Here is a 71598-nt window from a genome sequence, read left to right as displayed (position 1 = left end):
TCACCTATGATGCCAAACGAAGCCAGACTCCGAAATCTCACGTGAGTGAAAAACCATACTATAGCATAGTGCTATTGTGAATTCACAAAGGATGCAATTCAATTAAATAAATATAAGCTTTTAATATATGTGTTTTAATTATTTACATGCATGCAGATTATGTGTGTCTCAGAACGGCTTCATTCACAATAAATGCTGCTCCATATGAAATGTAATGGAGCGCATCTCACACTCCATCTCTGCATATGCTGTGAGTTTGGGTTGCTTACAACGCCAAAACAGGAGAATGCATCAATATGTTTCTATGCGAAACATATGTGAACTGTTCATCGTGAAAAGTTTAAACCCTCGCTTGGGTTTAGTTTGCATGTTTTGATGTCCACATATTCTTGTTCAAGAAATTATAGTGGCTCTAACATTTCTATCGTAAAGAAGTGGCAAAATGTTAAAGATTAAGTAAACATTAAATGTCATTTTGACAATATTAAACAAATATTTGAGCTGCTGTTGGCACCCTCTGCATTTGTTATAATACATTATTTACATAAGATGGTATATTATGTATTTTAAGTGTTCTATAAAACCATATGATTAATTGATTTTGCTACTTTATTTGAACCAAATATTATTGCCTCATTGTTAATATATATGTATTTCAAGTCATTTTAAAGGCTTATATCCGATTACTCGATTAATCATCAAAATAATTCACTGATTACTTGATTACCAAAATAATTGTTAGAGACTGCCCTAAAAATATGTATGGGTAATCATGTAAGTTGCTTCAGTCCAGTGAGTTTTCATCTTGAAATATTACGAACAATATATGTTTTTTTTTTTTTTGTTTTTTGTTTTTTTTTAATTATACTAAAAGCCCATATACTTGCTGAAACAGGATGAATTATCTGTCAGATGACAGAAAGCATGTAGTAGATTTTGTACAACAGCAAAATTTTGAACATATTGATAATTTTGAGACCTTAGAAATTTGAGCATTAAATATGCTGCAGTAGTCTTTATTAGAGCTGCACGATTCTAGGTAAATTGAGAATCACAATCATACTATTATTTTTATTTTATTTTTTTTAAATAGAGATCACAATTCCCCCATGATTCTGAACAGACAACTAAACATAATGTAATTTCTAGAGGTTCTTACAAAATGTTAACTTCTGCAGTCTATTTAAAAATGTTTAAATCTGTTTAAGAGAAATCTGTTTGAATGAATGATTCAATGTAAATACTTCACTTGTTTTATGACTGGATGAAGCAGTGTTTTTGAACGAATCTATTAAAGGTCCCGTTTTTCGTGTTTTTTTTTGAAGCTTTGATTGTGTTTATAGTGTGCAATATAACGTGTTCATGTTTCGTGTGTAAAAAAAAAAAAAAAAAAAAAAAAAGTATTTTTCACATAATTTACTTATCTGTATACCGCTGTTTCCACTGTCATAAAAACGGGCTGATGACTTCTTGTTCTATGAAGTCCCTCCTTGAGAAATACGTAACGAGTTCTGATTGTGCCAGCGGTTCCTGTGTTGTGATTCGACAGCAGCTTAGCGTTCCTTGCCCGGAAAGGTCACGCCTCTTACCATAACGTGTGCTGCACATAGTTTTACATGTGGATTATTGTGGTGTTGTGCTGAATGAACACAAAAGACAATAATTCCTGAGAGACTGAACTCTTTAACCTCAACAAGCAGCGACAGAAAATGTACAACGTTAGCACTCACTCAGAAGAGTACCTCATACGGAAAACAGCCATATACATAAACACAGTCCCCTCTTGTGGCCATTATGTGCACTGCAGTCCAACATTAACTATTGCAGTAAGGATACCACAATTATAATTTTCGGGAACCGAGTTAAACATAAATTGTAACCATTGATCTCTAAGTACAGCGTCCCTGGGAAGGCCAAACAAAGGTGATTGGACTGCGGGATGAAAATAACAGCGTTTCGATGACATGGCGACAAACACACTCTACAAACGCAACTCTTGCTCTTCTCCGTGGGAGCGCAACAAGACCACGCCCCCTTTTTTGTGTATTCCTGTGGGCGGAGGTTAGTCAAACTGTTTTAGTGACGTCATTAAAGAAGGAAGTAGAGGGATGTAGTTCAAACTGGCCGTTCGATGTAGGCGACTTCTTCTGTTAAATAAATTATCTCGCTTGGCATTGAACTTTGAGCTTTAAAATTTTGACAGATTTTATTTATACTCTAACAACAACATTACACACTAAAGTTTGAAACATGGGATCACGAAGAACGGGACCTTTAAATGAATGATTCAATGAAAAATACAATTTAAGTCACTTGTTGCCACCTAGTGGCATAACAATGTAATAGATACAACCTTTATTTGGGCATCGTTATTTTCAAAAGTTGATTTACTCTTATTGTGATCGCTATCGTAGACATCAGTGTTTATATCTGAACTATAATTTTTATCCCAGTACTTATGTGATAATCTGAATTATTGTAACCCAGAATGGTACTGTGTGGTTGAAAAGACTTTGTGAATCTTTCATACCAAATACATGATAACTGTAATCACATGCTGTATCTGTATGGCCACTGTGGCTTGCAGGTATTCTGCCCCTCTGTATGTGGACATCACAAAGACCATCATAAAGGATGGGGAAGAGCAACAACAGACGCAGCATCAGAAAACGTTTATCGGCAAGATTCCCATCATGCTCCGTTCTACATACTGTCTGCTGAGCGGCCTGACAGATCGTGATCTTTGTGAGTTGAACGAGTGCCCGCTGGACCCTGGAGGCTACTTCATCATCAATGGTTCAGAGAAGGTCAGTTTTGTTTCAAAAACACAGAATTACACACACAATCACAGAATTATATTGTAAGTGAAATAATTTTTCTTGTGCAAATAATTGGTCAGTTGAAGTATAACATAAATTGTTGTATTTTAAATCTTTTGAATTATGTTTTAATGGTCTGATATAGATTCAAAATAATGTCTCTCATTGGTCCAGGTCCTGATTGCTCAAGAGAAGATGGCCACTAACACAGTGTATGTGTTTGCCAAGAAAGACTCCAAGTATGCTTACACTGGAGAGTGCAGGTCATGTCTGGAGAACTCCTCCAGACCCACCAGCACTATCTGGGTTAGCATGATGGCCCGTGGAGGACAGGTCAGTATCTGCTGACTGTGAGCAAGTATTTCATTGAAGATTGAGCCAAGTTGTGTGGTTTTTTTTTTGCATTCATTAACTATTTGAATCTTATGCAAACATTTTCTTGTATTTTTTTTTCTTCTGTCCAGGGAGTAAAGAAAAGTGCCATCGGCCAGAGGATTGTATCCACTCTGCCGTACATCCGGCAGGAAGTTCCCATCATAATTGTGTTCCGTGCTTTGGGATTTGTGTCTGATAGAGACATTCTGGAACACATCATCTATGACTTTGATGATCCTGAGATGATGGAGATGGTATGTCACATTAAATGTACAAATTAAGCAATCTTTTTATTATTATTATTATTATTATTATTATTATTATTATTATTATTATTATTATTATTATTATAATATATATATATATATATATATATATAAATATATATTTTTTTTTTTTTTTTTTTTTTTTTTTTTTTTTCCCTTTTAATTTAGAAGCACAATGTAATTTTAATGGCGCACTCTGCTTTTTTTTCCCTCCAGGTGAAGCCATCTTTGGACGAGGCATTTGTGATTCAGGAACAGAATGTGGCTCTGAACTTCATTGGCTCTAGAGGGGCTAAACCTGGTGTCACCAAAGAGAGAAGAATCAAATATGCTAAAGAGGTTTTGCAGAAGGAGGTGTTGCCACATGTTGGTGTATCAGATTTCTGCGAGACTAAGAAAGCATATTTTCTAGGGTAAAATAGCTTTATAATTTTATCCTGTTGGCTGTATCTAACATGTACACAAAAATACAGTAAAACTGTACAATTTAAAAAAAATTTTTTTAAATTTTTTTAATCAACTTAAATTGTAATATACTGTGAAATTTATTACAATTTAAAACTAATCTGACTGAAGTGCCTTAAAATGCAAGGTGTTATTCAGTGTGTTGATGTAATTTCCAATGAATCAGGAAGTCAGGGTGGGACATATTTAGTGGCTCATCCCATTTTATTTATTTTTTTAAATAAATAAAATAAAATAAAAAAAGAGTAGTAAGTGTATGTGTAATACAGGGCCTAAAATTAACACTCGCCGAGCACCAAATGCAACTAAAAATTGGTGTTGGCGAGTTTATGAAGCGGTGTCAGTCGCCAGTTGGCAGGAACATTTATATGAATTCTAACAATGCAAAATTGTAAGAATGTGAACAAACGATGGTCAACAAAAAGTTAGTTTTAGGTCTCACACATTTTTCTACTTTTCAAATATTTTGTGTAATATGTAAAAACTGATTGCTTTTCTCTTTTAGTTACATGGTTCACAGACTACTGTTGGCTGCTCTGGGCAGACGAGAGCTGGATGACAGAGATCACTATGGCAACAAGAGGCTTGATCTTGCTGGACCCTTGCTTGCGTTCCTTTTCAGAGGGTAAGAATAAAAAAAACCTTCATTAAGCATTTCAAGGTGCTTTAATAAAATAATACTTCTGCATGTTTCAAGATGACATCACATCCAAAGTTGAAATATACATGTCTGTTTTTCCCAGAATGTTTAAGAACCTGCTGAAGGAGATCAGGATCTATGCACAGAAGTTTATTGACAGGGGGAAAGACTTTAACCTTGAGCTGGCTATTAAGACCCGCATCATTTCTGATGGGCTCAAGTACTCCCTGGCCACAGGCAACTGGGGGGATGTGAAGAAAGCCCATCAGGCCAGAGCTGGAGTATCTCAGGTAATGTGCTTTTTGTTCAGTTTAAGTCTGTTTACTTTTTTTTTTTTTTTTTTTTTTTCAATTTATTTATTTATTTTTGCTCTACTCTGTACAAATACATACATTTATTAACTTTTATTGCTAACACACTATCCTCATTGACATTTTTATTTTATTTATAGGTGTTGAACAGGTTGACTTTCGCCTCCACTCTTTCCCACTTGCGCCGTGTAAACTCACCTATAGGACGAGATGGCAAGCTGGCCAAACCCAGGCAGCTTCATAACACACTGTGGGGTATGGTGTGCCCTGCTGAGACCCCAGAGGTAGGACCCTTTAATATTAGTATACATGTGACCTTCGGCTCAAGTTTTCAATGAGATGATTAAGATGGAGTGAAATTGTTTTGTTGCAGGGCCATGCTGTAGGTTTGGTGAAGAATCTAGCTCTCATGGCCTACATCTCTGTGGGATCTCAGCCTTCCCCCATCCTTGAGTTCTTAGAGGAGTGGAGCATGGAGAACCTGGAGGAAATCTCCCCTGCTGCAATTGCAGAGTGAGTGTCATCCTGTTCTATAGGGGGCAGCACCACACTGTTGAAATCAACACGCTTCACAAGCAAAACATTTTGTGATTGCACAATGCTGTTCATGTTTTTTTTTTTTTTTTATATCTTTATTGAATTTCTACAATATAATTTGTGTTTGTTTCTTTAGTGCAACTAAGATTTTTGTGAATGGTTGCTGGGTGGGTATTCACAAAGACCCTGAGCAGCTGATGAACACTCTACGGAAGCTGAGGAGACAGATGGACATCATTGTGTCTGAGGTGTGACATTACATTGCCCTTTTGTTTTTGCACCACTCCAGTTTAACATTTATTTGGCGTACATCACCTAATTGTGATCTTGTTATCATCATGGTCCAGGTGTCAATGATTAGAGATATTCGTGAGAGGGAGATCAGGATCTACACCGACGCTGGGAGGATCTGCCGTCCACTGCTTATTGTGGAAAAACAGAAACTTCTGCTGAAGAGACGACACATTGACCAGCTCAAAGAGAGAGAGTACAACAACTACAGGTACGTACATTTGTGAAGAATATAATCTCAGGCTGTTTTCAGATTCCTCCTGTTCCTCTATAACGGAGTATCTGTCTCTTATGTAGTTGGCAGGACCTGGTAGCCAGTGGTGTGGTTGAATATATTGACACACTAGAGGAGGAAACTGTAATGTTGGCCATGACCCCTGATGACCTTCAGGAGAAGGGTGTGGCTTATTGCTCCACCTACACACATTGTGAGATCCACCCATCCATGATTTTGGGTGTCTGTGCCTCCATTATTCCCTTCCCTGATCACAACCAGGTAATGTCCCATATAATACCTATTTACACCATGCAATATTGTGGATATATTAACATTTTATTGGATTTTAACATCTGTAAACCCAAATATGATATTTCAGTTTGAGATTCTCTAGTATAACTATTTGTAATTGAAGAACTTTCATAATGTAGCATATAAATGATCTCCTGTTTACAGTCTCCCAGAAACACGTACCAGTCTGCTATGGGTAAACAAGCTATGGGAGTTTATATCACCAACTTCCATGTGCGAATGGATACCCTGGCACATGTGCTCTACTACCCCCAGAAACCCTTAGTCACGACTCGTTCCATGGAGTATCTGCGTTTCAGAGAGCTGCCAGCAGGTAATCCATTTCTTATATTGAACTGCATCTATTTCTACACTACCATTCAAAGGTTTGGAGTTGGTAATCTTGTTAACATTAGTTAATGCAATGTGTATATATAATACATTTCTAAGGTTACAAAATATTCTTATTTCAAGTAAATGCTCTTCTTTTCATCAAAGAACAACTTTTTGAGAAGAAAAAAAAAAAAAAAAAATTTCCACACAAATATTCAGAAGCAGCACAACTGTTTCAACATTGATAAGAAATTGAGCACCAAATTGGCATATTACAACAATTTCTGAAAGAGTCATGTGACACTGAAGACTGGACAAACGGCTGCTGCCATCAAATAAATAATTATGTTTTATCTAAATATAAATGCAGCCTTGGTGAGCATGAGACTTCTTAAAAAAAAAAAAAAAACTTTTGAACTGTAGTGTATCAATGATTCAGACATCATTTTAACTTCAAAAAATGTAATGTATACATTTTTCTTAAAAGGTATCAATTCCATTGTGGCTATTGCATCATATACTGGATACAACCAGGAAGATTCTGTCATCATGAACCGTTCGGCTGTGGATCGTGGATTCTTCAGGTATCTGATACTAGATTTTAGTTGGCAAAATCAATGCGAATCTATGCTTAAAATTGTCTTTCACAAAGATCAAGTTTTGATTAAACTGTCTGTTATCTCAGGTCTGTGTTCTACCGCTCGTACAAGGAACAGGAATCTAAGAAAGGCTTTGACCAAGAAGAGATTTTTGAGAAACCCACCAGAGAGACCTGTCAAGGTGGAATTTTACTCTTCTTTTGATCCTAGCAAGTGACAATGCATCATGTAGCATCATATTATTTTTCTGTCCTCTACTGCATGAACAAAATCACAGCCAGTCAGACGATACATTATTATATATTTTTCTGCATTGGTGATTCAATAAGTTTTGAGTTTGAAAATCTTGTGTAATGCTGTTGATATTTGCAGAAAACCTTCAGATTAAAATGGAGATGTGATTTATTGCTGGATGTTTTATCACATCCTGCTTGGCTAGAACATGGTATTACAGAACCTTTTTGCAAACTGTGTTACTAACATTTCTGTTTTTTTCTAAAGGTATGCGACATGCCATCTATGACAAGTTGGATGACGATGGTTTGATTGCTCCTGGTGTGCGTGTGTCTGGTGAGGACGTCATCATTGGCAAAACAGTAACACTTCCCGAGAATGATGATGAGCTGGATAGCACGAATCGTCGCTACACTAAGAGAGACTGCAGCACGTTCCTGCGTACCAGCGAAACCGGAATCGTTGACCAAGTAATGGTCACGCTAAACCAGGAGGGCTACAAGTTCTGCAAAATCAGAGTATGTGCTGATTTCAATCTGAATGAGGGTGTTTTTTTTTTTTTTTTTTTTGGCCAATCTTTAAGGAATATTTCATTCAAATATGAAAAATGTAAATTTTCTTTGTGCAGGTCCGTTCAGTTCGTATACCACAAATCGGAGACAAGTTTGCTAGTCGTCACGGTCAGAAGGGTACCTGCGGTATCCAGTACAGACAAGAGGTAAGTGTACACTACAGTTCAAAAGTTTGGGGTCGGTACGATTTTATGAAATGTTTTTGAAAGTCTTTTATGCTCACAGAGATGAGAAATGCCGTAAAAATATTATTACAATTTAAATTAAATGTTTTCTTTTTTAATAATATTTTATATTTTACTTTATACAAATTAAGAATCTATCGCTATTTATCTATTGCTCTTTTGGAATTGTATTGAATCCAATTCGGGTCAATTTGACCCAGAAATCAAACAGTGCACGAGGGTTAAAAGTAGACATTTCAAGATTTCTATAGATATATTTCTCATCTGTGAGGCAAGTAACCTATATCCTGAGCTTCGGTTTTTTTGTTTTGTTTTGTTTTTTTTTTTTTTTTTAAGGGGCTCCAGTTCAGGGAGACTAAGGTAGTTGTTTCCGCTGTTGTCAGGAAAAAAATACAAGTGATCACGCCGGCAAAACTGTAACACTTCCCGAGAATGATGATGAGCTGTATAGCACCAACCGCCATATTGGCCATGTTGTGCAGTAAATCACGCTATACTTTAGCTTCCACACTCTGCACAAACACTTGGATATTAGCCTAATAGCGCACATTTATCTAGGTTAACGTTAGAGCGAGCATCCATGTAAAGTTGCTACTACTTGCGTGTTTCAAATGACAATCCATATTTGTGGTCGATGGATGATAGACGAATGTTTAGATTTCTTGCCCCACATACTGTATCGACCACAAGGACGGATATCTCATCTTACTGACTCAAAACTTGCTTGATGGGAAATGTAATGTTGTAGTGCTCATTCACACAGCTGAATGTGTATGCTAGCTTTGTTTAGTCTAGCCTGCAGCTGAAGGTCTGTACACAGGATGTGGCTCTTAAAAAGCTCCTGATAGCAGAGAGACTCTCACAGCTGAAGGCATTGTAAACAGTCACTGTGAAACCCAAACGCAGATACAGTGCATGTCTGACCTGAGCTGTGAATTTTCCTCTAGGATATGCCGTTCACATGTGAAGGAATCACCCCAGATATCATCATCAACCCTCACGCCATCCCTTCCAGAATGACAGTCGGCCATTTGATCGAGTGTCTGCAAGGGAAGGTACTTCGGTTTTCTGCTCCAAATCCACCGTGTTGTGCTCATCTTTCCAACTCGTTGTCTACATTAGTGACATGTTTATTCTGGGAACATGTGTTTGGACAAGTGCACTACAAAGATTCTAACACTGAATCATGTTTGCATGTTTGGTTCTTTGTAAATTTTACAGAATTTAACAATTCTTCAGATTCCACTTAATGATTCTGGTGTCTTAATGTTTTTTTTTGGTAAGGATTAAACCTTCAACAGTTAATAAATAAAATAATACACACAAAACAAAGGGTTTTTATACATATTCATGCACATGGAATTTTGATAACCCTTTACAATAAATTCCCATTACTTAATGTTTAGTTAATGCAATAAAGCGCTGCTTCAAGTCGAACACACCTAAGGTCTTTTTTGACTCAAGTTTTATACTGGTTTGTACCAAAAACTCATAAATTTGAGACTTGGTTTGACCGTCTTAGTGACTGTTAACTCATAAGAGCCAATCGTTTGGGAATCAAACTATACTAGTCATACTTTTTATTTCATGCAATACAACAATCAGTAGAAAGATGTGGAAATGAAACCATTCTGTTCCATTACAATGAATAAGAACCAATAATTCACAACCCTGGTCATTTGTGTTAAATATGGAGCAGTTCTGAACACTTTATTTCCTTTTCTGTTCAGGTTTCTGCTAACAAAGGGGAGATTGGTGATGCCACGCCATTCAACGATGCTGTGAATGTACAAAAGGTCTCCAACCTGTTGTCAGAATACGGTTACCATCTGAGAGGCAATGAGGTGATGAGCTCCTACCTGTCAATGTGATGGCACTGTTAAAGGTGCTAAAGAGGGTGTTTTGTTTTATAAATTTTTGCAATATTACTTGAAACTGTCTTTACTAACTGATAAGACTATTTATTAGGTGCACTGAAAGGAATAATATTAATATACATCATCTGTGCATGAGGTAGGGCCTTAAAAACAAACGGCCAATCGTTTATGCGATCATTGCGTAAACGATTGGCCATCTGGCTTGTCAATCACTGTTATGACGTTCCTTGTGCGAGACCTGCACGGCTGCGTGCTCCAGTAACTTTACACACTCTACAGGCGCTGCATGCAATGTTTTTATCAGGAGACAGGAGTAACAGCTGCAGATTATGAGTTACCTGCGGTGAGTCCGACATAATGAATCCACTAACACGACACAGCGAATGCCGGTAGTAAACAAACACTCGTGTTCCAATACTCATGCACGAGTTTTGGGAGGCGTTCCCTCGAAATCATACGCATGCGCTCATTTCAAAAACTCACTAACAGTCTTTGGTTTCTCAGTCGACAAAAAGATCCTCTTTAGCACCTTTTTAAAGGGATAGTCCACTCAAAAATGAACATTCTGTCATTTACTTCACCCTCATGTAGTTCCAAATCTGTATGACTTTCTTCCGTGAAACATAAATGAAGATAAGTTGTGATATTGTTTTGGTTCCTATTGACTTCTATTGTGTGGACAAAACACTGGAAATAAATAGGAAAAACTGTTTTGTTGTCAACATTCTTCAAAATATCTTCAAAATATCTCTTTCATGTTTCACAGAATAAAAAAAAATTATACATGTTTGCAATGAGATGAGAGTGAATAAATAAAGGAATAGTCAAACTAAAAAAGGTGTTGAAACACTGTTCTAATGGTAGTATTTATTGTTGCAGGTTTTGTATAATGGCTTCACTGGCCGTAAACTCACCTCACAGATCTTCATTGGACCCACATACTACCAGCGTCTAAAACACATGGTGGACGATAAAATTCACTCCAGAGCCCGTGGTCCGGTCCAGATCCTCAACAGACAGCCCATGGAGGGTAGATCACGGTGAGATGGCAGCACTATTATACTTGCAATTTTTCATGCATAAATCACCTATCGGGTCTTATCATGATTTTCTTTCCCGCAGTGATGGTGGGCTGCGTTTTGGAGAGATGGAACGTGACTGTCAGATTGCTCACGGTGCCGCTCAGTTCCTGAAAGAGAGGCTTTTTGAGGCCTCTGACCCATACCAGGTCCATGTCTGCAACCTGTGCGGCCTCATGGCCATCGCAAACACCCGCACGCACACCTATGAATGCAGGGGCTGCCGAAACAAGACACAGGTGAGCAAGCACTGATATCTGGTCTGACTGGGTCAGGTGGTCATAAGTCGCCATGAAAAGACATGTCACGCTACAAATTTTCTAAATATATGTTATTGATTTTATGACTGATTCATCCATGCATTAACTCTTAAAGGGATAGTTTACCCAAAAATGAAAATTGTCATCATTTTCTTACCCTTAGGTTGTTTCAAATTGGTATACATTTCTTTGTTCTGTTGAAAACAAAGGAAGATATTTTGAAGAAAGTTTGTAACTTGGCCGCTTTGGGTGAACTATCCCTTTAACTCTTTTGAGACTTCTCTCTTGAGAAGTCCAGCATAAATCACCATTCATTTAGTCTTCTTAAACACTGCCCCTTTCTCACAACCTAGTAAAAGCTTACATTCACATCTGCCTCAATCCAATCAACAACCCATGGATCGAACTAAAGCCCTGCCCTATAATTAGCTTCTTTTTTGATAATAATTTTCACTGTTCATCGCTATACAGAAGAAAAGCTCTGTCTCTACTTCTCTATTTCATTAAATCTTTAAAAGCTCAGGGATAGTTGTTGGTTCAAGTAGCCAGCCATAAGCTTTTACCTTAAAGGGTCTAATGTGCATATTATAGAACTCCTATCAATATGTTAAAATGAGCTATTTCATGACCCCTTCCCTCTGCTCTTTTTAGATCTCTTTGGTGAGGATGCCGTACGCTTGTAAGCTCTTATTCCAGGAGCTGATGTCTATGAGCATTGCCCCACGGATGATGACCAGCTAAACGGTCACTTAGATGAATAATGGAAAACAGGAACCAGGAGCAAATCATAGGGAAAATGATTTTGAATAGATTCCAACAGCACTTCCTGAAGTAGCTTCTGGGCTTGTGTACTTTTTATGTTTTGTGTTGCTATTGTTCTGAAACATATGTTTTGGCTGTTCAGCCCAGAATAAAATAAAGCTTTTTTAAAAAAAAAAAGAAAAAAGTGAATTGAACTTAATTGCTTAGTTTTTCAAAGACACAACAAACTCCATGCCTCTCAAAGTACATCTTTATTTATTGGTGTGATACAAATATCAACATACAAACAAATGCATTAGATGCTCAGACTTTTAGAGAACAACACTTAATTCTACTGCAATTTAGGAACCAACAGAATAGAAGGAAATTTTAATATAATATATTTGGATATAATGTAACATTTACTTTTGGCCCATGGTCCTCAATCAAGTTTGAGTTTAAGCCCTTTATTGCAAAAAGTTTGGGCAACTCTGATTAGTCTTAAACCTTTTTGTTTTAACTGAACCTGAGAAGGTCAGCATCTGAAAGTTTGTGCACAAAAACAGTTGACGTTCAAAGTAAGTTGTTCTTTCAGCACCATAGACGTCAACCAAAAACAAAATGTAAAATAAAGGAATGAATACAATATTTGTATCCTCAATAACACTTATCTTGAAAAATAACAAAGAGAAGCAAAGCATGCATATACGTGGAGACGAGATATTTGAGTGCCTCAAATGCAAGCAAGTGTGAATGATTTGATGTATGAAGTGTGCATGCCTGAATGTTTGCATGGAGATGTGTATTCACGTGTATGAGTGTGAGTATCTCTTGGAAAATCTGATGGTCGCTTTACAGTATCAAAGTTGTTCTGCCGGGCAGACAGATTGTGGAATGAGGTAAAGATTATGAATGGAGAAATGTCAGGGTCTTTTTTTTTTTTTTTGTGAGTGTGCCTGAACTTCTATAGATTAAAAGTGCCAACATGCGTTGTTTGTGGTTCAGGCAGTGTGCGTGAACAGTGATTACACTAGATGCTATGTGCTTGTCCTCAGTGCATAGATGTAGTGAAATTGATCATCTCAGTCAGAGTCCACGTCCTCTTACAGCTCGCTATCCTTCACTGCATACAAACAGACAAGAGACACAGATGAAGTCTTACTATTTTTTAGTTGGCTGCACAAAAAGGAGTATAGTGTTACATAGCCAAAAAAGTATTCTGCCATTAAATAGTTCACCAAAATGAAAATTCTACTAAAAAAAAAACAAAAGTAGTTCATATGACTTGTGTGACGAACAGTATTGGGGGTAACACATTACAAGTAACTAGAGTTACATAATCAGATTACTTTTTCAAGTAACTACTATAGTAACACATTTTTCAATTTACAACCAAATAGTTATTTTTTCAAATAAGTAACGCATATTACTATTTCACATTTATTGAGTGACAGCTTTCCTGTCCCCATGTTGAGAGAAATAAAGTGCAGTGGTGTTGTGTGCGTTGATGTAGTTCTATGAAGGTTATTGTAGTTCTAGACATTCATTTACTCATCTCATTTGCAAGCAAACATTCAGTATTCCTCAAAATGAATAAAAACAATGAAATGTAATTTCAGAATTTTACGCAAACCTGTAATAATTAACTATATTAAATTAGACAAATATACTTAATGTATTTAATCTAACTTTATTAACCAATGTCTTTGCTGCTGACCTTCAATGATTGCCTGATCAGAATGGAGAACACCTGACAAGAGCTCAGAGACCATTCCTCCATACAGAATCTCTCCAGATCCTTCAGATTCCCAGCTCTATATTATTGGTGCATCTCTTCAGTTCACTCCACTCATTTTTAATAGGGTTCAGTTCAGGTAACTGGGACAGCCATGGCAGAAGCTTCATGTTATGCTCAGTGACCCATTTTTGTGTTAATTTTGATCTTTGTTTTGGATCACTGTCCTGATGGAAGATCCCATTATAAGATTTCTAGCAGAAGTGGTCAAGTTTAGATTTTTTTATCTGTTGGTATTTGCTAGAACCCATGATACCATGTATCTGAACAAGATGTCCAGGACCTCCAGCAGAAAAATAATCCCACAACATTAAAGATCCAGCAGTATATTTAACCGTGGGCATGGGGTGCTTTTTATCCCGGTTGCACCAAACCCATCTGGTGAGTTTGCTGCCAAAAAGCTCATATTTTATTTTCATCTGACCATAGAAGCTGGTCCCTTTTGAAGTTCCAGTAGTGTCTGACAACTGAATATGCTGGAGTTTGCTTTTGGAAATAATGTCATTAATGTCGTGGTTCTACCCTAATATTATAAAGTGAAGAGACTAGTGATGGCTGATTTCAAAACACTGCTTCGAATCTTTTGTTTCAAATCAGTGGTTCGGATCACGTGTCAAATTGCCAAACTGCTGAAATCACGTGACTTTGACTCACTAATTTTAAATTTTAATCACTAATTCGAAACAAAAGATTTGAAGTAGTGTTTTGAAATCGGCAATCATTAGATAATTACTCACTCTCATGTCGTTCCACACCCATAAGACGTTCATTCATCTTCAAAACACAAATCAAGATATTTTTGATAAAATCCGATGGCTAAGTGAGGCCTCCATTGCCAGCAAGATAATTAACACTTTCATTTGCCCAGAAAGCTACTAAAGACAAATTTATAATTGTTCTTGTGAGTACAATGGTTCAACCTTATTCTTATGAAGCAACGAGAATACTTTTTGTGTGGCAAAAAAACAAAATAATGACTTTATTCAACAATGTACTGAAATGACGTGACTTTGGAAGTTTGATACACGCTCCGAACCAATGTCTAGTGATGGGTGATTTCAAAACACTGCTTCAAGCTTTACAAATCTTTTGTTTCAAATCAGTGGTTCAGAGTGTGTATCAAACATCCAAAGTCATGTCATTTCAGTATATTGTTGAATAAAGTCATTATTTTGTTTTTTTTTTGGCGCACAAAAAGTATTTTCGTCGCTTCATAACATTAAGGTTAAACCACTGTAGTCACATGAACTGTTTTAACATGAAATGTTAAAACATGAAATAAGTACCTCAACTTATTTCAGTTAATTTCCAAGGCAACATTTCTAATTTTCATTAAGGTTTAAATTTTTCATTTAATATTGTTATTTAATTTAAGCTTTATTTCAATTAACGAAAATCATTTTAACTCTTTCCCTACAATTAATGGAATTTTCCATCATTTATGAGACAACGCTTCCCAGCAATTGACGGAATTGTCCAACTTTCTGTGTTTTCACTGTTACGGTAGGGGGTGCTATTATGCAACTTCTGAAAGGATCAAAACATAGGCAAAGAGGAGCAGAAACAATCTATAAAAGCATTGCTTATGCATGTTGTAGTCTTTGAAAAAACAAACAAACAATTTTCTCAACTTTTTGTTTAAAATTATGCTTTTTTTATGAAACTTAGTTATTCAAGTGTTGATAAAAAAGAATGCATGAAGCTAGAATACAATTTTTTTTTTTTTTTTTTTTTATAAATATTCATACTACAAAGTATTCTGGGGGGCCATAACATTTTGTGAAAATTATCAAAAATGCTGGCGGTGGCTGGCAACTTTTTAAAAAATGCTGGTGGGGAAAGAGTTAATAGTTTTAAAAACAGGACAGTTTTAAGTACAGTTTAAAGATTTGAAATCTCATTTGCATCTGCATCCAGATTAAAAAATAGCAGATTTGACAATATTGGTTCTTGTGTGTGTCAATAAAATACATGCCTACAAAGACTTAGAATAGAGTAAAAAATGTCTTACTTCTGGAACCCGACTGTTGCACTCTATACAGCATATGAGTCATATCGACTCAGGTGTTTACAAATCTGCCCAAACTTTCAGTACCAACTTGGTAAGGAAGTCAATACTTTTGACAATTCTATTTTGTTGTATGGAAAACAGCAGCTTGGACTTTCCACTAAACATCTCTATTTGAGTTCTCAGAAAAAAAAAAAAAAAAAAAAGTTGGATACGGATTAAAAAAAAAAATACAGATTTGGAACAACATGAGGGGAGTAAATGAGGAAACATTCAATCAATCTAATCAAAGCTGGAATTTTAAAGCATGCCTTAAGTATAACAACATTTTGATTGACTGAAAACCAGATTATGTTCCTCAGCAAGTTGGTCTATGGGCTGTCAGCATGGAACCGTAGAAACATGTCACTGCAACCATCTTGCTGACAGGGAACTGGCAGGTAATGTGGGCCAAGAAAACACAACCCGGCATGATGGGACATGTTCTATAAAGTCCCGTAAAAATGCACACACAATTTTCTACAAATGCAAGGGTCTTTTATGTATCCTGAAGCATGAAGTAGGTGCAAAAGGACTGATTTATTGCAGATCAGTCAACTATGGTTCAACCGCACTCACTCACCCTTCTTGGGAGGAATGTCATTGATGGAATCCACCACATGGATGGTGCCCACAGCTGATGCTTCACCCTCGATGTTACTGGCGTGACACTCGTAGGAGCCGTCCTCATTCTTGGTAAGAGGATATATCTGCAACAGACGGCCGTCAGCCATAGTTTTCACCCAATCTGTTCTGAGTGTTTTGATAAGTGCAGAGAACTCCAAACAAATGTAATTTGAGATGAGCCTAGAGTGCTTTCAGAGCAGCGCTGCCAACAAAAAAAATGCTGTAACGGTTTTGCGTTGCACAATAAACAACACTTGTAATTTGTAGCAGAAAGCTTGTAGTTATATGTGGAGAGAAAAACTAAAGAGTTTATATTTAGTTAAAACACACTTACTAGCACCCAGCCAGTAACCTCATGCTTTTCAGGGCCTCCGCGGGTCTGGACGGCCAGGTTGTCTTTGTCTCCTGGGAGCGGCACAGCTTTGCTATCAGATACCTATGAGAATCACAACAGCCATTACTTTTACACTCTTTGGGTTAATTCAGAACAAATTTTACAATATAAATCGCTAAGCACATACTTTTTCAGCAAATTAGGCCTACAGCTTGTTCGTTCTGTGGTTATGCGTAATTAAGTTTCACCAGACTCTATTCCTACAGATAAGCACAGTTTTTCTCTAAACTATGACCACATGTGAAACCACACACAATAGATCTTAAACAAGAAAATTATGTATTGCACTTTTATATGCTGTCATGTTAAACAACAGCCATCTGAAATAGTGGATAGTTCACCCAAAAAATGAAAATTCTGTTATCATTTACTCAGTTGATGGGCCCTATTGCCTTCCATAGTATGGGAAAATAAAATACAATGGAAGTCAATGGGGTCCATCAACTGTTTCATTTCCGACATTCTACAAAATATCTTCTTTTGTGTTCAGCAGAATACAGAAATTCTTACAGGTTTGGAACAACTTGAGGGTGAGTAAATCATTTTTGGTTGAACTATCCCTTTAAACTCAAGACTATTTAGGTTTGGAAATGTTTTATGTGGTAAATGGTGATTAAACAGATAAAAACATATTCTGAGATAAACATTGTTATAGGCCTACTTGGGTTAGTTCACCCAAAAATGAAAATTCTGTCATTTATTACTTACCCTCATGCCGTTCCTCACCCGTAAGACCTTTGTTAATCTTCGGAACACAAATTAAGATATTTTAGTTGAAATCCGATGGCTCCGTGAGGCCTGCATAGGGAGCAATAACATTTCCTCTCTCAAGATCCATAAAGGTGCTAAAAACATATTTAAAGCGGTTCATATGAGTACAGTGGTTTAATATTAATATTATAAAGCAACAAGAATATTTTTGGATCACCAAAAAAAAAACAAAATAACAACTTATTTAGTGATGGCTGATTTCAAAACACTGCTTCAAGAAGATTCGGAGCATAATGAATCAGTGTATCGAATCTGCTGTTTGGAGCGCCAAAGTCACGTGATTTCAGCAGTTGGCAGTTTGACACGCGATCCGAATCATGATTCGATACACCGATTCATTTGTTTTCCGATGCTTCATGAAGCAGTGTTTTGAAATCGGCCATCACTAAATAAGTTGTTATTTTTTTTTTTTTTTGGCGCACCAAAAATATTCTTGTCGCTTTATAATATTAATATTGAACCACTGTACTCATATGAACCGATTTAAATATGTTTTTAGTACCTTTATGGATCTTGACAGAGGAAATGTCATTGCTCCCTATGCAGGCCTCGTGGAGCCATCGGATTTCAACTAAAATATCTTTGTGTTATATTTGTGTTCCGAAGATTAACGAAGGTCTTATGGGTGTGGAACGACATGAGGGTGAGTAATAAATGACAGAATTTTCATTTTTGGGTGAATTAACCCTTTAAGTCACAGTGAGGTCTAAAAGACAGTAAAATGCTTCGATTTTGAATTTTTCAAATTGAATAAACATTTTCCATTATTCAGATAATTTCAGATAAATTCAGATAATTTTTCAATTTCAGTGAAAAATTATCTGAATTCTTAATAATAATAATAATAATTTGTATTATTATTAATATTAGTTTGATTACTATTACTTATAAAACATAATAATAATAATAATAATAATTGTTGTTGTTTTATGTGATGACAAAATTAAATTGAATAAAAGAAATTAAAGAAATGCAAATTTATCTTACTTTTCAACTCTCTCTCAAGAAATGCTAAAAGTAGTTTTTGAGTGAGTGTGGGTCTACAGTGCTTCATTGCCGTAATAAAAATATCCCAGGGATAGGGTGAAATTCTGTAGCCAGGTCTTAGTTTCCACCATTTATGAAGCATGACTTACTTGATCACCATAATAAATACAGCCCTCATATTTGAAACCCCATAATAAATACAGCCCTCATATTTAAATGACTCTCAAACTAATTCCAAACATTTTTTTTTAATACTAATATTTCCCAGGGTTTCAGATTTCCTGTGGCTGAGAGGGGTCAATTATGACATTTTTGCTTTTTCCTGGGAAATCACCAAGTAATTTTTGGGATTTTTTGAGTTGTGGCTTTTCATATTAGTGACTCTAGAGCCCGTACAAAGCAGAATCCAGACCCACGGAATTCTTTGATTCTAATTTAAGGAGAAATCCTGTCTCCTTTTAGGTCTAGAAAAATGTCATAGCTGATGATATGTTTGATAAAGTGCTTCCTGCCCTATCCCTCCCTTGTTTGTGGTGCTATTGTTTCTGTGCTGTGTTATTCATAGAGGTGGACATCCTTTGACATAGCTGGAGCCGTACACTACGCACAAACACATCCTTCCTCTTTTCCATATGGGACTTAGGCCTGTGCTATAGGATCTGATACATAAAAAATAACAGTTTAGATGTTATATACAAAATCAATATAGATAGATTCACTGCCTTTTTAAATTTATTCTCTACCTTTCTCCAGGTGAGCACAGGTGTTGGTATCCCTGTAGCTTCACAGCTTAGGTAGACCTGTGAACCTGTCACATTCCAGACCTCTCCTGGAGCTGTCACTATAACTGGTCCTGCATTGGACATGAAAGACACAAAACGATTTAGAAGTTGCATTTTATAATCATAATGCCATGCTAAGGTTATCATCATGTCTGGAAGAGTGAGGAATTCTGGGTTGTGATGGACTGAGCACGTTTACATGCACACCAGTACGCCGATAACTCACAAAAATCAGCTTACTGAGATAACCTGTTGTGCGGGTTAACATGCAAACCAATAACCCGACAACGCAAGTAAACTGCATTTACGTGACTATTAATAAATCAGGTAATCTCTTACTGCAAAATGCTCGCTCTGTCTGAAGGACACATTCCTGTCACATATCACACATGCAGACTTCAATAATTGTCCATGTTGATGTCATGGTGACTTTAAAGTGGCAGTCCGCAACTTTTTTTGGTTAAAAATTATCCAAAATCAATTTTTGAACAAGTACATAACTAGCCAGTGTTCAAAACTATCTAATTTTCTTGTCTCGATTCACAACGGTAAGCTTGTAATAATGTTTTATAATAAGAGCGACATGGTGGATTTCCGCAGGAAATTTGAGCATGCCGCAGTTCGTCTGTGCATCATTACGTCACGTCCGTAAACAGAAAGGAAGGAGTCCTGTTCAGGCTAGTCAGTTTTATCACGTGAGGACGCTGCTTGTAGCGGATCATTTATAGCCTGTTCTCACAGCAGCTTAAATAATTAAACTTATCATTTTGATGGCGGATTGTAACCCAGAAAGATCCAAATGACAATTATCAGTGACAACTGGAGATTCACTCGTAGCCAAAAAGCAAAAGACTTTGGACTGTGGAGTGGCTACAGAAATTGAAATCTACAGGTAACGCTAATACACACTAAATACACAGTCACGCAGTGCTGATGTTGTTAACATTAACAATTTGAGAACAATATAACAGTAATAATAATTTGCATGGTTTGACGTGATCCGAGCTAAGCGATCGTTAGATTTAATCATTATTGGCAGCTTGTTTTATTGTAGGCCTAATGCTTTTCCCCTCAGTTGGTCAGAACAAAAGTGGCAGACATGTTACTTGTTCAGATGATATTTTCCAGTGAAAATTCTTATATTGGTCATACTTTCAAGACGTAGAGTCTGTGATTCTGAAGTTCAGTATCCACACCGGTGAGGTGACTGACAGGAAGCATTAGATTAATCCGCGCTGACAAGCTGTGCCTCGGCACAACGCAAGTACAGATAACTGTTCCGCATATGACTGCAATTGCAGCTTTTAAACAAGAGGAAAAATCGCGGACTGCAGCTTTAAATTAAAGCTGCTGTCCATACGTTTTTTTGTGTTCAAAATTATTATATAATGAGCGAGTACATAATGAATCCATTTTCCAAACCGTATTTTTGCCTTATCCTGAATCACTACTCTGGTACTCCTATAATAAGTGTTTATATTCTGACTATTTTAGACTGGTTTGGGTCGTACCATTGCGGAGTAGCACAGAGAGAAGTAGGTCCGGCTACAATGTTCTTCCACAAGACACATGCAGTTCTGTTTATTAACCGCTAGAGCGGCAAAAGTTACAGTAGCCCCTCACTGCAGAACACTCGAGATCCAGGGGGTGGAGTCGGGTAGGTTAATATATGTAAAGTGGGAGGAGTTGTATCTAGATCCAGGGGGTGGAGATGGGTAGGTTTAGATCTAGGGGGCGGAGACGGGTAGGTTTAGGGACATGTGAAGTGGGAGGAGTTGGATCTAGATTCAGAAGAAATATGACGCAAACAATGGGCAATATATCAATATTTCATGGATTTAAGGCTTTTATGGACAAAAAGTGCTGTTGTTTGTTTTTCAGTGGACGCTCATGGACATTTTACCCAAGTGCAACGAACTGGATTCATCTTGCGATTGCTATTTTATTACAAAGGTATGAAGTCCCGTTTTGATTTTGCGTGCTGTCATTTGCACACCCGACAAATTACAATATTACTGTTGCTGGAGCATCTATATCGTATAAAAAAACACCGTAGATTGACAGTAAACCTTTCAAATGATATATCTTTATTAATATTTTAGATAGTGTCAAGATACATAGCTTCTTTAGCCTGCAAACATGATCACGTCGCTCTAGGCGGGCGTGGTTTCAGCAACCAGGCACCTCAGTTCTAACCATGTCCCACCTCTTCGCCCATTTTCAGTTATCCAGGAGTGACGCACGATGACGCGCTGCCAAAATGGCAACGGCAGCTTTTTCACTTAAATTATTTCGTTAAATTTCGAGAAAAAAGTCAAGATAAAATGTTGAGAATAAAGTCATTAAATTATGAGAAAAAAGTAGTTAAATTACAAGAAGAAATTCGTTAAATTACGAATTTGTTCTCATAATTTAATGACTTTTTTCTTGTAATTTAATGAGTTTATTCTCAACATTTTATCTCGAATCTTTTCTCGAAATTTAATGACATTTTCTCATAATTTAATGAATTTGTTCTCGTAATTGAATGACTTTTTTCTCGTAATTTAATGACTTTATTCTCATAATTTAACAAGTTTATTCTCAACATTTTATTTCGACTTTTTTCTCGAAATTTAACAACTTTAATCTCAAGATGGCTTTATTTTTTTATTATTGCTTGGCCCTAATCCTCTTCCGTACTTTATAACTCTCAATTTTGAGTCAATATCTCACAACTGAAAATATTGCATTTACATTTTTTTATTTTGTGGCGGAAACAAGCTTCTCGTTCATTTACTGTATGACTTCAGAGGACACTTTTAATAGCATTAAAATATAAAATAAAAAATATAAAAATATAAAATATGTAACGCCAGTCAGTATCTCTTGTCCACATTTATTAATGCTCTAATCCCTAAGTATCTGACTCATAATACTATCAACACTAAAATATGTACACAAATGCTTCAAGCTATGAAATATTCTGATATGTAGGCCTACATGGACTGAGATTACTTTAGGTGAGATAATGTCTTGCCAGGGGCGCTCACAGGATTCTCATCCATGGTATGCAAAAACCAACAACAACAAAATAGCAATTTGTTTACATTTAGCCACCTTAATTAAAACTCATCCCACAGTAAACTGGACAAACAAGTTATAAAGTATAGAGGTTAATGGTTGTCACTTTCGTTGAACAAGCTTACCTCACAAGCTCTTTGAATCAATGACAGTTTGTTGAAACCTTCAAAAACTAAGATCTAACCTTACTTTCCATGTAATTTTACAGTAAAATGTGTGACACTTCACATTTGATGGGTTTTCATTTTAATAATTATGTTTCTTCTTAGTTTTTATCAGTTATGTACAGGGTTTTATGTTACACCTTATGTTGTTAAATGAATGTTTATTGCATTATTTTATCAATGTGTGTTAGCATGATGGTGTTTTGTATTTACGTGCATGACACTGTGCACCTATTTACCTCTGCTTGTGGAAAAGCTGCTTGTGATGAACCTCGATTCATCATGGTTTTCTCTTTACCTCTTGTGTTATTATGGTTCTTGACACTATGTTAAAGGTAAAAAACAGATTTTAATAGCAGTGTGGTCTTGATAATTCAGCACGTGAGCAGAAAATGGTTGTTGGATTTATCGGTTTAAATTTTTTAAATTGTTTTTTATTGTTTACATTTTTATTGTATTTTACAGAATTATTCTGTATTATTCTTTTTCTCCATAAAAATGACAGGACAACTTATGGGTTGATTAGCAGAAGCCAACGGTCTCAGAGAAAGCTCTGCTATATCCTCTGGCTCTATTAATCCCATGCCAGAATGCTGTTATAATGAATTACATGCAGGTTCACTGATTCAAGCTTTAAAACAATAGTCTGCCTTGTGTTTTGCTAAGCGAGACATTGCTATTTGATCAGGGCTGATCTCCCTTTCAGTAATGAAAATCCACCCGAGAGGCTGGAATTTCAGACATGTCTGTTCAGGGATAGTGTGTTTCCACCCTATATGAAAACAATGGCCTCTGGCCTGTTCCGTTGTTGCCTTAACACACACCGTCAAAGTATATGTGTGTACGATTTATTTGTCCCAGGGAGAAAGTACAGGATGGGTCAGTGTATTAGTGATCCTTGGAGAAATGAAACCCAAATACAAAACACATGACAGCTGAATCATGTGAGTGACTGGATCACGTAGGGCATTAACAAAGCAGAAATTATTCTAAAATAGCAAAGTTGTTGATGCAGCTGTGCATAAAGGCCAGCATTTCATTTCTCTGCACATATTATCAGGCCTAACAGTCAAATTCTATTGGATGAAATGAAAAACTGTCCTTTAAATGGCTGCGGGTGGTTCAAAACAATAAATGTTCTCTCTACAGAAACAGTCCATCTGAATTCAAACAGTGAGCCGTTATAAATACATTAACCACAGGCACATGATTTTTTAGCTTCTGGTTTGGGGCCCATTAAACATAATTAAGTTGTCAAATAAAGATGAAATAACCAATATCTCTGTTTACAAAACTTGGCAAGTTTACAGTGGCCCCAAAACACTTAAATCACACTCAAAAATGTCTGTTTTCCATTACATTACATAAATACATGATGCATTACATCCATTGCATACACACGCTTTGTGTTAGATTTAAACACCCATATCAAAGCTGTAGAATCGATTTCAGAATTGGAATTGTGGAACTGACTTTTGTCCTCCGTTATCAGGGTAAGTTGCCACATGTGCTTTAAATATTATGAATTACTTATACAGTTTATTAATAAAAATATTTTTGTTTTTTTGCCGTTTCCACATGATTTGTTTCCTTTTTGAGCTAAAAAGCCTAGACAGGCTCCACTGTGACAACTTACCCCATAGTTTGACAGCATTGGGGCATGTTGAATATTTATTCTTTTTCCCAAGACAATATGAAAATGTTCAACAGTTATTTTGAAAATTAAAATATAACCCTACTCTTATTCACTGGCGGTATCCCATATAGTCTATGATTATATATAAATACAACTTTCATGACATTTCTATTCAGTTGTAGCCCATATACACTACTGATAAGCATTATTTAATTGAAACATCTGAATTATTAATTAAAGTTATTAAAGTGTTGACTGATACATGCAAAGAGGGTCTTATTATGTTTAAGACATCTCACCTTGAGCACATTTGCCCTTGTTCTGAATTTTAATCTCCTGTTTTTTCTCCTTCACTGCTTTCACACTTGCTGCTTTCAGTTCACAGCCGCTGTTATAGTTCACGCCATCAGTGCCGCACACGGGATAGTTGCTCTTGCACACGCAGACCCCTGATTTACTCTTCTTGTCTTTGTTGCTCTTGACGCACTCGAGTCCGGACGCGCAGCGCTTGGCTGAGGGTCCGCGTCCCCCGCACGGCTCTCCAACTCCAGACGCGCAGAGCTCGCAGCAGCCGCACGCGTCCAGCAGCGTCCCGGATGAGCAGCCCTCGGCCGGCAGCGGCGCACACCGACTCGGGTCGCAGGTGCCGCAGCTGCGGGGCAGCCGGTCCGCTGACGCCACAGCGAACAATGTTAATAGCAGAAAGCAGAGCATGGTGAGGTGTGAAGGGTTTCAGGATGGTTCAGAGTCTGCTGCTTCTCTCTGCTTGGGATGGAGGTACTAGACCCCGCCCAGCAGGAAAATAAACTTGCAATAACGCAAGTAAACATATCCTTTTTTGGCAATGATTTGGTGGTTCCATTGTTGTTGGTATTATTTGTGGATACAATGGAATGGATTGTGTTTGCTGATGGATTTAGCTGAGAAGTCTTTAGTGTTTAGTGCAAGGGTATTGCTAAGGTGTTTACTAAGATTCCCAAGTCAAAAGAGCCCACTTTCAAGTGTCTATATGACAAGGATTCTCAAACATTTCCCTTTCCCTAACAGATATATATTGTGATGAATAAAGACACATCTATATCATATAAGACTACAGTTATTCTTGATTGACCAGTCTTGGTCTTGAGACCAGTCTTAAGAGCATTTTTTGAAGGTCTTGGTCTTGACCACATTTGTACTTGGACTTGTCTCAGATTAAGAGGACTCAGGATTTTGTTTCAAGACCAGTCAATACCACAACTGCTGGGATATTACTAAATTGCCGGTGTATTGTCTGGTTTATTTATTAACATCATTAAAGTGATCGTATTTAAAACATACTGGTCATACTAATTGGTCCCGTTCACTGCTATTATAAAGCTTGGATGCATCAGGATATTTATTAATATATATAACTCTGATTGTGTTCATCAGAAAGAAGAAAGTCACATAAACCTAGGATGCCTGTGTTTTGACTCTGGACTGTTTCCTTGTTTGATGAACATTTGCTGCCTATCTTGACCTTTGCCTGTGTTTGGATTACTCTTTTGCCTTGCCTTCCTGTATCTGTTTGCTGGTGTTTGACTGTACGACTACGCTCATTCTGTTTATTAAAGCCTGCATGTGGATCTCCAACTCTGTTGTCCCGCTTCCATCCGTTACACTAACACACAATTCATGAAACAATTCAACATTTTCTCACAACTATAAACATAAAACTCAAAACTCCACTCCAGCTTGTACAAACCTCAAACTTCTAGGTCAAATTCAAATATTTTAACCAAAAGCGTATCCTCTTTTGTCAAAATCAAACTTTGGCTTCATGACAAAACAAATACACAAACTACTCCACTGTCTGAGAACACTAGTGAGATCAATTCAAAACATGGTTACAAAAACCTCCTTTTGGCAACCAGGAATGATTTTACAGCTCAATGTCTATTACAGAATAAATACAGGATTGCAGTGGAATTCAACAATAACCCTAAGACATATTTTTTTCTTAGTTTAATTTTCATGGACTTTTAATTGTTTTCATTAGTTTCCTGATTTCCGTTGTCTAGCTACAAATCAGTTTGACAATTTAAAGGTGTACAACATGTGCTAAAGTATTTACTGTACATAGAATAGTGAAAGTACTCTCATCTAAAGTACTGCTACTGTCTACTGTAATTATACTGTATGTTTAAATAGTATAAAAAACGTGTAGATGAGCCTGTAGACCAACTTCCCTCAAGATCAACTATAATGCTTTGCATTTCATCAGGAATGTATATTAAGAGATAGTATATTAAAAGCACATTTTAGTTCATATTTCATGCTGTCTCAAAATAGCACAGTTGAGTACACTTAGATGTTCTTAAGATGATCTTAAGAAGTACTAAAGAAGAACTTTTAGTATATTAAGTACAAAATTAGTGCACGAAAATAGAGCACTTTAAGTACAGTGGCAAGAAAAAGTATGTGAACCACTTGCAGAATCTGTGAAAATGTGAATAATTTTAATAAAATAAGAGAGATCATACAAAATGCATGTTATTTTTTATTTAGTACTGTCCTGAGTAAGATATTTTACATAAAAGATGTTTACATTTAGTTCACAAGACAAAACAATAGCTGAATTTATTAAAATAACCCCACTCAAAAGTTTGTGAACCATTGAATCTTAATACTGTGTGTGGTTACCTGATGATCCACGACTGTTTTTATGTTTTGTGATGGTTGTTCATGAGTCTCTTGTTTGTCCTGAACAGTTAAACTGAGCTCTGTTCTTCAGAAAAATCCCCCAGGTCTTGCAGAAATTTCAGTTTTCAAGGATTTTTGCATATTTGAACCCTTTCCAGCAGTGACTGTATGATTTTGAGATCTGTCTTTTCACACTGAGGACAATTGAGGGACTCAAACACAACTATTAATAAAGGTTCAAACATTCACTGATGCTCCAGAAGAAAACAAAATGCGTTAAGAGTCGGGGGTGAAAACTTTTGAACAGGACGAAGATGTCACAATTTTTCTTATTTTGTTTAAATATCATTGTTTTTCATTTAGTACTGCCCTTCGGAAGCAACAGAAGATACTTGCATGTTTCCCAGAAACAAAAATTAAGTACAATTTACCTTGATATTTGAATGCAAAAGTTCTTAATGCATCCAGCTCTTAATGCATTGTGTTTCCTCGTGTTGCATCAGTGAATGTTTGAACCTTTTTTAATAGTTGTGTTTGAGTCCCTCAATTGTCCTCAGTGTGAAAAGATGTATCTCAAAATCATACAGTCACTGCTGGAAAGGGTTCAAATATGCAAAAGATGCTGGAAATCTGGAGAATCTGCAGGACCTGGAGGATTTTTCTGAAGAACAGAACTCAGTTTAACTGTTCAGAACAAACAAGAGACTCATGAACAACCATCACAAAACATAAAAACAGTTGTGCATCATCTAGGTAACCACACACAGTATTAAGAATCAGTGGTTCACATACTTATGAATGGGGTTATTTTAATGAATTCAACTACTTTTTTGTCTTGTGAACTAAATGCAAAATATATTATGTAAAATATCTTACTCAGGACAGTATTAATTAAAAAATAACATGCATTTTGTATGATCTCTCTTATTTTATTAAAATTATTCACATTTTCACAGATTCTGCAAGTGGTTCATATACTTTTTCTTGCCACTGTATATTATAGAAATGTACTTTTTTTTGGGACATCTGATCTCTTCTGAAAGCTGGTTCCAGCTGCGGCCGGCGTAACAGTTAAAAGCAGACTCTCCTTGCTTTAAATGAACCCTTGGTATTTCTAAGTGACTTGATCCGGATAATCTGAGTGATCTGTTAGGTTTATATTCTGAGCATATCTGCAATGTATTGAGGTCCTAGGCCATTGAGTGATTTATAAACAAGTAACAGTACTTTTCTAATCAATTCAGATATTTGAAACACAAGTAATCACCAAATGACACTTGCTTGCATTGATAGACATCTTTACATAGATCAGCTCCACCTCCACCTCTCTTAACAGCTCTGCAGACACTCATAAAAGTAAAGTTAGGAGGGGCTGTTTCATTGAGGATTGTTGCACTGCAGCTGTCTTCTAGCCACGTTTCATTTAGAAGCATAAATTCTAGGTTATTTGTGATTAAGTTGTTGACTAGAAGTGATTTATTTTTAAGTGAGCGGGTGTTTAAAAGTGCTAACTTAACAGTCTTACTTTCTGTCTCTACAGTAATCTTAGTTTGACGTGTAATAGGCAGCAGATTTGATGGGTTTGCCAAATGGCTTGAGAAGGCTTTCTATCGCGTAATAAAACAGAAATAGAGAAAGCAACAGGCACACTGGGTTCCCGCTTGTTCTGTAAACATTTAACAAAGTCACTGTTATCATAGCGGGGACCTGACACATATCACGGAGAGCTGTTATCGGTTGTTTTTGGTTCACCTAGAACAGATTAAGGAGGGTGTGAGCCCTGGCCTTGAGGCAGAGGCTGAAGAGCTCTCATAGGAGGAGGCGGAGGGCGAGCTGGGCCCACAGGCTTTGGTGGTTGAGGGTGAGTAAAGCTTGGGGTAATTTTCATTTTAAAGTGAACTAATCCTTTAAATTGATTTAAAGTAATATTAAAGACTGTTTGAACTTTCTATTCATCAAATAATCCTGAAAAAAATACATCACAGTTTCCACAAAAATATTAGCCACAACAAAGATTTTTTAAAGTCCCTGTAAAGTCATTTTAAAGTATGTGTTTTGAGCTTATCACACCACAGAAAAATGTGTTATTAACCACCCAGCCAAATTTGAATGATTAAAAAATCTGCAAGTAAATGAAATAAGTTATCAAAATCTCGAAAAAATAGGCAGCGCTCTTTGCTCTCAAACGCTAGGGGCGTGTCCGCTGTCAGCGCTGAAACCACACCCACTCGCGAGAGCTGTCGTCTCAACTTACTTGTCTAATGAGTCAAACATACTGATGCATATAAACAAAAGAATTACGTTTGAGGGTTGCACATTTTAGTAGAGTTACTGTGGACTACCTACTAATTATAACATACGCAAACTCGGTAACTTACACTCATTGGTGGGCACGTAGCCTACTGCCGGACTGTTGTCGAGTCGACAAATGACGGTGCCGCGAGACGGGAGGAAATAAGAAGACCGAGCTGTATTGTATATTATAACAACCATCTTATATGCATTTGCGTGACGAAGGCATTACTAGCTAAATGTACAAAGGGCTGTATGAGCGTAATGACACTCCAGACCATAGGCTCGAGACACAGCGTTTGAACCGCTGTAGAGGCGGCGCCACGCTCGGTGCGTCATCGACAGATATATAGTGTTAGGGGAGGGGCTATGCTCGGGGGACGATGTGCGTCATTAGACCCCCGTTTTAGCCCCGCCCAAAAAATCCTGAGCAGAGACTTGGTGAAAAACTGTTTAACGCTCTAACTTCACAATTAAGCATTACTCAATTCACAAACTTTGTAATGTGTTTTAGCAATACATTTGTAACATTTATAAAGTGTTTAGAAAGAATTCTCAGAATTGACTTTACAGGGACTTTAACATTGATAATAATAAGAATAGTTTCTTGTTCACCAAATCAGCATATTAGAATGGTTTCTGAAGGATCATGTGACACTGAAGACTGGAGTAATGATGCTGAAAATTCAGCTATGACATCACAGGAATAAATTACATTTTAAAATATATTCTGATAGAAAGCAGTTAAAAATGTAACAATATTATTGTTTTTGCTGTATTTTTTAGTACGCCTTAGTGAGCATAAAATACTTCTTTTAAAATTATAAAAAAATGAAAAGCTGCAAAATACGTTGTGCAGATTAAAAATAAATAAATAAAATAAATAATCTCATGATGATCAATCTTTAGAAATAAGCATGAAAGATGAATGTCATTTTTGACCTTTTTTAAACACCACCTGCACTTTTTCCTATGATATGGCTCATGTCACTTCTTCAATCAAATTGATTTGTTTCTGTCATGCCAGAATCGTAAACCCAAGTGTGAGCAACAACTCTAATAACAAAATGGAGAAATATTTCTTTTTTTTCACAAATAATTTTTATTTTTAACATCATCTTAAATTTGTACTACTCATTGGAGTCTCTTTCCAATGCTTTTGTTCATTAACATTCCTGACTTCATACTGAGGTTCCTGGCAGAAAGGCTGCCTCTGTTTTGCCATATTCCTCTGGTTACAGTGTCATGTTGGATGAATCAACCTGTTTGCACACATCCACATGTTTGATTCCACATTTTCAGAAGCTGATGCTCTAATCTGCAATGTCTGGATCCATCTATTTGATGTATTTTGCTACAAAGGCAGCTGCAATGTCCTTGTATGGAGTTTCAGAGTCCGAACGTGTTGGAGGGATTCGACAGACGCCCCGGAAGCGAGGGGATCTCAGGAGCAGGTTATGTGCCAGTCCAACACAACTGGAGCTGAGCCAGTACAGAGACATGGACTATGAATTAGAAAAAACAGAAACAACAAAACAAATCATCAGGAATCCTTAAACCTTTTTTATAATTTGATTTAAATTTTTGAATTAATTGTGCTGTTTTTCATGAAGCAAGACCAACATCATGAGAAACTTCTCATGTATTGCTCTTATATAAGAAAGGACTGGAGACATAACACAAATACATCTATGACAGATAGATAAGCCCGAGACATCGATTTTTACATCTGCAGGAGATATCACAGGTAAGTTGTACAACATCTCTTTCCTTTGTAACCAGTATCAGGTGGGCTTCAAAAAAACAACCCTTCGTACGCCCATTTTGCCCAATATCAATAGCATCAGAGCACAGAGCTTATCTGTCAAGGTACAGAAGACATCATGTACGACTGTTGTCTTCTTCTTTGGAAAAACATCACTTAAAAACGTGAGTGATATACAGTATATTCATGTCATACATGTTGAAACATGTAAAGCTACTGTATACAGATACAGCAGATAATGGTTGATTGCGCCGGGATACTTACTGACGGGACTGTGGCGGCTATAGGGATCATCACCAGAGATATTCCTCTGATGAAGTGTGTCACATACTTCTGGAACTTTGAAGGCTCTAGTTGTCTCAAGGCGAATATCTGGAAAAACAGATCAAAAGAAAAAGATAAGAAACAAGCAAAATATTCACGAACCTCATAAACCCTGCCAAGAACAAGTCATATTTCACCCCAATTTTTAAACATAAATAAATAAATAAATAAATAAAAATAAGAAAATACAATCCAATGAGACAAATAAATTGGTAACACTTTACAATAAGGTTTCATTTGTTAAAATTGCTTATTGGTTATATTAGTTAAAGGATTAGTTCACCCAAAAATGAAAATTCTGTCATCATTTACTCCGTCATTTCAAACCTGTAAGACTTTTGTTCATCATTGGAACACAAATGAAGATCTTTTTAATGAAATCTGAAAGCTTTCTGTCCCTCAATTGATAGACTACACAACTACCATTTCGATGCCTCAAAAAGAGATCGTAAACCTAATCCATAAGAATTGAGCAGTTTAGTCCAAATTTTCTGAAGAGACTCGATCGTTTTTTTTGATGAACAGATTTAATTTGGGCTTTTATTAATATATAAACTGATCAGCGAACATAAACAGAAGCTCAACTGAACCCGAAAGACTAAACCGCTCAATTCACATGGATTACTTTTCCGATCTCTTTATGAACTTTTTGAAGTGTCAAAGGCGTAGGCTGTCTATGGAGGGACAGAAAACTCTCAGATTTCATCAAAAAGATCTTCATTTGCGTTCCAAAGATGAACAAAAATCTAACGGGTTTGGAATGACATGAGAGTGAGTAAATTATTAAAAAAAAAATTTTTTTTTTTTTTTTTTGGTGAACTAACCCTTTAAATTTATATGCTGACAGAAAAATTTGTAATGAATTATTTTTTTATAAATAAATATATATATATATATATATATATATATATATATATATATATATATATATATATATATATATATATATATATATATATATATATATATATATATATATATATATATATATATATATATATATATATATATATATATATATATAAATATATATATATATATATATATATCTATATATATATATAATGTAAATATTTCATTTTTGACTCTATAAATAGTTCATATAGCCAAGTTTCAAGTGCAAAGAGAAATCAAACGGAAAGTTAAATGTATTGTTAATTACATTAATATGAGGTAGCAAGTCCAAAAGTGCCTCACCTCTGTGATGATCAAGTTGATGAGGCCAAGAGAAACAGGCATGATCCAGGTAGAGTCTGGGAGAGTGAGGTCTGGGAACCACAGAGCGCCCCCTGTTGCTAAACCTGCTTCTGAAGCTGATGAATGTGCAGAAATATGTACGTTAGTTCAATAAAAGCCTCTCTTCAGTTGATTATGTTAGATGCATTGCTAAATACAAGCAGCTAAAGAGCAAATCTGGAAAACGTAATAGACCAATGGATGTGACTCACCCAGGAGAACATGTCCCATTCCCAGGCTGAGATTACGCAGGGCCAGAGACAGACACACCCACATGGGCAGCTGGACCCAGATCAATAAACTGGCCTTGAATGGGTGGCAGTTATCTCGAACATAAAGCTCAGACACGATTCGCTTCAGATTCTTCTTGAAATGAAACCTGTGGATGCAGTTGTTGTAATAAGGCAAACGGTTGATTGAATCCTTCAAAGTTTTAATGAGAAATAAATAAAGTGGAAGTGAATCTTGTTTTGCATTAAAAATATATGAACTGCTTAAAAATGCTGAATACACCTTTCATTATAATATTATTATAATAATATTTTTAAAAATTTACTGGTTTTCTTTCACCATTGGCAGGTAATTTTTTAAAATTTGATTCAAATCTCACAAAAACAAAATTCCAAATGAGTAAAAAACAAACAAAAAAATACATTTAATAACATGTATTCTCTGAAAACAAGTCTTAATATCTTATGCAGTTTTGCTTCAAGTAAATTAAAACAAAATAATTTTGCAGTGAAATGAGACTCCTGACTTTCTGAGGCATTTAGTATGGGTTTTTCATATGATACAAAGACTTTAACCCAAGACAGAGGCTGCGTCCCAAATCGCATAGGTCACTATTATATAGCAGGCGAAAAATAGTATATGACAAGTATGTCCAAATTCACAGTACTCATAAAAGAGTAGGCAAAAAGTACCCGGATGACCTACTACTTCTGGTGAGATTCTGAAGTGAGCATACGATTGACGACTATCCCATGAGGCCACAGGCCAGGGTTTGTGAATGCCAGTAAAGCGACGCAACTGATGCAGGTAGGTCACATATATAAATATAGGTCACATATATAAAACATACTTTTTAGCACTCACTCTAGAGAGTATGTGATTTTTGGACACAGCCATACTAGATGGCATGAAGAAATGATCTCCTACCTGCATGTTTTCTCTGACCAGCCCTTCTCTTTGGCTTTCACAGAGATCTCAAAGCGTAACTGGCGGGCTAACACAGCAATCTCCTTCTGCAGAGCTTCAACCTAGCTGAGGCAAAAGGGCACAGGGTTTATTTTTTTCCAGCCTGAACTCCTTTTTAAGTATTTTCAACAAAGTCCCTGGCCTATGAAAGCAGTAATTCACTGGACACTACCACTGGTACTAAAAAAATAAATACAGCTTAGAAGGACCAGTCAGTGTTCAGTGAATCAGTTTAATAAAATTATAACATTTTCAGATACAGACACCAACACACATATTTTCAATGACTACAGATCAAACTTGAATTAAAAAGGACAAATGATTTGGCCTCATCTCTGTTTGTTTAGATATCAAGATATCAGTTTAAAGAGATGATCTGACATTCTACAGCTAATGTTCTCACACTCTGGGACATCAGTAGGGAAGGAAGAAGGAGGGGGAGCACATTCTTTTTGTTTCAGTCCTCCTTTTTGGCAAGAGAAACATCACACAGCTGAGATTTTCAATAAGGCACATGACCTCTAGTGTTTACTCTGTGATATCTGCTGATCTCCAATATGTGCCTCCCATACTGCACTAAGTACAGAAAAACAAAGAAATTCACACGAGAACTGGCTCAATGATTCACTTTTAACCTAGTCATTTTGCATCCTTATTGAAAGGGACATAATGTGAAAAATATTTTTTGTAAGTTTTTAAAATCTGTGTTTGATGTACCATCCATTCACAAGGCAAAGCTCCATTTCTAGCCCACTCAGACCATTTATGAAAATTAAAAATATTCAGAAATCACCACAACGAGAACTGTATCATGGAATAGATGTCCATTGCTTGACACTTTAAGTGACAGTGACATGACATTAAATTCACCTGATCCAGCTAATCAAATCAGGCTTATTTGAAAACTACAGGTATGTGTGTTGGAGCAGGGTTGGAACTAAACAGGGCTGGAACCTGATTTGCACACACATTAGGAGCAGTGAGTAGTGAACACACACACACACACACACACACACACACACACACACACACACACACACACACACACACACACACACACACACACACACACACACACACACACACACACACACACACACACACACACACACACACACACACACACACACACACACACACACACACAAGTGGGCAGCCATTTGCTGTGGCACCCAGGAAATGATTGGGGGTTAGGTGCCTTACTCAAGGGCACATTTCCTGTCTGTATTAAGATTCGAACCCACAACTTTTGGGTTACCGGTCTGACTCTCTAACCATTAGGCCACGACTGCCCATTTTTATTGTCTATCGCATCTTGTTAGCACAAAGTGTCAGAAATGAGGTGGAAAATGGCCATAAGTAGACTTTAAAAAAGGAATTATGAAAAGGCATATAATGAAATTCTAGAGAAAGAATATATCATCATTAAGAAAAGACAAAATGGGCTTGTGAACAGAGCTGGGTAGTAACAGATTACATGTAATCTGGATTACGTAATCAGATTCCAAAAATCAAGTACTTGTAATTAGAGTAAACTACTTTTTAAAATACTTGTAATCAGGCTACAGTTACTTTTTTATGTATTACATGATTACATATTATTTACACAATGGCAGTAAGTTGTTCACAAATCATTGATTCTCCTAATTTTTTAACATTTATGTTTTTTTCATAATAAACCTGCCGCTTATGTACGTTTGTGATTCTTCGAGTTTTTCCGGCGGTGAGGGGGAAATATAGATGAATATATATGAAATAATATAATAATAATAATATATATGAAATATAGATTAAATATTTGAAGTAACAGTGATATTGCTGTGAATATTTCATGTTTTACAATATTTGTTTTTGTAATGCTGCTGTTTTCTAAATTTACTTAATTTTAAGTAAATTTGTTTTAAAATCATAAGATTTTGTTTTATTCAGTGTTACTAACAGGTACATTAGTGTTAGTATTTTGAAGTATTAACTGTCCATACACTGCACTTTTCAAGAATCTGTTGAGGTTCTTGTTATATTGTTTGGAATATATTTTGTATATTCCAAAATGTATCTGTCAAAATAGTACAAGATTATCCTACAATATATGTGACATCAAATAAGGGTTAGCACAAAGTAATCTAAATGTAATCCAAAAGTAGTCAGATTACGTTACCAAAAATGTAAAATCTAAGAGATTATATTACAAATTTTGCCATGTAATTTGTAATCAGTAACTGATTACAATTCATAAGTAATCTACCCAGCTCTGCCTGTGAATTAGAAGAAATAGGTGAAAAGTATTTGATGACAATATACTCATCACAACATACACTACCATTCAAAAGTTTGGGGTGAGTAAGGATTTTTTTGAAAGAAATGAACACTTTTATTCAGCAAGGATGCATTAAATTAATCAAACGTGACAGTAAAAAGCATTTATAATGTTATAAAACATTTCTATTTCAAATAAATGTTGTTCTTTAAAACTTTTTATTCAAAGAATCCTGATTTTTTTATTATCATTGTTTCCATAAAAACACTAAGCAGCACAACTGTTTTCAACATTGATAATAATAATAATAAATGTTCCTTGAGCACCAAATCAGCAAATTAGAATGATTTCTAAAAGATCATGTGACACTGAAGACTGGAGTAATGACGCTGAAAATTCAGCTTTGCATTACAAAAGTAAACTTAAAAATAAATATATTCAAAAGAGAAAACAGTTACTTTAAATTGTAAAAATATTCCAGTTTTTATTGTATTTTGATCAAATGAATGCAGCCTTGGTGATCATAGCAGGCTTCTTTCAAAAACATTAAAAAATCTTACCACCCCAAACATCTGAATGGCTGTGTATAGCTAAAACAAAAAACAAAACACCATTGCTAACAAGATTTTACGCAACCAAAGATCCAGACATAGAAAACGGCTGCAACAGCCTCTTGCTGTAATGACCTGGCTGCACCTTTGCAATGATGATCGACTGATAGATTCCCAGGGGGAGAGTGATGGCGGTACGCAGAGCCAGTGTAGTGCACACGATGCTGGCCCACCACGGCAGTCCCGTCATCTGATGAGCGGACACAAGGAGCTGCTCTGTGAGGTATACGGGTGTGGAGTCTGCAATGCTCTCATACCAGCTTGAGCGGTCTGTGGTTATAGTTCTTCTGGGTTGAAGCCCCAGGGCCAGTGTGATGGAGGGATGTCCAGCTAAGAGGGGTGACCTGCTGCAGAGAGGCTTGATGGTTTGAGTTTTGCTGTCCAGGCAGGAGAAACCCTGAGAGATGCTTCTGATGTCAGGCCTCAGAGTTGCTATGTTGCTTTGGCGACATATCCGTAGAGTCACAAATGTCGCTGACCTGGTAAGCTTCAGCCACATCATTATGGATGAACCTCTGAAAAAAATAACCTCAAAGGATCAAGGAGGAATCTCAGAAATGTCTGCACACAAAAGCTAAACCCTTCTGTTTCTAGTTTTGCAGACATTATGAACAGATCAAACTATTCTAGTTGGCATCACCTTAATTGCATATCCTGTGTTTGGACTTCTCTGTAGAAAACATCTTGCTTTTGTTTGTGCACATGTTTACTAATTGTTTAAAGGTATAATGTTAACAACATGCAAGTATTGATTGCTCGTTGCCTGCCTATGATTAAAGATTAGTTTGTGTCATTTTTATTGAACACATTTCAAACTATGATATGTATATCATAGCCAGTTATGTTTCATATACTTTAGCTCACTCTTGGTCTTGACACACAAACATGCCATATATTAGATAATTCACCTTTTTGTGTTAAAAAATTCTAAGATTTTAATTAAACAGACTAGTCATTTTACAATAAAACTCAACCCATGGAAACAAAACTGTGTGAAAAACACCAATTAAAAATATTAAAATGCTTATATATATAAAATCATCAGTCATAACACCTTTAACCTGGTCAGACTGTTACAGTAAATTTACCGGCTGCTGGTCAACTGGAAGAAACGTAACAAAATCCTCACTTTCGTTTGCGGTTCCAAACTTTAGATAAGCAAGTTGTTTATCACATCATTTTCGCGTTGAATATTTAGTAAAAGATAATTTATTTTTCACCGTATGTACACATTCATCCTTTACATTCGGAATGTCAAAATGATCCAGGCATGACAAGTCGCTTGAATATGACGTCATGTATTTCGCAAAACATTTGCGTCACTGAGTCGCTCACTTTTTATTTAAAACAAATAGTTAGGAATGTATCACAAGTATTACAAAAGACAGAGTAGATTCAATGTATTCTGAAAGCATATTTATTTATTTTTCTATAAATCTGTACCCTATTGAAATCTCCAAAACCACCACAGCGCCATCTGTTGACAGTCACAGTTTAAACAGAGACAGTGGCGTCCATATAAACGGCACTAGGCCAAGTTCATTCATATTGTTTACTTCGAGAAGTATTTTATTACAAAAGTTTAGTTATATACAAATGATATCCATTTCATTCGGATCTCTGTAACTGCTCATATTTGGACATTGAGGTATGCTTTTGTATGTTTATCTTAATACCAGTGGTGTTATTGCTGTTTTTTAATTTTTCGTTTGGCAAGTTTCCTTAAAAACAAAACATCCAAGTGCTTTCATGAGCATTATATTCGGTATATATTTCAGCAGATATCAACTCTTGATGACTTTCAAGGTTACAATATATAGCAAAACAAAATATAAACACTGAACAGTTAAAGAAACCATTTGACAAAACATCAGTTCCAGACTGAGATGTTGTATTTGCAACTCTATGCACAAATGTGGGCACAGATTAGCATAAAAACCAAACTTTCCAACAACAGCATCGTTGACATTATTAATAACAGTGTCTAGTATAAAAGTATAAAACAGTTTTGAGACATTTTTGTGTGTAATTTAATTTACAAATCCTCAAATGTATAATATACAATGTATGTTACCATAGAAAAAGGCAAATCCATTTACAGGCCCATTTAAATTGCATTTGCCATGGACATTGATACAGTTTAATTCTGTACTTGGCCAGCAGGTCAGAGGTTAAAGGTCAGTCTAGTTGTGGGCCCCCCTAGCCCTGCGCTGCTGTGACATCCTGCGTTGGTTAATAAGCTTAGTACTGGCACGCAGTTTCCGTATGCGCAGCTGCCGGAGTCTAAGCTGCAGGTCTTTGGGAATCTTGCCGCCCTTGGCCAGGATCTCTCTCAGCCGCTGTTTTGGTGTCTTGGTAAGGTGGAAGTCGCAGATAGTGGGGTAATGTTCGTACTCGACCCTGCAACTTCGAGTGGCAGGGAAATATCCCTCTGCAGTCACCGTGATGTCATATTCACCCGGGTTCAACAGACGCCAGAAGTCTCCATCAAAAGCTGAAAAATGACAGGAGAATCTTTTTATTTTTACAGATTGAACAAATGAGAGTTTATAATGTTTTTATTATTTATTCAAGTAATGCATCATTTTAATTATAATATAATTAATAGTATTACCTGTTAATTTTTAGTATTACCTGATCTTATGTGATGGTCGATGTCATCCACTTTGATAATGGCATCAGCGATGCCGGCTTCAGTGTCTTTGTCCCTAACCACTCCTTTGATTCCTCTGTGCACCTGATGACAAATATTGACAAACAGATTGGTTGCACATTGTCCTGACATATTCAGGTGTCTAGACATGACATATAAGATTAATTGCTTAATGTTTAGTGGTTGCTGGGTTTTTGTATGCGATATGTTGTACCTGCTCCATGTAGACAAGGAGAGATTCTTTATTGTTCTCCCATTCTATAGGCAGCTCACTGACATGAGGGAACTTATCACAGGACAGCTCCACGGTCACCTCAAAACAGTTGGTGTGCAGGTAACTGAAGTCATTCATACCTACAGAAGAAGATGGGTCACATGAAGCGTTAAATGCATGTAATCAGGGTTCACACACACACACACACACACACACACACACACACACACACACACACACACACACACACACACACACACACACACACACACACACACACACACACACACACACACACACGTTTGTTTTTGTCAATTGTGGGGACTTTCCATAGGCCGCAATGCATTTTATACTGTACAAACCGTACTTTCTTTCCTCCTACCCTACCCCTAACCCTAAACCTAACCATCACAGGAAACTGTGCACACCTTTATTTTCTCACAAAAACATCATTTAGTATTTTTATTAATTAATTTACATTGTGGGGACTGGCGGCTGGTCCCCACGATGTAGGTGAACTCAGGTTTATACACACACACACACACACAACAGTCCGAAGGTTTGGGGTCGATAAAATTTTTGTCTCTAATGCTCACCAAGGCTGCATTTATTTGATCAAAAATACAGTAAAAACTAATATTATGAAATATTACAATTTAAAGTAAGTTTTCCATTTAAATATATTTTAAAATGTAATTTATTGCTGTGATGGAATAAATTTTCAGCATCATTACTCCAGTCTTCAGAAATCATTCTTCTGATTTGTTTCTTAAACATTTCTTATTATTGCAATGTTGATGAATAGACATTTCAAAAGATCAGCATTTTTTTTAAACAAATATTTTGTACCATTATAAATGTCTTTACTTTTGATCAATTTTACGCTTTTGATCAATTTTATGCATCCTTGCTGAATAAATGAACTTAAATGATTTTAGCAAATGGCTGCAATATAACAAAGAGTGAAAAATTTAAGGGGGTCTGAATACTTTCCGTACACACTGTGTGTGTGTGTAATATATATATATATATATGTGAAGTTTTATCAGCAAAGAGCATGATCTCAAAAGCCACAATAGCAGCAGTACTCACTGCCTGGCACAGTGTGCCAGTTCGCTCCATTAATAATGTTATTGTAACGAAGGAAGTCCTCATTGTGGCAGGGCCTTCGGTCTGGGTTGGACATCACATGATTGGTGCTTGCATAAACGGTGGCCAGCCAGCGGAAAAAGCTGTCATCAGGGGTTGGTGTGTGCTCTTTAGGGGCCCAGTCTTTGGTCATGTCAAAAGGGTAGGTGACCACCAGCTCTCCTCCATGCAGGTTAGCGCTGAGAACAAATGGTATGGTCTGCATCCAGCTGATGACGGCTCTCGTTTCTGGAGCCACCTTCAATATAAAGACCAAAATAATTGATAAAAGACCAAAATAATTTATCTAAAATATTATGGCAAAATTACATGAATTATCATTTTAAGTCATTTAAAGATGGGAAGGGTGTGAGATCCCATATATGATCTTTACAGGCCTACTTTACCATAGCGTCTTCTGAAGTGTAGTGCTCTGGAATGGGAAAGTAGTGATTGATTAGTTTCGACTTGTCTGTTTCTAGTTCGATGGCATCCCACATCACTGTGTTCAGATCTGCAAAGTTGTGATTCATGTCAATGCCTTCATAACTATAGCGACCCAGTGCCCACCCGGCCAGCTCTGAACCCTGTAAAACAAAACACAAGTGTTATGAAGTTGTTGATTTATTGAGCTTGTTTAAAATATTTAAGATTAATTATATTATAAAGGTTATTTAGTGTGCAATGAATAATGTTATGATGGTTATATGATGCATGTACAGTACGTTTCAAACATTTGGGGTCAGTAAGATTTTTATTATTTTTTTTTTTATTATTATTTGGAAAGAAATTAATAGAAATGAAGTATTTGGCAAGGATAATGTTACAAAAGATTTCTATTTCAAATAAAAGCTGTTTCTTTATATTCATTAAAGAATCCTGAAAAAATGTATCATAGTTTTCACAAAAAAATGAGGCAGCACAACTGTTTTTGACATTGATAATGATTCTTAAGCATCAAATCAGTATATTAAAATGATTTCAGAAAATTCAGAATATCCATTGCTTTCCCCACTCTACCTTTTTGTAAGCCATTTCATAGCCATCAGGGTTCATCGAGGGTAGAAGATGGATGCGTGTCTCTTTGACTAGGTGAACTATGCGCTGATTTCCACGTTTGTACTCCTGGCATATGTACTCCATCAGGTTGAGCAGTACTTCCCTCCCGAGCACTTCGTTTCCATGCATACCGGCCACATAGCGGAACTCAGGTTCACCTGCAGGGGGAGCCAAACTGTTTTTAGATTGTTATGCTCCTTCACAGAAGTTAGATTAGGTGTGTGCAGTTATTAGGAGTGTTATGGTACTTGTATAGACAGATGTGGGGCTCTGTTTTGAAATGTAACTCCATGCTTTGCCCAGATTCTCTACACCTCCTCTATACAGTGTGCTAACAGAGGTGTCTGAAATCTGGCACCCCCTCTCTAGCAGCTCAGAGAGGCAGAAATCTCTGCTTGTCTGTTAAATGTTTTGTTTTCAAGATCAGTTCTTTTCATAATTTGTCAGGCCAACATTTTTTGTTTTAAAATTTTAAGGGTTATTTATTAGTGCTCACTTATTTAGCTTGTGATTAAAGGTACACTATTGTTTTTGCTTTATTGGCAGTGGACAATTTTCAAATTTCTGGGGTTCTCAGAAGTGGAAGACAACAAATATAATTTTTGCATTCCAGTTTGCTTCAATAGAAAAATACAAAAAAGGGAGAAAGACATCAGCATTGTATTCAGCATCCCTCAGCCATTGTATTAGAAACACTCACACAGCAGGCATTAATGACCAGGTAATATAACACTGTATAATATAACAGTGTAGTGTTATAAATATACATAAAATAAAATAAACAAATTACAAGATTTGCGTTGTAAATAACTGTGGAAATGCATCATCACAGTCTGTGAAAAGGGTCTATAGCCACGGACTTTAGTGACACTTATTGGAGTGGATAATTTAAAAGTAAAAACTTAATTTCAGTTTTCGATTATATTGTAGAAACGCCCATTTTACAACAGTATTTGCCACCATTGATTAAAGTATTTCACAAATGACAGTGTTTGATAGCTGGTCTACAGAGAGAAGGTGAGTAGCATTCAGTAGTTTACCATTATGTAAAATAAAAGCAACTATTTTTAAGCCACTGATATTACTGGAGGCTTGATCCAATGTGACCATTTTCGACATTTGTCAAAAGTATCATGCATTTCTTTTTGGTGTAAAACTGGAAGTGGGGGAAAATGCTTTTTATGTAACATGTTTGAGAATGCTGATAAATTAGTAGCTTGCTAAAACATAAAAATGAATATGTAGTCAATTGTATCTGTCTCAGAGAAGCCATGCTTACATGATGATAAAGAAGAATTTAGGGATTCATGGCCTTTTTCATTTATAATACCTTGAAATTTAGGATACAATGAAAAAAACAGGCACATTTAATGTGCCATCTTTCTGAATTTTTAAGCAAAAACAGGAAATAGCTCATGTGCTCTTGAGCTGCATCTGTGCATATCTGACCAAGCTTGGCTGATTTACTTCTATAAATATTGATTCGGCTTGCAGCTTGCTGCCTCTTTGTCAGTCAAGAGGAGCACAAGTTGCGTCTGTTTTGACAGTGAAACTGAGCGTCATTAGGTTCAGGTCCTCTGGAAGGTTAAATTCCCCCTCCTCTTTCTCTGCACTATTTGGTTAACAGTCGACCCATTCAGTCTCTGCAATCTGGCTCTCGTTAGCCCCACTGAGAAAACATGATCCATCCCACCAAAGAGGAGGAATTTCCAGAGAAGTAACTAACTGAACTTTGACCCCCACATCCAGAACACAACATTGATATGCCATTGATTTAAAGGGATAGTTCACCCAAAAATGCAAATTCTGTCAGCATTTACGCCCCCTCAAGTTGTTCCAAACCTGTATAAATTTCTTTGTTCTACTGTACACTAGTAAAAATACTATGGCAGTCAAAGTGTACACTTTGTGTAGAGCAGAACAAAGAAATGTATATAGGTTTGGAACAACTTGAGGGGGAGTAAATGATGACCGGAGGCGTTTCTCAATGTCAAGGAAGGATCCTCAGAAGCCAGAATTTCGAGGATGCTACGTCATCGACATCCGTTGAAGGACTGTTCCAATGTCGAGGATCCTTGGAATTTCAAACAAGGACTGAGTCCTTTGTTAGAAAAATATCCCATATACAGGAAAGGATGCATATGTGTAGCCTTCGCGCTCTAAAATCACCCACAATCCTATGCGCGCAGCTTTGCGATCTTGTCGCAAAAATGTCGGACGTTAGCGGGCAATATGCTTTCAAATGTAAGGATATTTACGTTACCAAACATTTGTTATAACTGTAGTAAATATGTCAGATAAATAAAGTTTAACGTTTAAATGTCAGTACAAATTACTATCGTATTGATATTATAAATTATACAAATACAAATTACGTTATTGATGGCTAACTGAACCGGACCGTCATTTAACAATTGTTAGCTTGGTTGCCGTCACCGGCATTTCTTTTACCTTTTCACTGACGTAATGACGCAATGACATGCACTTGCTAGTCTGTTCCATTTACGTGTTCTCCGAATGCTAAAGAGGAGCCTCGCTTAGCCTCTGAAGGAAGTGACTTGGAAGGACCAGACCTGCCAAGGAAGTATCCTTGACATTGAGAAATGCCTAGAGTTTTCATTTTTGGGTGAACTATCCCTTTAAATGCAGACAAGATATGCACAAGTCTGGAAAACCTTGAAACAACAAGCGACTGATTCGTATTGAGTGTGCAACCAAACAAAAAAATGATATACCCATCAGACAGGCTAGGAAAAAATGAGAATGTCTCCTCTCCTGTGTAGAGCACAGTACTCATGATCTACAAGTAAAAAAAAATCATTCTCCATAAAAACATAATTTTTTTTTACCAATAACTTATACATTTTTTTAAGGCGGATGTGTCATGAACTCAGGTTTTTATTATTTGATGGTTTGTTGATTTGCTTCCTTTAGTCAATTTAATTTCAGCCTATTTTTTTGTCAAATCACGTTTTATATAAATAATGATGTAGTTCATTTCTGCTGTACAGCAGCTCTTAAAAGAAAATGGTGTCATTGTTCTGCTGAGGTCAGTTCAGTGTTGATTCAGTTCTGATTCAGAACTGAATCAACACTGAATTCAAAGATTGATTCAGATCTTAACACATCGCAACTGTGTTAAGATCATCAAATATGAAATGAGTTCAGTTCATCTATAAAGCAGCTCTAGAGAAAACTGTGAATGATGTAACTGAGTTAGTCTCTCACAAATGACACATATATGTGTGTGTATTTATAAAATATATATCAAATAATATCAAATGATAAATCTTCTTTAGACACAAAGATTTTTAACATCCTATAGCTTGAAGAGGGCTTGTGTCGTTTGCCCTTAAATTTACTCACAAAACAAGTTTACTGAGTTTTTCTTATCAGTATAGTATAGTACATTGAAAGCGAGCTGAAGAAAATGTTTATATTACAACAAATGTAAAATATTGGTTTTAATTCTAATCAGTTGTTTGACATTGTACCATTATTTTTGTATTTAGTTGTCATTCATTCACTGATCCATTATAGTTAATTTCATCAGATTTTAAGGACACAGTTTTGGACCTTTTTGTTCTTTTAATATTGTGATTCACGTTGGAGCTGGTCGATTTAGTTTGAGGCATACAACTTGAGAATCAAGGCTGTGTTTGGTCACTGTTGCATTTATTTTGTCTCTATATTTATATATCAAAACAGATTTGAAAAGATTAATGGTTCATTTGGGTGGAGATCAGACAATGAAACTGAATAGGAAAGGACTGTCAATACGAAAAAGCGGTTATGACAATAATGACATTTAGGTGTGTTATTTGACCTCAGACATGATCCATGTGGCTTGGAAGACTAGAGCACACAAATGCACTTTCATACTGTTCTCATTTCATAAGCACAGCCAACATAAAGCTAATCTGTTTCCAAAGAGGCCATAACTTGTGGTTTCTTGTAGGCTGGCATTTCTCCATTGTTCCCGTAGAGACTTTAGATTAATCAAATCAGATTTCCTCTTAAGCAGAATCGCCACATGCTTTGATCCACTTGTGAAATGCTCTATGATTTTATAACACCGGATGAGGTTATTTCTTCCCACTTTCATGCTGTAGACGCTTTTTGAGGTCTGCCGCCACGGCCTTCTGCAATTGCATCCCTGGCTCCAGTCTGCGCTATGAGTGCTGGCAGGAGACGAGTAAACCACTGCCAGAGCTGGCAACCTCACTCACCAAGGAACCAATCTCTAGCCCACAGGCCAATGCAAACACTAGAGTTGCCCAGTGTAAATAGACAGGGCAAATCAGACTGAATGAGAGTGAGTGAAAGAGATGCAGAGGGTTTTTGGGCTATGTTCCAATTGCTCTCGTTGCAGCATAAAAACTGATAACTGTGCCCAAAGAGCACCACAGAAAACTCTATTCCACATACCCTTTGTTGTTACATACATATTTAGTTCATGATTCCTGGCTGCATGTCAATATCCATAGATCACTGGATCTTTGGTAAGTTGTAAGGAACACTATATCAAGTCCAACCTTTGGTTGCGTTAAACTAATAATCATTTGTTTTACTCATGTTTTTGCAGTTTCATGCAATCCAGTTTCAATTTTCAGTCTAGCTGAGGGGGTGTGTTCCGGCGGGAAAGTAACGTCAATGCATACCCTCTATAGTTGGTGGTAGGTTAACTTGTGTTGGGACTCAAACTCACCTAGCTCGTGTTTGCCTGGGTTGTCTGAGATTTCCATCACATACAGTTTAAGGCCCATGTAACTTTTGCCAATGCTGTAAATGCGGGTGATATCAGGACACATCTCGTTCACAGACTTCATAAGCTGAAAGAAAAATGATGTACATAATGTACACTAAGGACACATTAATTCAATAAAATTACAAAGTAAATTACAAAATAAAATTACAAAGTGATAGTAAAGATATTTACAATGTTACAAAACATTTCTATTTCAAATAAATGCTGTTCTTTTGAACTTTCCATTCATCAAAACTCACAAATTTTTTAGCAGCACAACCATTCTCAATGTTTATAATAATAAGAAATGTTTCTTGAGCACTAAATCAGCAAATTATGATTTCTGAAGGATCATGTGATTCTGAAGACGGGAGTAATGATGATTTTTTTTTAAATGATTATTTTAAATTTTAAATATTTCACAATATTACTGGTATTTGATTAAATGCATGCAGCCTTGTTGAGCATAAAGGGATAGTTCACCCAAAAATGAAAATTTATGTTTATCTGCTTACCCCCAGCACATCCAAGATGTAGGTGACTTTGTTTCTTCAGTAGAACACAAATGATGATTTTTAACTCCAACCGTCTGTCTGATCGCGCTCTGACAACTGAAGTAACGTCTAGCACTCATTGAAGTATATGCGAGAGACATCACTGCCGTTGTAAGAGCGCGATCAGACCTCACTAAGCGAGTGCTGAATGCAGTTGGACATAGAGGTGTATTAGAGGTAAAAAATTATATAAATACTGTTCGGTTTCTCGCACAAACTGATCGTTTCGTGTCTTAGGACATCAATGTGTCGTCACGAGCCACAGGGTTTAATTTGGAGTTGTCTGTGCAAGTTTGCAAGTGCAAGTGCGACTCGTATTGATTGTGTTCCCATTCACTCCCAATATTTGACTGACAGACGGCGACGGCTGGAGTTAAAAATCATAATTTGTGTTCTACTGAAGAAACAAAGTCACCTACATCTTGGATGCGCTGGGGGTAAGCAGATAAACATCAAATTTTCATTTTTGGGTGAACTTTCCCTATAAGAGACTTCTTTTAGTAACATTAAAAAAAAAAAAAAAAATCTTACCGATCCCAAACTTCTGAACAGGAGTGTATGACAAAGCAGAGGATCCAGGACTGGAGAATATACTAAAACATTCCTTGCTTTTAACTTTCTGTGTATATTCTGTGTGGTTTTTGTTACCTGCCCGCAGGCTTGTGTTAATGTAGACACTGTTGCATAATGGTGGTCAGACTGACCGCAAGTGATCCGCAAGGCAGCACTCACATACTGATGTGACAATCTTGGAAAATGTTTGTTTTCACGCCAAGGCTGGTTTTTAGATCATGCAGCCTGACTCAAAGACCATCTCTGTCAATCTGCGGTGGATTGTTCTAACATGTAGGGCTCCTCACTTTAAAGAGCAATTGTTTTTTTATGAATCATAATTTTTATTTTCCCTTTCATCAGAAAAACAATACTTAATTTTAAATACATGTAGGTATTGTATCAAGTCATATCATATTTCTAATGGTCAATATGTCAGTGGTTTGCATCATTTCATGCTATCTAAAGGCTTCATCTTTCTCACCTTCCTCATCTCGTTGTAGTTATGATGTCTGAAGTCCAGTTTGTCCTTGGTGCCTTCCTCAGCTTGCCATGGGTAGATATTGTTTGGATCTTAAAACACGATGTACAGTTCATGAACATTGAGGCCCATTCACACCAAGAATGATAACTATAAAGATAACCATAATGATAACTATATTAGCATCCACACCATTGAACAATAACTCTCTGTTTATTCTAAGTGCGTGCTTCAGGTTTGTCATCTTCTGCTTTAAATTCTAGAGCTCTTTAAAGGGTTAGTTCACTCAAAAATGAAATTTGTGTCATTAATTACTCACCCTCATGTCATTCCTTACCTGTAAGACCTTTGTTCATCTTTGGAACACAAATTAAGATATTTTAATTCAAATCTGAGAGGTTTCTGATCCCCAAAAGAAAGCAACATAATTACACATTCAAGGTCCAGAAAAGTAGTAAAGACATCATTAAATTGGCCATGTGACTACAGTGGTTCAACCTTAAAGGAATAGTTCACTCAAAAATGAAAATGATTTACTCACCCTTAAGCCATCCTAGGTGAATCTTCTTTCAGACAAACACAATCGGAGATATATTTAAAAATATCCTCCAAATTTTGAAGACAAAAAAATGAATACATATGACTCCGTAGGGTTAATAAAGGTCTTCTGAAGTGAATCGACTATCCTTATTTAAAACTTTATAAAGTATATTTGACATACGTCCAAAAAGCGTTAACTTCAGCGTAGTACACAATGCCATGGAAGTTAGTGCTTTTTGGAAGTACGTTGAATGCGCATGGCTGTTGTGCCAGAAGTTCCTTATTTTACTTTATAAAGTTTTAAATAGGGATGTTTGTCTTACACAAATGCATCAATTTGCCTTTTTTCAGAAGGCCTTTATTAACCCTTGGAGTCGGTGGATTTATTTTTTTTATGGATGGATGCCTTGTCTTCAAAATCTGGGCAGCCATTCGCAACCATTATCAACCCTGGAGGACTAATGATATTTTTAAATGTATCTCCGATTGTGTTCGTCTTAAAGACAGTCATATACACCTAGGATGAGTAAATCGTGGGATCATTTTCATTTTTGTGTGAACACTTTAATGTTATGAAGCGACAAAAATACTTTCTGTTCCATTGTGTTCTGAACAAAGGTCTGACGGGTGTGGATTCTGATTGGCTGTCAATGTTTTTATCATTCTTCAGCTGGAAAAAAATAATTATGAAAGTGATTTATATCATTCCTCTATGATTTATAGTTATAGCCTCTATCTATCTATTGTTATAGTTATTGTCCTTGATGTGAACATGCCTTTACTGTGGCCATTTTTTATTTGCAGTAGTATATTGTTATCATTTACTTATGTAACCGGCCCTTAACAAGGATGCTAAACACCACACACCTCCTGGGGCCAGGGGAGTGAGGTTTATGATGTGTAAAATAAAGACCTTCCATATGTGAGATCAGTGAAAGGTTTGTGTTTGGAATACCTGGCAGCTCACAGCCCATAATTTCAGCTCTCAGGCAGATGGTCCCATTCTTAAACCAGGTCTGAGGGTTAATGCGTATGTATTGTGCCACCGCCGGTTCGGGCAAAATGGCCAAGACTGGTGTTTCGCTGTCCTTGTTCCCTTCAAACACCTGTTAGCATACAAGATCACTTCTGGTGAGTGATCCTATTGATGCGATCCAAGTGACATTTGCCAGTGGCAGCTGGCACAGTCTATGCCCAAGGAGGGCACACGAGAGGCTGGCACAGTGGAGTCCACAGTGGGCAGGCTATTCTTTTCAAAAGAGCCGCTTAACCTTGCCATCTACTGCCAGCGCCTGCCTCCAACCTCTGTTTGTACAAAAGACCCTGTGCCAGCTGGAAACTGAATGGATATAATGATGTCACAAAGATACTGTGGCTAATATACACTAGCAGAGGTGAATGGCACAACCTACTGTCTGAAAAGGGGGTTTATTTTAGATAAAAATTGTAGGAAAATTGAAGGAATAAATTACATTTTAAAATATATTAAAATAGAAAACGGTTCTTTTAAATTCTATTAATATTTCACAATATTACTATTTTACTGTATTTTTCATCAAAATACAATTGTTATTTTTCATTTTTTTTCAGAGATCAGTATTCCCTGAAAATACTATGGTGAAAATCAAGTTTTTAATGTTGTTTATATGTCTATGTGGTGTTTTTAAAATGCTTTAATACAAACCATGTGCAAAGTCTTATGTAAACACCATTGCTGAGTATTTTCTCCTTAAAACTATAGTGAATTTGAAATCGCTGGTGTCTGTGATGTCAAACTACCTTGTAACCAATTATGTCAATGTGCTGGTGGGCTTTAGCATATCATTAGCTAGCGGGGGGTTTCAAGAGAAACCAGGTTATACTTTTCTGTTGATATGAAAAATTGGGTAGATTGAGCAATATGGCAGGTGTATGATATATATTACAATGTTATGATGAATTATATGCCTTTCTCCACTGACATTCTGACATGGTGAATGGGAACATGGTTTGTATAACATTAGCAACACATTATTAGATGTTTGATAACATAGTCAAGCAAAAAAATAATCATACAAATTACACTTATGTGTCCGATGTTGTAAAGAGCGATACCATTGTGCGGCGTTTACCTCAGTAAGTTGACCGAGTGGATCTCGTCTGAGCTGGCGTGAGCGAGTGGAGGTGGGGCTAATTTGCATATTCATTGTTCCGTGCATATTAAATGAGGCAAGAGTGTAGAGTTACATTCAAGGAAAAATGTTTAAATATGTAATTTTGGTAATCAAAGGTGAGTTTTAAAACAGATAAAATCATTGACTACAGGGGGATTTTAAAACTAAGCTGTATAAATGGCAACTTATTTTGTGTAATATACATTACTGGTCAAAAGTTTGGAATAATTACAATTTTTTTTTATGATTTTTAAAGGAAGTTATTAGAATTTTTTTCTGAGAAATCATGTGACACTTAAAGGGTTAGTTCACCTAAAAATGAAAATTCTGTCATTTATTACTTACCCTCATGCCGTTCCACACCCGTAAAACCTTTGTTAATCTTCGGAACACAAATTAAGATATTTTAGTTGAAATCCTGTGGCTCCGTGAGGCCTCCATAGGGAGCAATGACACTTCCTCTCTAAAGATCCATAAAGGTACTAAAAACATATTTAAATCGGTTCATGTGAGTACAGTGGTTCAATATTAATATTATAAAGCGACAAGATTACTTTTGGAGCGCCAAAAAAACAAAATAACAACTTATTTAATGATGGCCTATTTCAAAACACTGCTTCAGGAAGATTCGGAGCACAAATGAATTAGTGTATCGAATCATGATTCGGATCGTTTGTCAAACTGCCAACGGCTGAAATCACATGACTTTGGTGCTTCGAACAGCAGATTCGATACACTGATTCATTTGTGCTCCGATGCTTCCCTATGGAGGCCTCACGGAGCCATCGGATTTCAACTAAAATATCTTAATATGTGTTCCGAAGATTAACGAAGGTCTTACGGGTGTGGAACGGCATGAGGGTGAGTAATAAATTACATTATTTTCATTTTTGGGTGAACTAACCCTTTAAGACTGGAGTAATGATGCTGAAAATTCATCTTTGACACTACAGGAATAAATTACATTAAATTCTATTAATATTTCACAATATTACTATTTTACTGTATTTTTCATCAAATAAAGTCTTGGTCAACAAAAGAGGCTTCTTTCAAAAACATGGAAAAATTATTCCAAACTTTTGACTGGTAGCGTAGAAAGTAAATAAATAAAATTTAAATAAGACCTTTTTTCTTTCTGTCTGTCTTTTTAAAAAATACAGTTGATAAAGAGAACAACATACCGCCTCTTCTGTCCCGTTCATGCATGGCTTCCATTTAATGGTGTCATTGCTAACCTGAACCTTGAAGGTTTCAACATAGTCCAAGCTACAGAATAAGAGTGACATGTTGTTATTATTGCAATTTACTATTTGTTTTAATTATGATTACAGTTATATAATTATTATATTACAGTAGAGAAATATATATTGATATGAAGTACCTCCATATAGAGCTGCGACCCTGTAGTATCACCGCTGTGAACCGTGTGAGCTTCTTGGCATCTACTTGTAACCATTGGTTCTGGTCTTTATACTGGGCACACCAAGCTCCGTCATAGATATCCCCATCCTCCACACCAGACTGCAAAACAACAACAACAATGAAAGAGTGGTTATGTTAATATATTGTAATATTGTGAAATATTACAATCTCACGTAACATTATACAAGTCTTTACTGTCACTTTTGATCAATTTAATGTGTCCTTGCTGAATAAAATTATTAATTTAACTTAACTGATCCCAAACTTTTAGACAGTAGTGTGTTTATATAGGTTTATTCTGCAGTGTGGCCCACCTGTATGTTGAGTCGGCCCCTGTGTGGCCCCAGACCCATGCGCTTGTAAGAGGAGGCCTGAATCTGCGAGTCTTTAACTTTCAGAGACTCCAGACCCAAAGGAGGACACTCTGAGAAAGCAAAGAGATATGATTTAAAGAGCAGCAAGGAAATAGATAGAAAGACTTTGGTAGCAGAAGCACCACATCATGTGCCCCTTAGATTTTTGAGCCAAGTCGATTTTGAATGCAATTCCTAAAAAAAAAAAAACATTTTAGGGTTACACTTTATTTTACAGTGCCGTAGTTATATTGTAATTAATCAAATAAGTACTGAGTACTATTAATTAACTACATGTACTTACTATAGAGTTACAGTTAGGGTTAGGGCTTGGTTTAGGTTTAGTTACTCGTAATTATGCATAATTTACTGTTATTACTATAGTAAGTACATGTAGTAATATGTAACTACGACACTGTAAAATAAAGTTACCCATTTTAGTAATCCATCCATAAGATTTTACAGTTGGTGCAGCTGCAGAGCAGACAGGAAACTGTTGTTTGAGGAGTTCAGCTTGTCCCATCCGCTTTCCAAATACTTTCTCTCTCTCTCTTTTTTTATATTGTCTTTTGTAGTTGTCCTGTGTGTTTTTGAAGCTTTTAGGATCCTTGCCGTATACTGCTACTCCAATGTGTGAAAACCCCAGCAAAATTGGTTGAGAATGAGATGGATGTGGCCTATAATTTAACTTTGTAAGAAGAGTGGATCTATGTTTGAGTTATAATGACGATTACAGCCATTTTCTATTTTTAACTTCACAAAATAGAAAATGGCTGTAAGAAAATAGCTAAAGCATTGAAAATGACCATTTCCACCATCAATGGGATGTTGTCTCCTGTTTTAAATGCTCGAGCATTTCATTCCAAGTCAACTAAAAATGTTATGAATCTGCCTGGAAGAGGATGTGTGTCTGTGCTGTCTTAATGCATAGTGAGGAGGAGAGTTTGAGTGGCCAAAGACTTTCCAAGTATCACAGCTGGAGAATTGCAGAGATTAGTTGAGTCTTGTTATATCATCTATATTATAGATCAGTGTTTCCATGTCTCAAATTAAAACACTCCTTCCAATGCCACAACTCATCAACTTGTGTATCATATAGAATTCTAATTTCCCACTTGTAAATATGACTTTGCTTGGTAGTTCATGTGCTTAGGACTAGTAATTCTGATATTTCTGACTTCACTGGAAGGGCACATCATTCACAGGCCTTCTAAAACAACTTTTTGATATTAAAGGGTTAGTTCACCCAAAAATGAAAATAATGTCATTTATTACTCACCCTCATGCCGTTTCACACCCGTAAGACCTTCGTTCATCTTCAGAACACAAATTAAAATATTTTTTGTTGAAATCTAATGGCTCAGTGAGGCCTGCAGAGCCACCAATGACATTTCCTCTCTCAAGATCCATTAATGTACTAAAAACATATTTAAATCGGTTCATGTGAGTACAGTGGTTCAATATTAATATTATAAAGTGACGAGAATATTTTTGGTGCGCCAGAAAAACAAAATAACGACTTATATAGTGATGGCCGATTTCAAAAACACTGCTTCATTAAGCTTCGGAGCGTTATGAATCTTTAGTGTCGAATCATGATTCGGATCACGTGTCAAACCGCCAAACTGCTCTGGCGCTCCGAACCGCTGTTTCGACAGAAAAGATTCATAACGCTCCATTTTGAAATTGGAAATTTGAAATGTATTTTTTTTTTTTTTTTTTGGCACACCAAAAATATTTTCGTCGCTTTATAATAATAATATTGAACCACTGTACTCACATGAACTGATTTAAATATGTTTTTAGTACCTTTATGGATCTTGAGAGAGGAAATGTCATTGCTGGCTCTGCAGGCCTCACTGAGCCATCGGATTTCAACAAAAATATCTTAATTTGCGTTCCGAAGATTAACGTAGGTTTTACGGGTGTGGAATGACATGAGGGTGAGTAATAAATTACATTAATTTTTGGGTGAACTAACCCCTTAAATACAAAACTGGTCATAATATGAACATGGGTTGACTCAGCTGCTTTGGGTGCTCTTATAAAAAAAAAAAAAAAAGAAGAAGTATTCATTCCTATGGTAATTCCTCCTAAATAAAAACCCCTGAAGATTTTAGCAATTTGCCATTATGTATTAATTTTTTATGTATACATGCAATAATAATCCTCTCTAAACAGGTTTGTGTTACTCTAATGAACTGGAAACCCCCTTTCCTTCCTTAGTTTATACAGAAGCTTTATGCTATAATAAACAATTTGACTAGTTCATCATAAATTTGTCTTGTAAACAAAATAATTTTCAAAAGCAATACTGACTGACTAACTGCTTGTGATGAACCACATCCTGCTAGGATGTTTAGTTTATATTTATAATAAATATTATACAGTACTTATACAATATACAGTGCAGTAATATACAGTATACAAATGCCTTAAATCAAATCAGTTACAGTATGTATGGGATTCCTTTGTGCAGGAAATCCTGCTCTTGTTGTATATGAATAATTTCCATGTGCATTAACTTCTGCTTGTGGGGCCTTCAGGCTCTTTTTATGCAAGTTTAAGAACTTCTCTTCACTAACGTATCTTTATATGTAGATCTCCCAGTTAACCTTGTGAACTGTTTAACGAGCAAAAAGCTTGGATAGCATTTCCAGAAATGTCTTGTTTGAAACTAGTTTGCATTATTGCAGCTGATTGTGCCTGTTTTGTGTCCGGACATCATGTAAAGTGATCTGGCTCTTGTGTGAGAGAAAAGCACATCTGGTTCTTGTGGGTGAGTCAGTCTGATGGTTTGTGGAGTCAGCATTCCTTACCAATTCATCTGAAAGGGGGGGGGGGATTTCCTGGCACTGCTAATGTTTAGATGCCCAATTACTTTGACCTGGACTATTGTCTTGTTGCTCTTTAAATTGTTTTATGCTCCAAGTGGACAGAAAGCAGGGCTGTGAAATGCCACTGCTTGTCATTAAGAGGTGTTTGGAGAGGTCTAGATGTAATTGGGCTTGTTACACAAACACCTTCCCCTACAAATCAGATAAAACACCCCGGTTCTGCTGTGTTTGTTTCTGCAGAACATAAAAGATCAACTGAGAAGTTAAAAAGATGAGCTGTTGCTTGTGGCGTTTCATTTAGATGATTGATTTATTCTTGAATGACTTGTCTGTCTTCATAATAAAGACTTCAACTGTAGCTTTATATTTCTAGCAGATGTTTTGCACACATCATCATTTTAGTCAACTTGATACAATATGTGGTACATGACCAAGAGATTCGCTCATAATTCTGACCATAGAATTCCTGCAGTTGAATATAATATATGGAAAATCATGCTTTTCAGCTCTGTGGTTTATTTGCTTAGTGGAGAAAACTAGTTCACTGACTGAGTGACCCAATTGGCTTTTGAAACAGGAAAGGACTATTAGTGCTGTGTTTGAATATGGCCCGAATTATGTTACAATGCCTGCATGCATATTTATGAACTATAGTTAGTTTAGTGTTTTTTTTTTTTTTTTTTTTTAGCATGGATGGAAGGATGGATGTCTGGGTGATGTATGTATAGATAGATAGATTGATAGATACTCTCCTTTCTCCTTTATCATGTTTATGATCAAATTGTAACTGCAAATTGTACTGCAATAATTCTATAATTATAATTGTATTATATTATTGCATAAAACACATTTACTTACCAAATACTGGTGGTTGTTCACTTTCTTTTGTGTTCCAAACTCTCCGTTCCACGTTTTTATCAATGTTTTCATTCAGGTCCTCTGTGTGGAAGCGCACTGGGGTGGTCGTCGTCCTTGTGGCTGTGGTTGTTACTGTTGGCTTCACTGTTGTTGGTTTCAGGGCTTTCGTGCTCACCTCTGTCCATTTCAATGTGGGCTTCAGAGCTTTCGTGGTTCCCTTAGTTGACTTGAATGGCTTCACTGTCGTGGGTTTCAGAGCTCTGGTGGTCGCCTGGGTGGGTTTAAATGTCGTGGCTTTCAGAGTTTTGGTGCCACCCTCAGTGGTTTTCAGAGCTCTGGTGGTCGCCTCAGTAGGTTTGACCTTCTTGGAGAATCTGCTTACCTTAGAAGGTGAGATGTTTCCATAAGTGCCGGTGGTTCTGTGTTTAATACGGGCTCTCGCGCTTCCAGTTGCAGAGGTTGTCTGAGTGTTATTTAAATTATATGATGCAGCTATAGATGATTTTTTAAGAGAAGGTGAATTAGTTACTCCTCCAACTAAAACAACAATAAAAGTTAACAAAGATAAAAGTATAACGGTTGGTGCCATGGTTTACTGTTTAGTCCCTACTGTACAATCTTCCCCAGAAATGTTGCTATAGGCTATCCGAACGCACGAACCCCGTAATGTTGCAAAATCACGCGCCACTCGGGTTGCAAATCAAACTTGAGACCATATTGCTTTGAATAGAGGGAGAGAGAATTTGAGGGGGAAATGTGTGCCATAGGCCTACACATTCCTTTACTAAATTTCTTTAATGACGCTTTTTTCTCTCTAGGGGAAAAAAAAAATCATATTTTGAGCATCAAGTCAAATGTTATATTGTTTTAATTCTATTAGGCTACCTGTGACATTTAGTAATATTTTTCCACTCAAAAAATGTTGAAGGCTTGTACTCCCAATTAATTGTAGCAGCGCGCCATCTAGTGGCGATCACAGATTTATTTTTTTTAAATGGCTGACTGGAATGGTTGAGCTTGTTAACATTGGGAAAACACATGCTTTACACACCTAGACCTTTATGTCTTAATAAACTATTACCTAACATAAATTATGCATTTATACCTAGTATAAAGACATCAAAGAGACAAAGATATCTGAATACTACTTAAACTGTCATTTTGGCCTGTACCTTTTCGGCTCCTGACCTTCTTGGCCATATCCATCCAACAATTAAAATATTACATTGTCATAATTTTGACATAACCTGTTGAATTTAAAAATATTTACTAGGATCAAATATTAATCAGCTAATTATAATTAACAACATAGCTGTTTCGGTGTGTCCCATATTTTGCATGCTACCCAGTTAAAGTGTAATTTTAACCCAATTACAAAAATGTAAATTTCCTTAACATTTGTTAGGCTATGTCAAAAAAGTCATTATTTGAACGCCGCCTTCAGCAGTGCAAGATGTTCTTTTTATTTTTATTTTATTATTTCATATAATTAATCAATTGCCTATTTCATTTTAATGTTCGTTTAATGTGGACATATAGGTTGCTTCTTATAATAATAATAATAAAAAAAAAAAAAACTCCGAAATGACAAATGGCGTCTTTAAAACCTGTGCTACATTTTCACATTTTGCTGCTAACACCCATATTAAATTAATACAAAATAAAACAGATTGTAGCAATGGATATTTTAAGATGTTCATCTTCTTTCACTAACCGTTTGTAAATAAGAGTTACAGGAAATCAGAGTTTCAAGAAACTTTCATATTCCAAATAATTTGTCAGAATTTAGTTGTCTGGAATGACAACAATTTCGTCGTGTGTGTGTGTGTGTGTGTATTTAAAAACTGCTGGGTTAAATATGGGATTGGGTTTTGGGATTGGGTTGTTTTTACCCAGCCATTTTTTTTCAACCAATTTTGGATTTATTTTTTTAGCCAGCAATATATTAATACAGTAAAAGGCATGTTTTTGCTCACTCCCAAATAGGGGCCAATTTGTGGGGTATTTTAAGCTGAAACTTGACCAGACCAGAGACTTATATTACACCATGTGAAAGAGGGCATAATAGGTGCCTTTCAACCCAACCTGCTGGGTTTGTCCATATTTTACCCAGCTTGGGATGTTTTTAACCCAGCATTTTTTAGAGTGCATGAATATAATAACGATAAGCAAAGTAACGTATCCAATTCTTCTAAACATGACGCACAACACTTTTTATGGAAACAATTTAATAATATTATGATTAGCCTACCTCAAATATTCCATTAGATGGCGACAAAACACTGTGTATTTTTCAATGTGACGTAAGGAGCTCGAACGCATAAAACACGACTGATATTGTTTTTTTTTTTTTTATTCAAAGTTTTTTTGACAAAACTAAATAAAATGCTCAAATTTGACCAATTAAAAGACCTCAAGTCCTGATCAATTAAAAACAATAACAAAATTTTTATGCTTTGAAAGATGTTGTTTTCACTGATGAATGGCTTCCATGTCCAATCCGAGCTCCCGCTGCGCTTTACTATAGTAGCGAGGTTAGAGACCACATCACCATCAATTATTAATGCATTACACGCATCAGTAAACTTCATACAACCATTTCAGACATGTGAAAAACAGACAAACAATTCTGAGCATTTAAAACATTTTATCATTTTATGTCCTATCAATTATTGAATGAGTGTTGTTTTCTTCTTTTCTTTCTTAAGTAATTCTTGGTCTAGTTTCTCTGTTTCATATAAATATTTAAGTGTTAAAATGTAATTTAGTGGCATTATGCATTGAAGGTTAATACAGGTAAACTCAGAGGGTGGAAATAGATGTATTACTTGATTATTTATATGATATATAGTGCTTTTTAATTTTGAATGCATTTATTAGTGTCTGCATGAGAACAAAGCTAAAACTAAAATATATTAAGATCTATGTGCTGGAGGGTGCAGTTTCCTAAAAATTTAATTTACCCTTTTCTCTCTCTCTAATTTCCCTCCCCACCCCCCCTCTTTCTAACACACACCGGATGTGAGAAAAAAAACAAAAAAAAAACATAGAAATTCCTTTCCTCAACCTGTCATTTTCCCCCAGTACCACCTACAGTGAGGAGTGAAATGTCAACGCTTAATAGGAAACTTAACACTGCGAAATATTCATAACCTGCTCCGCTCCTTAAATATATATGTGCTATAGTGTCTGTTGTGCTGTTATGTTGTCTGGATAGGTGTTAACATGACTTCACTGTCTGAGGTCATCTTTACTAGAGCAAAAAACTGGAGTACTGTGTGAACTATTTATGTCAAACCATAAGTGATAAATTTATCAGGTGGCGTATAAGAAATTGGATTGGTACAAGGAACTGCAATGAAACTGGAAGAAAACATGCTGTATTGCTCCCAGCGGTCTGCTTGGCAATAGTTGTTGTGATTATCGCTCTATAAATTGAGTTACTAATTACACTTTGATTGTACAGATCAATTAAATATAGCCTCCTGGTTTTTATATCAGACTGTAAACAAGTTTAGGGGTCTAAGCAGTTAATATATAAATATATCTTTTTCTCTGCTGTATATAGTATTCGTAAGAATATAATGTATATAATATTTTGCAAATTACAAGTATATATGTAATTTTTTTAGTAGATCATTCATCATATATACATATACCCCTTTTTAAAATGATGTCTGGGTCCCTGCACTCTTCAGCTGGTCTGTTTTGTAAGTTCTGAGTTTCATTAGGAGCAGGTCTAAGTCTGTGTGTGTGTGTGTGTGTGTGTGTGTGTGTGTGTGTGTGTGTGTGTGTGTGTGTGTGTGTGTGTCCATCCTGTACAGTGACCCAGCAGCGGTTGTATGAGAGCTAGCAGCATGCCGCTCCTTTAATGACCTATGAGAGCTGTGGACCCAGGCCATACACGGGGAACCTGAGAACCTGCTGAGCAACTTCTGTTGATCTAAGCCAGGTGAGGGGCCCACACTCCAGCCTGCAAGACAGAGAGAGAGAGAGAGAGAGCTGGGGACAAGACTTTGAGTGTGAGTATGGGGAGTTTTATGGCACGATTGTTGTTTGAATTATTGATAGCTTGGTATGCTGCTCTCTGATCAGTTCTTGTACATTTTATGATTTGCTCTAAGTGAGTTTGTTATTCCGTTCTTCATCTTAACGTCTGTAATCATAGTTATGTTTGAATTGAAAAGTCAGTGTTCTGTCCAATAAAACTACACACAGCCACAAAGTTTCTGTTTCGCAAAAAGAAGTGGAGCGAGACAGAGAGATTTTTAGGAAACACACTGACTCTGTGCTCTCATTTTCAGCTCACTGTATCACTCAAATGAACCACAATATCGCTCATACAGCAGGTGAGCTGTATCAGTTCACAGGGGTTCGTCATACACCTCCACAGCCTGAGAAATTTAACCATCCTGATGAAAACCGCACTGTCACACTAAAACCAGAGATTTGAACAACAGCAAATAAAACACAGGACATACTCGGTGAGTAAAGTGCCTTCAGATGTTTCTTTCATGTTCTTGTACCGCTTCATTATTTTTTTTTTTCCCCGGGATCTGCTCGATGTGTCCTCTCATTACCACGGTGTACTACCTGAACGCTACAGGAATACAGAATTATAAATATTCATTCTTACCCTCACCTGAAAAACTAACAGCATGCTATACTTCGCTGCTCAATTATTGATTTCCAGCAGGCTTATAAAAATATTGAAAATCTGGATTGTTCGGAAGACTTTGGGGAACAACTGGTAAAATGTGATGTTGTTTAATTAAAATATATTTATTCATTATGCATTACTTCTCATTATTTAAATGTATTAATTTAAAATATTTATTTTAATATTATAATAATATTTTCAATGTAAAATGTAAACATGTACAATTTATTTTATATTGCATGGGATATTTTTCAGAGAAAATAATGCAGGATTGCACATAGATTTATGCTAATTTGGCATTTGTTTTTATTATTTAACTCCCATGTAAACCCTTTGAAGTAAAATCTTGCTATATTTTGCATTGCATAATCGAGATTAATAGGCAAAATACATCTGGTGTGTTTTAGTGAAAGAGAAACTGTGATCAGCAGGTGGCAAAGGCTTCCCAAGACATCACGTTATGCCATCAGCATGCTGCAGTTTCGACTTTGAGAATTAAAAAGTTGTAATCTTATATCTAGCAGAGCGTTTCTGCTAAATGTCAAGTTGACCAGCCATGTATATGTAAAAATCTACAAGAAAAAGTTTAACCTACCATAAAACTTTCCTCCCTCGACTTCCACTGATTCATCCGAAAAGAATACATGGATGAAATCCCTTCCCAAGACATTCCCCCTTCCATGAACAATAAATGTGGAGATGTCATGTAATATTGATGGGCTCAGCTGATGATCTCCTGACGACCTCAGTTTGGTCCCTCTCATGTTGTATAAAATATTCATGATTCTTGTCCCCTTTCTGCTCCCGCCCACTCAGCATCCCATAATGCATGTGTGATGTTCTGCTGGGCCTGCTCGCACAAAAACACACACCTGGCTGCAAGAGCAAAGAATGATGGGATATATAAGCATGATCTCCTGTGGTGGAGACCAGCTCTGAGTTTTCTGAGTTTTCCCTTTTATTTCAATTCCAAGTTTTGATTCTTACGTTTTTTTCTCCTAGTTGTACGTTATGCACCTGACATTCCCGACTCATGACTTCTAGTAATCTCACAGCTATCATTAGTGACATTTAACCTGTCCTTTTCCACTCCTCCCTCTCTCTCTCTCTACCTGTTCACCTGCATCTGTTCTTTTGTCATTTTTATCAATGCGTCCTTCTTCTGTTCTTCTCCTCCCTCCCTTGCGTTCCTCCTTCCGTCGTTCTCATTAACACCCCAGCCCTGATAGATGTAGGGAGGTGGCCTACTGCTCCTGGAGAGACTCTCCTGGGTTGCCCGTGCAGCCCTGGCACCCCGTGTCCCTCTCCTTAGACCCGGGCCTGTGCCATCTGCCTCTGTCTCTGCCACCGCTGGGCACTGGGAGTCAGTGTGCGTGAGGCAGCTCTCTTCTGCTGCAAGAAACCAGCACATGCTGTGGCTGCTGAGGCTTTTCAGCTAATAGGTAAACTAAAAGTTTACTTTTTTGTGACTTAAGTTTATTAAACAATATTAAGTTTAAATAGAAGAGAGAATTTTTAATTCATTTTAACTGTGGATGCGGCATCATGTTTTACTGTAAGAGTGTCTTTGTGCAATTTATTACAAACTGTATGCTTATATACTCTCTCTTGCAAACATTTGGAGTCAGTTAAGTTTTTTTTTTTTAAGAAATTAATATTTTTATTCAGCAAAATGCAATAAATTGATCAAAATTGACAGTAAAGACGTTTGTATTGTTATAAAAGATTCCGATTTTAAATAAATGCTGTTCTTTTGAACTTTCTGTTCATCAGCGAATCTTGGAAAAAAGTATCACGATTTCCACAAAAATATTAAGCAGCACAACACTGACAATAATAGGATTTTTTCTTGAACACCAAATCAGGATATTGGAATGATTTCTGAAGAATCATGTGACATTGAAGACTGCTGAAAATTCAGCTTTGCCATCACATGAATAAATTACATTCTAAAATATGTTTGGATGGAAAAAGTAAATTTTATTTTACTGTATTTTAGGTCAAAATAATGCAGCCTTGGTGAGCTTAAGAAACTTATTTCAATGTTTTAAATATAAAACTTACTGCCCCCAAACCTTCTAAATGTAAAGCTAAAAATTCCTCCGATTTCTCAAACTGAACCATTGGTCGTGCTGGTCGGGATGCTCAAACAAACATGTCTTGACAGTGCCATTGAGATGTTTAAAGTAAAACAACCTTCGGATGGCTTACTTATAGTTGTCTTTGCGTATTAAACTAGGATATGATAAAGTATTTTAGCATTTAGCAGTTATAAATGATTAAAAAACTGCTGTTGTGATACAAGAATATTTGTTTTTGTTCATAAATCATACAAAAAAATATGTGCCGTACTTTGAATATTTGTCTGGCAAGGAAAATGTAATTAACAAACCATGTTTGTGCCAACTTGAGCAGGCAATATGCTGTTTACCTAAACCACTATCTGAACAGAGAAAACAAATATTTCTAGTTGAGAGAGGCGCTGAAAGTCCCACGGGGGCAGACTGGAGCTGTGTTCTCTCCAGCATGGTACCAGCGCAGCTACCTCTGCTTGAGAGCGTTGGCACATGTAGTCACCCAAGAAGACAGGATACTTTTTTGTGTGGACGAGAGGAGAATGTGCGTTACCAGCCAGTTACTGTCGCGCAGCCAAAACCAGGATAGGCAAATCGGACTCATGCACGCAAGCACACGCTGTAAGAGCACTTGTGTCCACCCCGTTCCCAGCTTCCCCTATACTTGCTGGCTGAGTCTAATTCAGTGTCATGTTCCGGGGAAGCCCAGATTGTGAACTAGCTCCTTCCCTGTGTGTTATTTATTGGGTGGGCAGTGAGTTGCTGTCTCCTTATTTACACCAGATTGCTTCTCCAGATGTTTTTTTGGGAAGAAATCCCCCACCCCTCCCAATGCCTCCCTCCCACCACCCCCCACCTCTCTTTGTCCAGATGGAAATGATTTTTTTTTGTAAGGATCTCTAATCCTTTTCTTTCCAGGGCTATTTTCCACCGCATTGTGATAGGAAACTTACGACAAGCCGAGGAGAAAAGCGCAAGGTTAAGGCAAAGTCTTGTCAACGGGAAACAGTCCTTTCCTCTGGTTGTTAAATAAAACCTACGTTCATCTTTTTTTTGCTTGGTGTGTGACCCAGCGAAAGCTGTTCGGCCTGGTGTAGATGTATAATGAGCTTTTGTGCTCAATGGTTCTCCCTCACTTTCACATTAGTTCCTCTCAGCCAGTGTTGTGGAGAGCGCAGCACGGGGAAATGGACTGTGAGAACGCTAACCAGATGGCTTAGATCCCAAAAGCCCAGGGGAATGAGGCATAGTTCCGGACTAAGCTAAATCAGTATACCTAGACTTCAACAGCAGATAGTAAGGAAACTGTTTGAGAAAAATAATAAGGCATCGTAGAGATTTAAGATAATGTATTTGGATTAATCAAATTAAATTCAAGTACACAGCAAAGTGCTGGAACTAGCACTTTTTGAATAATGACCAAAATCAAAGCCCTTATGTCGGGTTTTTAAACTTTCTGATGCAACAGAGCCCCAAATATGATGATCTTCTTGTGAGGGACCCCTTCTTAAAATATAAAGCCATTTATAAAGACCCATTTATACCGTTAAAAAAAGCACAATTTTATAAATGTGTAAAATATTAACTGAAAAATGTTTACTTTCTATTAAGTTGAGATTATCTTTTGTTGTACGTCATACACCAATTTTCTGTGAAATGGCAATGATGTAAAGTCAGTGTATATGAAGAGGCTTTATTACTATTTATCTGAACTCTCCCACAGCACCCCCTTGTGGCCCCTCTTGAAAACCCCAGTTTTAGTCTATGGTCTGTTCTTTTGACAGGTAAGGGTTTTGCTCAACTTATGATTCACTTAGGTTTGGAAAGTGAATGAAAATTTCTAAACAGAAAACTTGTATGAGTTTTCTCGTCTCCATGTGCCACCTTGATAAATACAGTAACAGCCTGCACATCTAAAATGAAAACGGTGGGTTTTGTTTGACTGAAACATCAATCAAGCTTTCAAAATCTTAGTCTTTTTAAATCTGTGAGATATTCTTTTTTTCTTTCTTCAAGGGTAGACAATTGGTGCTAAAACTTAACCAATTTTATACCACAGATAAAAGACCATTTACTTCCCCTGAAATCAAATAGGACATTTCTCTGGTGAGCAGTAAGAAGCATTGTTCTAAAACGATAAGGCACAGATTTGTCTGTAGATCTCCGGCGAGGTCCATGGGGGTGGAGGTAGAGGGATGGAGGGGGGGAACGGCAGATTGATGAAGAGCTGAAGTGGGTCCCTGGGTGACACACGCTCCACTCCACAATATTAAAAACTCCCACACGTTTTTGGGGAGGCAAAATTGCCCTTGCTGGAACGCTGGTGTATTTTTTTTCCCAGTAATGAGCAGCATTTGTTTTATCTTGATAGATGGGACGTTGAGGAGAATTCATATCATCGCAAAACTCCGAAACTGCCTTCCATTTATGCCTGGATGCCCCATTGATCGCTGCTGAAGGACATCTTGACAATTACGCAAGGGACGCCTTCAGGAGAACGGTTCAAAGCCGACTGTGACACAATGAGGTTTTCTAACGTGTTTTTTGGGGGGCGACTGCAAAGAACAGTTTGGAACCAGAGTTTAGTTTTGCAACCTGTTACTTTTGCAACTGGTTATTATAGTTGACTAAACCATTAAGTAAAACAGTTTTGTTTCTTAAAATAAAAATGAAATGTTATTTCATCTAGTTGCCAAGATAGCATAGATAGTTTAACTTGATGTACTAAAACTAAAAATATAAACTATATTTATACATATAAATAACAAAAACAGTATTACTAGAATTTAAACGAAAATTAAAATGGAAAAAATTAAAATGGAAAATAATTTAAAATGTCAATAAAAACTATCATAGCATCTCAATGATAATTAAATAACACTGTTTCCTCATTGGCATCTCACTCAGCCAGAATATTTGGCTTCAGAATTAATATTCAGAATAGCATTGTTGTAGTTTTATATAAAAAAATGTCTCTTAGTTTTTGCTACTCACACTTCTGTCACTTTTGATTGTTTTTAAGTTTTCCAGACACAATCTGCTCCACATTTTTATCCTAAACGAGACCATTATCAGACAAACTTGGCCCAATGTGTCAAAGTGACCCTATAACAATGACAGCGAGGCTAGATCACTGCCCGACACTCTCGTGGCCTGCACTCGCACTCGCCTTCTTCTCCACAGGATGTAAATGGCTGTTTAAATGAATTAATGTAAGGTTTCTTTCATACATGCCCCGGTAATATTGAAGCCATTACGGTCCTCTCCGGAGTTGGCATGGTCAGCGCTTAGTGCTTAATGTGTTCCACGTTGAGCTTATTAATCTAAACAGTGTAGCCCAGCTGCTCTGGATCGACTGTTCCCGAGCAGCGGCAACGGTGGCGGCAGCCTCACATCTGAACTGCTGCCATATGTGGCCGGGCCTGTGGAAAAGCTAACTGGCTTGTGTCATTTTCTACACTTAATTCTGACCACTCCTGGTGAGTAGGTTTTCACAGAGGCCTTCATTGAGACCACTTCCAACTGTAAAGCCACACTCGGATACGCCGTGCGTCCATGAGTTCTTGCCAACAAAAATAAACCACAGAGCCACTGATTTACATAGCTGTGACTCCCACTACCAACCACCTCAAACTACTTTGAGCTGTAGAGCTACGGCGAAACATTTAAAGTTACCATAAATGTAATTGAGTCTTACATGGAGAACATTAATTAGAGGTGACTTGTTTATGGAGTGTATTATAATGTGTTGATTTCAACACAGCCTTGATATGTGGCAAACATCAGTGCTGCTTGTCTCTGACAAGAAGAATGTGTGAGTTGAGAAGATGATAGTATTTACAAGAATGAACTGATGATGGTTTGTCTGCTGTTGTGGATTATCTGTACAGGTTAGAGCTTATTCAAATCAGTTACAAACACTGATACATTCGGTTGAATCAAGCAGGGATGAGTTTGCGTTTGTTAATGAGATTGCAAAGTAGTTTTCTTCACAACCTAAACCTGTCTCTTTCTCTTTTTAATTAACAGGTGAGAGATGACTGAGAAGTGGAAACTGGGCCTGAAAATGACAAAAAACTGGATTTGATCAACATACCTGTAAAAGTAGGTAAAACTTTATATATGTAGCAACTCTTAATGTTTACAAAGTGCTTTACAAAAGACAAATATGTACATAAAGTTTCACATATACAAATTGCAACTTAATATTTAATTTTTTGAATTTATCTCACAATTACACCTTCTCAGAGTTGCTACTTTATATGTTACAATGTCAGTTGAAGTAAGGAAGCCCATTTCATCCTAAAAATAAACTTGGAATTTTGGCTTCATAGCTCACGATATTCAAAGCTACAATATGTAACTTTTGGTCTTCTAGCGGTTAAAAGACAAAACTGCATGCATTTTGTGGAAGAACATTGATTTGGTTGTGAATATGACCCTTCACAATAGATAATGCTTTACAATGAACTCTGTAAGAGAGCTATCTGTTCAGAAAAATAACTTATCTCTGTATCGCTTTTACAATATTTTAAATCCTTCAGTTCTCGCCATCTCAGAAAAGCCAAGCCAATGTTGATTCTGGTTTTATTACGAGCTCTGTCGCATTCTCCTCTGTTCTGCGTTTTTTCTTCTCCTCTGTTCTGCGTTTTTTAAAATGGTTGATTCCCTGAAGGTTGGTGATTTAGATGCTCCATGTCAACCTTTCTCGCTCGTTTTGACAACTAACCTATGCCACTCCAACTCCAAACACACCTTCCTGTTCACAGAAGACAAGTGTGAATTCCAACGCTTTAAATTCCTTAAATTCTTTAATTATTTAATTCCTTTAAATAAAAAGGCCAATAACCCCAAAACATGGTTATGGCCTTGATTAGAACAAGGGACTGCCAACAACATTTGACCCGTCGATCTCAGTGTCCTAGCCGATGTGTAAAATCCTAAAAGGTTAGTGGAATAAATTGGAGACATGTTGTGAAGAGCTTTAAAAACCAATAATAAAACCTTAATTTTATTTTGGCTCCTATACTGAACTGACAGTCAATGGAGAGAGGTTAACCCTGGACTAATGTGATCTCTTATTTAATGAAAATTTGGTAATTTAGAAATTGGCTGAAAATGATTCAGTTCTGTAAAATTAAGGCCTGGTTTTTAAACCACTGCTTGTTTAAGACCATTGGAACAACACCATTAACTAAATAACTATTCACAATAGATAAAATAATAGATAGAGAAAAAAACTCTACTGAACCTAGTCCTTTGAACAGTAGAGTAAAATACAAAACTAAGAAGAAACACAAATTAAATTGCATAAGGAAAGTGAACAAATATGCTTTGAGATACTTTTAAAAGTACTAATTAAATCAACTGCTCAATGAAAAGATCCACATCTTGGAAATGATGACTAAAGGCTGATTCTCAACCTGCAGTTTGCAGTCGGATGATCTAAGTGAAGTATATTTCATAATCATATTGTGTATTGTAGTGTCAACATGAAAAAATATATTAATTTCATAGATGGTTTTTGCCTATTGTCATGAAAAGGTGCCTTAAATGCAACTAGAAATCATAAATTAAGACCTGTTTGGACACAAAATGTTGCTACATTCCACATATTCACTTCAGTTTAGCCTGTCAGTCTGAGACGAAAGAACTGAGAAGCATTAACAGAGTCTCTTTCTCTGTCACGGTAAGGTTACTAACAGGTCGATGTACTAGTGCAGAAAGGTAATGAAACAGGGTTCACCCCGGCGCTCTCACCTGGGAGGGTCCTCTTCGCTTGCTGTCTGCAACGATGAGAGCTTTAGGCTAAATCTCTGCTCCGGAGGGTGACACCCTTCAGCTCTTTGCCACCTTAATGGCAGGACTCAAGCCAGATAATGATGCTGACAGTCCAACTGTCAGTCTGCCTGCTTCTGCAGCAGCCCCTTAAGAGCTCAACGTGGGGCACTGGCCATGAATCCGTGAGACTGCTGCATTTTCAAAAGTCATTAATCTAAACAAAGACACCCCGGAGTCTTCCGCGACTCCCTCTGCTCAGCCTCGTCCTCTGCTCAGGATGGAGGAGACGAAGAGTGAGTGCAAAAGAGGTAGCTCAAAGTTCTGCAGTGCTGTGATGGGCTGACATGGAGTTAGTGGGCCTCGCAGGTAAAAGGAAGTGGCCTTTTCAGCACCTTGGAGAGCTCTTGAAAGCACCGCAGCGAGGGCAGCTTTGATGAAGGCGATGAGTGATGCTTATGTTGGGCACATCGGAGTTATGCAGCATTCAGAATTCGATTGAGAATGCATTTCCAATTGAGTTTAAGTGTAATTCAAATTGAAGTTATTAGTAGAATTTTCAGAAAGCACTAAAAATGTCAAAATAAATATATTTTATGTCAAGTGAATTGAATTGTTAATAAAATAAATACATATAATTGTAATTTTTAATAAAATAACTTTAATTGGTAACACTTCATTTAAAGCCTTTATATACACTGATAAGCCAAAGCATTATGACCACCTGCTTAATATGCTGTTGGCCCTCCCATGTGCTGCCAAAACAGCATTGGACTCTACAAGGCCCCTGAGGTCCTGCAGGTTGCAAGCTGGAGCCGCCGTGGATCGAACTTGTTGGCCTAGCACATCCCACAGATGTTTAGGTGGATTGAGATTTGGTGAATTTGGACCTTGAACCCTTCATCATATTTCTCAAACCATTCCTGAACAATGTGTGCAGTGGAGGTGTTATAAGTCAATGTTCCCACTCTCATCTTATTAGTGAGTCCTCCTCTGTCAGTGTGTCATATCTTTTTCTACATCGCTGTTTCAACAAGCCCGCAGACTGACACACATGCTGCTTACCACATCCAACCAGCTCCTCCAAAGACCCCTAAATCTGCAAATATGTTGAAGATGAGAGGATGAGTAAGGTGTAGCCCTTAGAATAAAGCCAAATGTGCTTAGAAGAAGATCATGGTTACAAAACAGCAACCCCACAGTTGCCAAATGCTAATGCAGATGTTTGGACGCTTGTTTGCTCAGAGTTTAGCTGGCCAAAAACTAGCCATGATTTAAAGGGGTGGTTCAATGCAATTTCACTTTTTTAACTTTAGTTAGTGTGTAATGTTGCTGCTTGAGCACAAACAGTATCTGCAAAGTTATAGCGCTGAAAGTTCGATGCAAACTGAGATATTATCTTTTAAAGTTATGGCAGTTTATTGCCTACAAAAATGACCGGTTTGGACTACAACAAGCTTCTTCCCGGGCTGGTGACATCATAAACCCTGCAAAACACGCCCCCGGGAACACGTAACAAAGTGGGCGAGGCCATGTGGTGCAGCATAATGGAAGTGGATAAGTTGTGTACACAGGACGCGAGCGGCGCATCAAGGACATATACGAAGAGCAACTCGTTTTTGCTTCACTTGCCAGTTAGCTGTATTATAGTGCATACTTGTCCAACAAACACCAACAAACGTCTATGTTCATAGACAAACAGTTGTTCATGCCGTAAATTAAACACTACCTTTACAAAAATGTGACTACGCAGTCATGTATTCGGCTACAGTAAAGCTTTGCTGTTTGTTAGCTTTCAATATACAGTTTTATCCTGATCAGAGACAGAATATCTAAACACTTTGACACAAATACAAAATGAAATACCATTCTTAAACGTCCTTTAAAAGCCGCAATTGCTGTTCATCTGGGTCTGATTCGGGCTCAATTTGATACAGCAATATAATCAAAATTGAGCATACAATATAACCGAAGCCCACATAAACGGTAACAAATGGTAAGGGGCGTGGCATTTCCGGATGTTTCAGCGAATCACAATGGCTCTGGATTACACTGGGCCCGCTAACCAATCTGAGCACATTGCGTATTTCGGAGGGAGTGGCTTCATAGAAGCAGGAAATCAAACGAGCCGTTCATATGACAGTGGAAACAGGGGTGTAGAATAAAGCTAAAATATATGAAAAATACAGCGTTTTCAAAAAAACGAAGCATTAAGACATGTTAAACTGCGTCCCTAAAACACAATCAAGCACCATTGAACCACCCCTTTAATTTCTGCTCAGTTGATCATCAATAAAAGGGAGCACAATTACTGCAGAGGATGCATCAGTAAAACATGATTTTGCATACAGTGCAGTCACATTTAGAGAAAAGATTATTGGGAGACATGATTTTTAACACAGCATGTTACAGTGTAGACATATGATTTTTTTTTTTCTACATCATGATTGTTTTTTTACTGCATATTTGATATGTTAATTAGATGTTGCTGTCTACTGAACAGTTTATTTATAGAAAATATTGTGAGTAGCGATTATCGTTGATCGTCTCCTAACATATTAAGTAGATTAGATAATAAGCAAACAATCAGTTCTTGTAATCAATGTGTTGGATGCAGGAGAAATGGGCAGGAATAAAGATCTGAGCAACGATGAGCCAAATTATGGCAAGGTGACTGGGTCAGAATATCTGAAATGGCAAGGCTTGCGTGTTGCTTCCAGTCCAGCATTGGTGAGAATTTACCAACAGTGGTCCAAGGAGGGATAAACCACAAACCGGCGACAGGGTGTTGGGTGCCCAAGGCTCATTAATGCACCAGGGCAATGAAGGC

At 36.8% G+C, this 71598-nt stretch overlaps 4 protein-coding genes across 8 annotated transcripts in view; 1 reads left to right on the top strand and 3 right to left on the bottom strand.

Annotated features, from left to right (window-relative positions):
• Positions 1-12267, top strand: part of polr2b (RNA polymerase II subunit B) — a 13424-nt gene extending 1157 nt beyond the window's left edge. The window contains exons 4-25 of the mRNA XM_067389708.1: positions 1-41; positions 2588-2807; positions 2994-3152; positions 3284-3448; positions 3677-3873; positions 4431-4550; positions 4669-4855; positions 5017-5160; positions 5250-5389; positions 5550-5661; positions 5761-5915; positions 6002-6200; positions 6378-6546; positions 7033-7129; positions 7231-7325; positions 7646-7896; positions 8007-8096; positions 9083-9190; positions 9866-9979; positions 10892-11052; positions 11135-11330; positions 12003-12267. The exon at positions 1-41 is cut by the window's left edge and continues 72 nt beyond it. Of these exons, the coding sequence (XP_067245809.1) occupies positions 1-41; positions 2588-2807; positions 2994-3152; positions 3284-3448; positions 3677-3873; positions 4431-4550; positions 4669-4855; positions 5017-5160; positions 5250-5389; positions 5550-5661; positions 5761-5915; positions 6002-6200; positions 6378-6546; positions 7033-7129; positions 7231-7325; positions 7646-7896; positions 8007-8096; positions 9083-9190; positions 9866-9979; positions 10892-11052; positions 11135-11330; positions 12003-12092 (3210 nt within the window). The 3' untranslated portion in view covers positions 12093-12267. The remainder of the gene's footprint in view (positions 42-2587; positions 2808-2993; positions 3153-3283; positions 3449-3676; positions 3874-4430; positions 4551-4668; positions 4856-5016; positions 5161-5249; positions 5390-5549; positions 5662-5760; positions 5916-6001; positions 6201-6377; positions 6547-7032; positions 7130-7230; positions 7326-7645; positions 7897-8006; positions 8097-9082; positions 9191-9865; positions 9980-10891; positions 11053-11134; positions 11331-12002) is intronic.
• Positions 12268-12329: 62 nt separating this feature from the next.
• Positions 12330-25118, bottom strand: igfbp7 (insulin-like growth factor binding protein 7). The gene is made up of 5 exons (XM_067389735.1): positions 24658-25118; positions 19457-19566; positions 16896-16997; positions 16518-16644; positions 12330-13215 (listed from the first exon to the last, which is right to left on the bottom strand). The coding sequence occupies exons 1-5, from the start codon at positions 25070-25072 to the stop codon at positions 13196-13198; spliced, it is 774 nt and encodes a 257-aa protein (XP_067245836.1). The 5' UTR covers positions 25073-25118; the 3' UTR covers positions 12330-13195.
• A 5313-nt stretch (positions 25119-30431) lies between these two features.
• cox18 (cytochrome c oxidase assembly factor COX18) lies at positions 30432-37985 on the bottom strand. Of its 3 annotated transcripts, none has more exons than XM_067381956.1 (7): positions 37925-37985; positions 36790-37219; positions 33798-33898; positions 32852-33018; positions 32601-32716; positions 31344-31451; positions 30432-30819 (listed from the first exon to the last, which is right to left on the bottom strand). In XM_067381956.1, exons 1-7 carry the CDS (start codon positions 37939-37941, stop codon positions 30652-30654), a joined length of 1107 nt encoding a protein of 368 aa, XP_067238057.1. In that variant the 5' UTR covers positions 37942-37985; the 3' UTR covers positions 30432-30651. The 3 variants fall into 3 exon arrangements, with proteins under 3 accessions (XP_067238057.1, XP_067238066.1, XP_067238075.1); XM_067381965.1 differs by having other exon boundaries at positions 37793-37980; XM_067381974.1 differs by having other exon boundaries at positions 37834-37980.
• A 138-nt stretch (positions 37986-38123) lies between these two features.
• cpxm1b (carboxypeptidase X (M14 family), member 1b) lies at positions 38124-56901 on the bottom strand. 3 transcript variants are annotated; one of them, XM_067381944.1, is made up of 14 exons: positions 56638-56901; positions 56256-56526; positions 52522-52631; positions 52167-52306; positions 51967-52051; positions 49588-49738; positions 48096-48184; positions 46467-46590; positions 41720-41916; positions 41107-41286; positions 40664-40958; positions 39572-39711; positions 39339-39441; positions 38124-39198 (listed from the first exon to the last, which is right to left on the bottom strand). In XM_067381944.1, the coding sequence occupies exons 1-14, from the start codon at positions 56842-56844 to the stop codon at positions 38888-38890; spliced, it is 2403 nt and encodes an 800-aa protein (XP_067238045.1). In that variant the 5' UTR covers positions 56845-56901; the 3' UTR covers positions 38124-38887. The 3 variants fall into 3 exon arrangements, with proteins under 3 accessions (XP_067238045.1, XP_067238026.1, XP_067238035.1); XM_067381925.1 differs by having other exon boundaries at positions 56256-56901; XM_067381934.1 differs by having other exon boundaries at positions 49600-49738; positions 56256-56901.
• Positions 56902-71598: the final 14697 nt, after the last annotated feature.

This window comes from Chanodichthys erythropterus, chromosome 1 (genome assembly GCF_024489055.1).
Source record: "Chanodichthys erythropterus isolate Z2021 chromosome 1, ASM2448905v1, whole genome shotgun sequence".
Classification (NCBI taxonomy): domain Eukaryota; kingdom Metazoa; phylum Chordata; class Actinopteri; order Cypriniformes; family Xenocyprididae; genus Chanodichthys; species Chanodichthys erythropterus.
This window is presented reverse-complemented; position numbering and strand designations above follow the sequence as displayed.

Bases quoted from the DNA above. Each gene is read 5' to 3' on its own strand.
- igfbp7 (XM_067389735.1), bottom strand. From the start codon at position 25,072: ATGCTCTGCTTTCTGCTATTAACATTGTTCGCTGTGGCGTCAGCGGAC. The intron at 19,567-24,657 runs GTGAGATGTCTT...TGTCCAATGCAG, and splicing joins CAAGGGCAAATGTGCTCAAG to GACCAGTTATAGTGACAGCT. The intron at 16,645-16,895 runs GTAAGTGTGTTT...CGTCTGTTGCAG, and splicing joins AGGTTACTGGCTGGGTGCTA to ATATATCCTCTTACCAAGAA.
- cox18 (XM_067381956.1), bottom strand. The intron at 32,717-32,851 runs GTGAGTCACATC...CACATTCATCAG, and splicing joins AATGGGACATGTTCTCCTGG to CTTCAGAAGCAGGTTTAGCA. The intron at 31,452-32,600 runs GTGAGGCACTTT...CTGTTTTTCCAG, and splicing joins TCAACTTGATCATCACAGAG to ATATTCGCCTTGAGACAACT.
- cpxm1b (XM_067381925.1), bottom strand. From the start codon at position 56,844: ATGGCACCAACCGTTATACTTTTATCTTTGTTAACTTTTATTGTTGTT. The intron at 52,052-52,166 runs GTACTTCATATC...CTTATTCTGTAG, and splicing joins GGTCGCAGCTCTATATGGAG to CTTGGACTATGTTGAAACCT. The intron at 39,442-39,571 runs GTACAACATATC...ATTTGTCATCAG, and splicing joins TCCTTGTCTACATGGAGCAG to GTGCACAGAGGAATCAAAGG.